Raw genomic sequence first — 72,089 nt, 5'->3', positions numbered from 1 at the left:
GTGAATTCTTGATAAAAAGGCTACAAGCCATTCACAGCCTAATCAAATATTTTCATCTGTTTCCTCTGTGATACATTCGGACTGCTAACAAGATTCAATAAATGGTACAAGGATGATACATCTCTATTCACATACAGTAGGTGTTTGCAAATAGGACTTGTTCTGTTGTCCATGTGGTACTTACTCTGCACTGATATAAGATGACTAAACATACTCTGTGGGTTTCATTAAATTCTACATACTATTTTAAAATATATATAGAAGCCTAGAGGCTACAAAGATAAACTGGTACTGAGCCATGAACTCCACAGAGTCCTCAGCAGCAATGATTGGTCTAATTATCCTAGTGGCTAATCCATAAACCACAAAAGGCAAAGGTCCTGTATTTTCCTGATGCATCTGCATTGTTAAGAAAGATAAGTGAATACATTTAAAGGACATGAATTAGTTGATAAAAAACCTCTGCAGTTGATGATTTTAACACTTAATATCACCTGTAGCCAAATAGGGAACATTTTTTTTCAGTAGCCATGTATGTTTATTGTAGTACAAAGTTCCTTATAAGTGACATGGACTAACAGACAAAGAGAGAGGCAGTGTAAGAAGCATAGGCATAAAGACACTATCACTTAACCAATAACCTTGCACATTCATAACAAATAAAACACAGAAACTGATGTTGAATTGGAAGGGCAAGGCCACAGCTTTACTTATCAATACTAACTCCAACTTTAACATAAGGTTCCAGCAAATCAGCAACTATCAGTTCAGGACAAGCACTGTCTGAACACCAACCATTGAGGTTATTAGTCAGATCATTTGTAGATGGCAAGGTGACACTCCGACAAGTAGAGTTGATAAAGCTGTGACAGAGAATACAAGAGAGGTTAAAGTGTTACTAAACTCAGGACCCTGCATTCATCCGGTCTCCCACAGTGCACAGAGCATGGAAATGCAATTATTTTAGTAAATGTAAACTGCTAAATACCTTTTCTCTTCAACAATTAGATCAGTCTTGTGAATTCTATCAGTGTCCAGCAGAGCACACGTTAAAGCTTGTAGCAATAAGAGGTGGATGTTTGAACAAGAGGAGGAGACTAGAAAAATGGATTAAATGACCTTTTTACACAATGCAGAGGATTAACCCCTTGGGTTCCACAGTGAGTATAACAAGCATGCTTTACTGCATATACAGACAGATTTACAGTAACTGTTGCGGGTTTATTAACACTTAAATTTTTTTTTTTTTTTACTATCAACTATGTAACTGAGAGGGAGGGTGGGAGTTTCTCATGCGGGAGCCAAAGTCCAAAGAAGACATGCTCCCACCCACAGGTGCTAATATACCATCCACACTTAGCCCACGCACCTAAGACCTTAAGGGGGAAAAAACCCCAACTAGAGCCGCCATGCTTCTACCCAGTCAAGAGCCCCTCACCTTAGTGCGCAGGGGCCCCTTCAGCTATCTGCTCTCACTGATACAGAGAGTAGAGATATGAGCTCTGTATTGTTCTCAGTGATATTGAGAGGAAAAGATATATCAGTGCTGTACTGCTCTCACTGAAATAGAGAGGAAGAGAGATATGAGCTATGTACTGCTCCCACTGATGTAGAGAGGAAGAGAGCTATCAGTGATGTACTGCTCTCATTGACCCAAAGAGGGAGAGAGATATCAGCAGTTCTAGCACAAGGTAATTTAGTGCCAGGGCAAATATGACAAACTGTGCTATCGCCACTCCACCCCCCCCCCCCCCCCGCCTTCGATGACATATGCAAAATCATGTCTAGACAAAAATTCCCTCCTTCCTATACACAAATGCAAAAAATTCACCCTCCTCCCAATACAACTCCCACTCTCAGCACAAATCTCCCTTCCCCCATCCTCCCTCAGCTGAAATCCTCTTCCTCCCAATCTCTCTCGAATAACATAGATCTCCCTCTTCCCCAAAAAATCACCCCTTCTAGCATAACTCCTCTCTCCCCCAAATTTCTCCTTCTAGCACAAATCCTCTACCACACCAAAACCCCCTTCCAACACAAAATATTCTCTCCCAAATCCCCTCTCCAAGCATAAATCCCCCCCAATCCCACCCCCTTTACATTACTCCTGTCTCCCTCATTTTTACTTCCTAGCACAAATCTCCACCCAGTCCTACCTCCTAGCACAAATCCTCTTCCTCCCAAATCACCTGCCAATTCTCCGTCTATCAAAATTCCCCCCTAGCATGAATCCCCCTCCTGGCACAAATCCCCTCCCCCCAAATGTCCCTTCTCCCATTTTAACACAAACCCTCTCATCCCCAACACAAATCTTTGTGACTGCCCACCACCATTGTATCCCCATAATAATTCCCCTTCTTCCTTGAAACTTATAGACATCAAATGCTAAATTGGTGGAACTCACAATGGGAGAAGTAACAGTACTGGAGAGGAGGAAAGATAAGAGGTTCGCTCTGTACTGCTGTCACGGGCATAGAGAAGGAGAAAGAGATCATTGGTGTGCTGCTTTCCCTGACAGAGAGAGAAGAAGGGATATCACTGCTGTTCTGTTTTCCCTGGCACAGAGAGAAGGAGGGGGAGATCACTGTTGTACTTCTCTCATTGGCATAGAGATAGGGGGGTAAGATCACTGCTGTACCATTCACACTTTCATAGAGAGCTAGAGGGAGATATCACTACTATACTGCTCTTAATGATATAGAGAGAGGAAGAAAGAGACCCTTCTGTACTGCTCCCATTGACATAGAGAAAGGGAGAAGGAGATCCTTGCTGTACTGCTCTCAATGACATAGAGAAATGGAGGGAGAGAGATCCCTTCTGTACTGCTCTCACTGGCATGTAGAAAAGGAGAGAGATCCATGCTGTACTGCTCTCAATGACATAGAGAGAGCGAGAAAGAGACCCTTATGTACTGCTCTCACTGACATAGTGTCAGGGTCCTGCCCACAGCAGAAGTTCTGGAAGATCTGGCATTTCTTCCAGTACTCTGCATGGCCGCAGAAGCACACATTAGCCTCAGTTTGGTGCCAGACGGCCTTTATAAGGAGGCTCATCTCTTCCTCAAGTTGCTGGATGATCTCTAGCTCCCCGTGCCCTGTTCCTGTTTCATGTGTCCTGTGATTTTGACCTGTGATTTCCTGTTACCGACTCGGCTTGCTCCTGGACCTGCTACTCTGCTTTACCCCTGATCTGACCTCGGCTTGGCTTACGGATACTCTATCTCTCGCTCCTCTGTGTATGACCTCGGCTATTCCATCTGACTACGTCTGCTCTGATTCCGACCTGGTACCTGACCTTGGCTTGAACCAACTACCCAGTAAACATCTAAATCCCAGAAGGGCTTGCATACCACGCACAGGCGCCTCCTGTCTGCAGACCTATCTCCGTGCACCAGCTGTGCTTCTGAGTGGACCACCAACCAGCACTCCTACAGGCGACCTGTGCAACTTTGGGCTTGACTCCCGCTGTCCCACTCTCTGGGGAGTCTGGAACTTAGCCACAAGGGAAGCCCTCTCTCCATTGGCCTCCATCACCAGGTACGTGATAGTATCACCCAGCCAGTATGTCCGAGGCCGAGAGAGAGTTGGCACAGCCGCACTAGAGGCCCTGTACCAACAGATGACGGCACTTACCCAAGCAGTGAAGGATCTACAGCAAGGATGCTTCCAGCTAGAAGGGCGTCTTCACTCCCTCTCTACTTCCACGGACCAGGATCCCTCCGCCAGTTCCAACCCAGTAGCCGCACCTGCCAGTCAGTCTCTTGCCACCACTCCCGTTTTCTCAGGGATCGACGTAAGTTCAGAGCTTTCAAGAATGCCTGTGAATTATATTTTGCTCTACAACTCAGGACCTTTTATCTGGAAGCGGTCAAGGTCGAGTTCATCATCTCCCTCTTGTCTGAAGAACCTCAGTCTTGGGCACATGGTCTTCTGGAACCAAAAGAGCCCAGCAGTTAATTCAGTGAGTGAATTCTTTGAAGCCATGGCTGTCCTCTACAACGATCCCAAGAGCTCCTCCACGGCTGAGTCCGCCCTCCATGCTCTACTACAAGGTCGGCGGCCTGTGGAGGACTACATAGTGGAGTTCCGTAAATGGTCTGCAGACACCGGTTGGAACGATGCAGTATCGAAGTACCAGTTCCACCTAGGCCTGTCTGAGTCCCTCGAGGACAAGTTAGCTAGGGTGGAAGTTCCCCGCTACTTGGAGAACTTTATCCTGCTCGCTACTCAGTTGGATCGGCATCTATGGGAAAGACGTGCGGAGCGTACTCAGACCTTCCAGGCCACTTGGGTTCTGCCAAAAGTTCCAGGACCAACGGCTCCTGCACTTGCTCCACAACCCATCAACACTTTGGAGGTAGAACCTATGCAAATCAGCCTTCTCTGACCTGCCCTAGCTCCAGAAGAAAGGCTACGTGGACAGCAAGGCAACCTCTGTCTTTACTGTGGGGCCACTGGCCACTTCCTGCTTAACTGCCCAGTACGACCAAGTAAGTCCAGCCAGCCCCATCCTTCGTACCTTCAGCTATCCGGGACTTTAACCACCCATGTCATTCTCCCCATGTCATTGCAGGTGACTGGAAGGGACGTCAAGTTGAGGGCAGTCGTTGACTCGGGAGCTTGTAGCTGTTTCTTAGACATCCAATTGGGCAAGGACTTACACATCCCTCTTCTGCCTAAGAAACAGAGGCTTGACGTCTTACTTTCGGATAGCACTGCTCCGAGTTCTGGACCTGTTACCCAGGAAACCATTCCTATTGTTGCAACCACCAACTCCGGCCATCAGGAGTTTATTCGTTTTGATGTGATCAGCTCCCCCATGTTTCCAGCCATCCTAGGAATACCCTGGTTGCAAGCCTACAACCCACGGATCAATTGGCCCAAGAAGGAAATCAACTTTTCTTAAGAATATTGTCTACAACACTTTGGTGCTTCTACTCTCACCAATTCTTCTGTATGTCTCTCAGTCCAACCTCCACCAAAGGCCAGTCAATCAGTTCCCTCTACCTACCACGACTTCCTTGATGTATTTGATAAGAAGAAGGCCGACACATTGCCTTCTCATCAGTCTTACGATTGCCCAATTGAGTTACTCCTAGGGGCAGAAATAACATTTGGGTGAATTTTCCCATTGTCTGAACTTGAACTGGAAGCCCTCCGGCACTATCTAGACGAGAATCTCGCTAAAGGATTCATCCGCCCCTCTTCCTCTCCTGACAGGGTTGGTATTTTCTTTGTAGAAAAAAAGGATCGGTCTCTCAGACCTTGCATTGAATATAGGGAACTTAATAAAATTACCATTAAAAACCAGTATCCTCTTCCTCTGGTGCCCGAGTTGTTTCAGAGATTTCAAATGGCCCGAGTGTTCACTAAATTGGACTTACGGGGGGCCTACAATTTAGTCCTTATAAGTATCTGCAAGCCTGGATTGGCCTGCACCTTCAGACAGGAAAGGGGTCCAAAGATTTGTGGGTTTCGCCAACTTCTTTTGGAAATTTATTAAGGGCTTTTCCACAATCATTGCCCCTATTACTCAACTCACCTGCCAGCATACACGTTTTTGCTGCAGCCAGGAAGCTCAAAAAGCGTTTGAGCAATTAAAAGATCAGTTCACCTCCGCTCCTGTGTTACAGCACCCAGAGCCAACACTACCCTTCATCGTTGAGGTGGACGCATCTGAAGTTGCTACAGGAGCCATACTCTCCCAGCGCCAGGGCCCAAAGGCTCTGCTTCACCCAATAGCCTTTTGTTCTAGAAAACTGAGGTGGATCTTAGCTAAATGATTGTCCGTGTCCATATCTGTGTGCACAATTGCTACACCTCCCCCCTCAGGTGGTTGAATGGGAGGGAACTGCAATTTTCCTCCTGAAGCAACCGACACCTGCTGCTGGTTTGGCTGATCAGAACACAGATCCGTTAGGCCCACACGTTCACCTTGGGGTGATCTGGTACAACTGCACTGCTGGAGAACCTGGTTGTAGAAAAAAAGGATCGGTCTCTCAGACCTTGCATTGACTACAAGGAACTTAATAAAATTAGCTTTAAAAACCGGTATCCTCTTCCTCTGGTGCCTGAGTTGTTTCAGAGGTTTTGAAATTGGACTTACGGGGGGCCTACAATTTAGTCCGTATAAGAGAGGGCGATGAATGGAAGACCGCCTTCAGAACGTGCTCCAGACATTTTGAGTACCTAGTGATGCCATTTGGGCTATGTATTGCCCCTGCTACATTTCAACACTTTGTGAATGACATCTTTAGAGAGTACCTTGACCTTTTTGTGATTGTCTACCTAGACGATATCCTAATTTTCTCTACCTCACTAGAACTCCATCGTGATCACGTTAGGAAAGTGCTAAACACTCTAAGGATGAATGGCTTGTACGCCAAGGTGGAGAAGTGTGAGTTTGAGAAGCAGTCCATCTAGTTCCTGGGGCTCATAATTTCCACCAAGGGGATCTCCATGGACCCTCAGAAAGTATCTGCTATCCAGGATTGGCCTGCACCTTCAGACAGGAAAGGGGTCCAAAGATTAGTGGGTTTCGCCAACTTCTATCGGAAATTTATTAAGGGCTTTTCCACAATCATTGCCCCTATTACTCAACTCACCCGCCAGCATACACGTTTTTGTTGGAGCCAGGAAGCTCAAAAAGCGTTTGAGCAATTAAAAGATCAGTTCACTTCCGCTCCTGTGTTACAGCACCCAGAGCCAACACTACCCTTCATCCTTGAGGTGGGCGCATCTGAAGTTGCTACAGGAGCCATACTCTCCCAGCGCCAGAGCCCAAAGGCTCTGCTTCACCCAATAGTCTTTTGTTCTAGAAAACTGAGCCAAGCTGAAAAGAACTACGATGTGGGTGATAGGGAACTTTTAGCGATTAAGATAGCCTTCGGAGAACAGAGGTATCTCTTAGAAGGAGCCAGCCACCCAATTATGATTTTCATAGATCATAAAAATCTGGAGTATCTAAGGTCCGCCAAGCGCCTAAGACCTCGACAGGCTAGATGGGCTTTATATTTCTCCAGGTTTAAATTCCACATAACCTACTGCCCAGGATCCAAGAACTAGAAGGTGGATGCCCTTTCCCGCATGTTCCTGGACCCAGAGGAGCCTTGTCCCCCCAACACCATTTTGTTGGCCCAAAATTTTTTGCTGATCCAACCCAGCCTAAAGTCTTCAATCAAGTATGCCTCTGCACTATGTCCTGAACCCGAACAAGATTCGCTTAGAAGGCAGGATGGTCTTCTTTGGCAAAAGGATAAAATCTTTGTACCCCAAGAAGTGAGGTTTCAAGTTTTCAGGGCTTTCCATGACCATCAACTGGCTGGACACTTTGGAGCCCATAAGACAATGGAACTAATCCAGCGATCCTTCTGGTGGCCCAAATTGAATCATGACTGTAGAGCCTATGTGACGTCGTGCACAGTGTGTCTGCGGAACAAAGGAGACAAAGCCAAGGCCTGGGGGTTGCTGAGGCCCCTGCCCATTCCTGATCGTCCCTGGGAGATGGTCGCAATGGACTTCATTGTGGATTTGCCACCCTCGGAGGGGTTTACTACCATTCTGGTAGTAGTGGATCGGCTACCCAAGATGGCCCACTTTTTACCAATGGTGGGTACTCCATCCGCACCAGAGACTGCACTAACCTTCATCAAAGAGATTGTCAGGTTACATGGTCTGCCCAGTAATATCGTTTCAGACCGAGGGGTGCAGTTTACGTCCACGTTCTGGAGAGCCCTCTGCAAGGCCCTGAAGGTGGAACCCTGCTTATCATCCCCCTACCATCCTCAGAATAACGGAGCGAACAAACCAGAATTTGGAGCAATATTTACGGTGCTTCTCTGCTTTTTCTCAGGATCATTGGGCATCCCTACTCCCATTGGCAGAATTTGCCTACAACAATTCAGTCCATTCTGCTACAAACCAGTCACCATTTTGGGCCAATTATGGATTCCACCCTTCCTTCATACCTGACACCATTCCTGAAGCTTCAGTACCCGCAGTACAGGACAGACTCTCCATGCTACAGAACAGCTGTAAAGTCCTCTGAGAGTCTATACTGAAATCCCAGGCTGATTATAAGAAACACTACGACAGGAAACGGAGAGGAAACTGTGATGGGCGTGGCGTCAGACCCCAGTCCTTCTCACCAACTTGTGACCGAAGGACTAGCCAATCTAAAACCGTGCTGCCACTTACGTAACAATGCCACTCTCAGCTGCACTCTGCACAAAGATTTTCCAGCTCACTGGACCCCAATCTAGGTGCCAACAGCCTGAGAGCGATTGTTACTGGGTCAGGATAATTACGCAATTAACCCTTCACACTGCCACCACCACCTTTTTACAGAGAAGGAGAAAACTCACAAATCTTAGCAGTAAAACTATGATGTTTGAATAAGCGTCTGTATACACAGTGTCACAGATGTATACAGAGGTTTTAAAACACACAGTAGCACTCTTCAGAGACATGGATTCTTAGTTTGCATTAAAGAGCTTTAGAAACAGTTCAACACTTTTCATAAAATAGGGTTTATTACTAAAAAGGTCAAAATGGTGCAATAAAAATATATACAGAAAAGATGTAACCAATAAATATATATATATATATATATATATATATATATATATATAGAGAGAGAGAGAGAGAGAGCAATACCACAACAGAGATATAACAGTAAGAAGTTTAAGGAGGTAGAATAATTGCCGAAGTCCTAGGTTTAAGCAGATTCAAGTGTCCTGAACAAAAGGGTACCTTTTCTCCCAAAGTTGGTTAATGATGTTAAAAGAGAGAATCTCTTCCTCTTAATCTCTACTGACTTGTTGGTGACTACCTCACCAACCTGATCACCAAGTACCACCCTACCCGTACCCTTTGCTCCTCACAGGACCTCCTTCTATCCTGCTCCCTGGTCTCCTCCTCCCATGCACGACTGCAGGACTTCTCCAGGTCCTCCCCCATCCTCTGGAACTCACTGCCCCAATCCATCAGACTGTCGCCTTCCCTATTCACATTCAGGCGCTCCCTCAAAACCCATCTCTTCAGGGAAGCCTACCCCACCCTCACCTAACGGCCATCCTCCCTCATTCCTCCCACCACTTCATCCCCCTCAGCCACTTCCTACTGTACCTTTACCCCCTCCCTCCTAGATTGTAAGCTCGTAAGAGTAGGGCCCTCTTACCCCTCGTACGTTGTTTGTTGTTGTTGTACTGTGCCATGTATTGTCCCCCCTATTGTACAGCGCTGAGCAAACCCTTTGGCGCTATATAAACTCGTAGTAATAATAATAATAATAATAATAATAATCTCCAGGCCTGACAGCCTGTTTTCTAGTCCCCCAGCAGGGGGTGTCTACTGAAGCCAAGGGCCAATCGTCTCATTTGGGGAGGGGGTTTAAGCGGAGACCCAGGCTGTGACCCAAATCCCTCACAAGTTTATACCATGGTTAATAACCTTCCATAGATACATGTAGCATCCTATCCACTGGTAGGATAATATGCAAAATCATCTGCTGAACGTCCAGACACCAGATATGACATATCTGCCTGTGACGGTTAAAGAGATATCGCTTTCTGCTCTCGGGTAGACGTTATCTAGGGGTGTAAGGTATCAGGTGACTTGTATTAAAATGTCCTACCTGAATATATGCTTTGTTTTATTGTACTTTGTTCCTGTCGGGAGTTGTGGATTTGTATGAAAAAGTGATTTCAGTGGAATGTACATTTTACTGCTACTCCGGAATGCTTTTCAAGTCCAGTGACTGACAGATTTATAGCTTTATGATCAGGCCAGAGCAAGAGTCTGACAGACCTCATGGAACCAGCTAATTGGGTTTAGAACCATGAAGTGTATCCAGCTGTGCCCTGTGCACTCCTGAACTCAGCACACACACAGACCACATGCCATTCAAAAAGAAGGGAGGGGGACTGATTTGGAGTGAGAATGACACAAGATGGTGGATCTTAGCAAAATGGTTGTCTGCATCCATATCTGTGCGCACAATTGCTACAGAAACCCTCCTCTGAAGATTGGAGACAAAGCTTGGCTATCGACTGCCAATCTAAAACTCCCATGCCCATTACGTAAGTTGGGTCCAAGGTACATTGGCTCTTTCCGGATCAAGAGGGAAATCAATCCAGTGGCATTTGAGCTGTTCCTTCCAGAATCATACAAGATCCACCCAGTTTTCCACGTCTCCCTACTTAAGCCAGTTCCTGATCATTTTCCAGGGAGAATAGAACCACCTCCACCGATAACAGCTGGGGAGGAGACAGAATACGAGGTTGAAGCAATTCTGGACTGCAGAAGGCGGGGAAGACAAATCCAGTACCTGGTCAGATGGAAGGGGTACCTGTTTCATGTACAGAAATGCAGACAACACAAGATGCTGGTGTGAGGAATCATGTTGTACAACAGAACTACATCCAGGTCAGCATAGAACAGGAAACAGGAAGCATAAGGCAATGCAATATTACCATATGCAAGTAGGGTCACAGTATTTGCATAATAACTCTATAACATCTCCCTTTTTTACATTCAATTCAAACCTTATAAACAATTAAACTAAAACAGATCCTGAACAGTCTTGAACATGGCATACTGCGTTACTGGTAGATACACTACAGGTTGAGTCTATCTGGTGGTCTTGAAACTCGACCACTACGCAAGACCACAGGGATTTTGCCTGGGGAAATCCGTTCAACTCCAGAAGGTGTTGATAAGGAGCTACCCTCTTTCCTGGCTGGTGTGTTTGGCAAAGAAGAACTTGACGGGATATGTGGCTGCATTTTGTCATCCTCATTGTATCCCGATATGACAGCAGAGTTCTCTCTGCTTTGAGTATATGGTCCAGTAGGACTCGGGGCATTGAGCACCTCAGGAGGATCACGTGCAGGATGCTCATAGGCTTGTGTGGTGAATCATTCTGCCTTTCGCAGGTCCACTCGATTGCGGCGGTAAAGACTGCCTTCTACATCCACAAGATATGATCGAGGAGCAACTCTCTGCACACAGGAACCTAGTCTCCAGCGACCGGTCCTGTCACCTGGAAGCGGCTTCATACGGATTGACTCTCCAATGCTTAGTTCAGGTAAGTCTTTAGCAGACACATCGTATGACAGCTTGGCAATCTGTTTCCTCCGCTGCAGTTTCGCCGGGACACCTGTAACCACACAAGGATCAAGTAATATGTTTGCCACAGGCAATGAAGTCTTCAGTCTCAGGCTGTAGTTCACAAACCTGTGTTTCCCAAAGCTGCTGTGCTCCAAACAAGAGGCTCAGTCCTGATTCAAGTCACTTCTGACACCATGTTTCATGTACAGGAACGCAGACAACACAAGATGCTGGTGTGAGGAATCATGTTGTACAACAGAACTACATCCAGGTCAGCATAGAACAGGAAACAGGAAGTATAAGGCAATGCAATATTACCATATGCAAGTAGGGTCACAGTATTTGCATAATAACTCTATAACAGTACCCACCTGAAGAAAGTTCCTGGGAACCAAAAGGCAATGTACATGCCCTCAGGCTTCTCCAAGAATTTTGTTCCAAGTATCCTGAAAATATGGCTCAGGTGGGCATCCAGAGGCTGCCCTTTAGGGGGGGCACTGTCAGGATCCTGCCCACAGCAGAAGTTCTAGAAGATCTGGCATTTCTGCCAGTACTCTGCATGGCCGCAGAAGCACACATCAGCCTCAGTTTGGTGCCAGATGGCCTTTATAAGGAGGCTCATCTCTTCCTCAAGTTGCTGGATGATCTCTAGCTCCCCGTGCCCTGTTCCTGTTTCCTGTGATTTTGACCTGTGATTTCCTGTTACCGACTCGAATTGTTCCTGGACCTGCTACTCTGCTTTACTCCTGATCTGACCTCGGCTTGGCTTACAGATATTCTCTCTCTCTCTCTCTCGCTCCTTTGCGTATGACCTTGGCTATCCCGTCTGAATACGTCTGCCCTGATTCCCAACTGGTACCTGACCTTGGCTTGAACCAACTACCCAGTAAACATCTAAATCCCGGAAGGTCTTGCATACCACGCACAGGTGCCTCCTGTCTGCAGATCTATCTCCGTGCACCAGCTGTGCTTCTGAGTGGACCACCAACCAACACTCCTACAGGCGACCCGTGCAACTTTGGGCCTGACTCCCGCTGTCCCACTGTCAGGGGAGTCTGGAACTTAGCCACAAGGGAAGCCCTCTCTCCATTGGCCTCCATCACCAGGTACGTGATACATAGAGAAAGGGAGAGAGAGATCCATGCTGTACTGCTCTCAAAGACATATAGAAAGGGAGAGAGAGCCCTGCTGGAGAGAGAGAGAGATCCCTGCTGTACTGCTCTCATTGACATAGGGAGAGAGAGATCCCTGCTGTACTGCTCGCAAAGACATAGAGAACTGCTCTCACTGGCATATAGAGAGGGGGAGAGATCCCTGCTGTAGTGCTCTCACTGACATAGAGAGAGGGAGAGAGAGATCCCTGCTGTACTGCTCTCACTGACATAGAGAGAGGGAGAGAGAGATCCCTGCTGTACTGCTCTCACTGGCATAGAGAGAGGGAGAGAGATCCCTGCTGTACTGCTCTCATTGACATAGAGAAAGGGAGAGAGAGATCCCTGCTGTACTGCTTTCACTGACATACAGAATCGGAGAGAGAGATCTCTTCTGTATTGCTCCCGTTGAAATAGAGCGGGAGAGAGAGATCCCTGCTGTACTGCTCTCAAAGACATAGAGAAAGGGAAAGAAAGAGATCCCTGCTGTAGAGATCCCTGCTGTACTGCTCTCTAAGACATAGAGAAAGGGGGAGAGAGATCCCTGCTGTACTGCTCTGACTGGCATAGAGAGAGGGAGAGAGAGATCCCTGCTGTACTGCTCTCACTGGCATAGAGAGAGGGAGAGAGAGTTCCCTGCTGTACTGCTCTGACTGGCATAGAGAGAGGTAGAGAGAGATCTGTGCTGTACTGCTCCCACTGACATAGAGAGAGGGAGAGAGAGAGATCCCTGCTGTACTGCTTCAAAGACATAGAGGGAGAGAGATCCCTGCTGTACTGCTCTCACTTGCATAGAGAGAGAGATCCCTGCTGTACTGCTCTCACTGGCATAGAGAAAGGGAGAGAGAGATCCCTGCTGTACTGCTCTCATTGACATAGAGAGAGGGAGAGAGAGATCCCTGCTGTACTGCTCTCATTGACAGATAGAGAAAGGGAAAGAGAGATCCTTGCTGTTCTGCTCTCAAAGACATAGAGAAAAGGAGAGAGAGAGAGATCCCTGCTGTAGAGATCCCAGCTGTACTGCTCTTTAAGACATAGAGAAAGGGGGAGAGAGATCCCTGCTGTACTGCTCTCACTGGCATAGAGAGAGGGAGAGAGAGATCCCTGCTGTACTGCTCTGACTGGCATTGAGAAAGGTAGAGAGAGATCTCTGCTGTACTGCTCTCACTGACATAAAGAGAGGGAGAGAGAGATCTCTGCTGTACTGCTCCCACTGACATAGAGAGAGGGAGAGAGAGATTCCTGCTGTACTGCTTCAAAGACATAGAGGGAGAGAGATCCCTGCTGTACTGCTTTCACTGGCATAGAGAGAGAGAGAGATCTCTGCTGTACTGCTCTCACTGGCATAGAGAAAGGGAGAGAGAGATCCCTGCTGTACTGCTCTCGTTGACATAGAGAGAGGGAGAGAGAGATCCCTGCTGTACTGTTCTCATTGACATAGAGAGAGGAAGAGAGAGATCCTTGTTGTACTGCTCTCACTGACATAGAGAGAGGGAGAGAGAGATCCCTGCTGTACTGCTCTCACTGACATAGAGAGAGGGAGAGAGCGATTCATGCGTTGTTCTCCATACTATAGAGAGAGAAAGGGATGGAGAGGGAAAGCACTGCTGTATTATTCTGGTGGAAATAGAGAGAGGGAGAGACAGATCTCTGCTACAATTCTTTAAATGACAAAGATAGAGGATGACAGCACTGATGTTTTATTCTCACTGACACAGAAAAATGGGGAAGCAGATTATTGCTATAACGCTCTCACTGACGTAAAGTGGCGAGGCACCACATCACTTGTCCCTGAGTCTGTGGGGGACAACACTAGAGATCAGGTAAACATAGCAGCTGGACCTGCTTTTCTATTTTAAGGAGCTGTAATGGATCATCTTTTGTATTTATTGCCCAGAGTAGATTTGGCCTATACAGTACATCTTAACAGTACCCATTGTGTTTTGTTGCTTGTATTGTGCACTGAAATAAAAAAAAAAAAGGTTGAGAAATATTGTCAGGAATTCTGTTGCTTTTACAAAATAATGCACTTTTCTGTATGAGCCAGAACCCCGTCCTACCATAACATATTCTGAATTGTTTTCTTTTCTAGATATTATTGATTCACATTGTTATTTTGGCCACTAGAGCCAAAATAACTGGTTGGCTCACAGAAAGTCATGCTGTACTGCAAACCTATCAACTTTTGTGAAAATAATTGTTCAGTATAAATTACATTTGCTTTTTATTGTATGCTATGAGTAAAAAATATCATGTCTGAAATAATCCCCTGAGTGTAGTACAGCAATACTGTTCAAAAGGCCTACATGTGTAATATAGCACTTTACTGCTTTTGCTGTGACCTTGCATTTCGAGGAAAAAAAGAAATCTGACATGCTGCCTCTGACCTGTTCTGTTTCACAGACTATTAGGCTTGATATCTACCACTGGGTTTTCAGACACTCAGCTTAAATGGTTTTATCCACCAACATTTAGAAGTGTAATTGCTGGGAGTCTGAAGGACAATTTATTTAAAAATACACATACTAATATGCACACAAAAAGACAAAGTGGGTCTATTTATATTTTATGCTTTTGCTGTAAAACAAATCAATTGCCTTACAGTTGTGACCAAAATTATTCAACCCCCAATGCTGTAAAGGGGTTTAGGGACTATAGTGTACATTTGGAATTGTATTCAGAATCAAATCCTACAAGGACGTTGTAACTACCCAAATGCAACTAAAATGACATCAATTGTTTATGTAATACAGTAGTAAATGGTTCTTATGTGGTTTCTTCATTGCCACAATTATTCAACCCCTTAAAGACTACCACTCTGAAGAACAGAGGTTCATACAGGTGCTTTCCATCAGGTATTGAAAACACCTGTGGATGTCACCGAGCAGCAATCAAGCATAATAAGCACCAATTAGGCAGCTTTAAAATGACTGTGATACTCAGCTCCTTCTAGACATTTACTGGTGTGGTTACAAACATGGTGAAGGCAAGAGAATGGTCCAGGAAGACAAGAGAAGAGGTGATTTCTCTTCACAGGAAGGGCAATGGCTATAAGAAGATTGCAAAGATGTTAAACATACCAAGAGACACCTTAGGAAGCATCATTCGCAAATTCAAGGCAAAGGGCACTGTTGAAACGCTACCTGGTCGTGGCAGAAAGAAGATGCTGACTTCGACTGCTGTGCGCTACCTGAAGCGTAGAGTGGAGAGAAGTCCCCGTGTGACTGCTGAGGAACTGAGAAAAGATTTGTCAGATGTGGGTACAGAAGTTTCAGCCCAGACAATAAGACGCACACTGCGTAATGAAGGCCTCCGTGCCAGAACTCCCAGGCGTACCCCCTTGCTGTCTCCAAAGAATAAGAAGAGTCGACTGCAGTATGCCAAAAGCCATGTGGACAAACCACAAAAGTTGTGGGATAGTGTTCTGTGGACTGATGAAACAAAATTAGAACTGTTTGGGCCCATGGATCAACGCTATGTTTGGAGGAGGAAGAACAAGGCCTATGATGAAAAGAACACCTTGCCTACTGTGAAGCATGGTGGAGGGTCAATCATGCTTTGGGGCTGTTTTGCTTCTGCAGGTACAGGGAAGCTTCAGCGTGTGCAAGGTACCATGAATTCTCTTCAGTACCAGGAGATATTGGATGGAAACGTGATGCAGTCCGTCACACACCTGAGGCTTGGGAGACGTTGGACCTTTCAACAGGACAATGATCCCAAGCATACCTCCAAGTCCACTAGAGCATGGTTGCAGAGGAAAGGCTGGAACATTTTGGAGTGGCCATCGCAGTCACCAGACTTAAATCCGATTGAGAACCTCTGGTGGGACTTAAAGAAAGCAGTTGCAGTGCGCAAGCCTAAGAATGTGACTGAACTGGAGGCCTTTGCCCATGAAGAATGGGCGAAGATACCCGTAGATCGCTGCAAGACACTTGTGTCAAGCTATGCTTCACGTTTAAAAGCTGTTATAACTGTAAAAGGATGCTGTACTAAGTACTAAGATTGAATGTCACTTGGGGGTTGAATAAAACTGATAATGCTGTGAGCACAGAAAAGACATTTGTGGTTATTTCATTATAACTGTTATGTTATATTTGTCTGACCTACAAGTGCCTCTTTAATGTAAATGTAAGCAAGATGACTGAATGATCAAAAGCAATGTCAAACTGGCCAAAACACTCAATTTCAGTGGGGGTTGAATAATTTTGGTCACAACTGTATATACAGTAGTTAAAGAGTGCTGATTGCGAAGTGCAAATCATTAAGTGCAAATCAGAATTGACTCTGATGGGGTCATATCAGTGCATGATGGATTCATATCTGTAGCTATTATTACATTACTTAAGAATTAGCCCTCTTTACTGAATGAGGTCACAAGGGTATGTTTATAGTGAGTAGAGTACTTACACTTGCATGATTATAAGTACCCTTCTTAAGGTCTGATTTGACAGGCCTTAGCTCTGAGTATTGCATACTAAGAGGAGTGTGGGCTTTTTTTAACTCTTCATTTTCTAAAATGGTAAAACTATAACCAAACGTTTCTGTAATGTATCAAATGCAAGCACTAAACCTCCACTGCATGAAAGAAGAACAGCAGCTGTTGTCAGGTGTCTGTGATAGCAAGCCCTTGTAGACCACCAACTTGGGGTTTCCCAGGGCCCAGCGTCTAAGCCCTGGCCTTCTTCTTCACCAGGACCCCAATGGTCAGGACAGACATGGAGCAAGCTGGTACCAGGTCACAGACCCCCAAGTACGCTCAGTTGAGAGTATAGTGCAGAGTAGAAAGTCAGAAGACAGAAGGAAATCCAGGAAACAAGCCAAGGTCAGGGCTGGTGGCAGACAAGCATAGATGGTAGATCAAGTTGGGGTCAATACACAGGAAGTAAGACACTGAATACACACAACAGCAGGCAAACAGGAGCTCAGAAAACTGGGAAGTTGCTCAAGCAAACTTGGAGGCAAGCCAGGAAGTGATGGAAGGGAAAGGAAGTATAAACTCACAGAATATCAGGTGATACCCATAAGTGAGCACAGAAGCCAAACAACACATGTGAAATGAATACAGGTCTAGGAGAAGCACTGCAGCAAGGAGTTACAAAGCTGCAGGTTACATTATGACAGCTGTAGGCATGGCACAGATTATTTCAATGCTCCAATAAAAAAAAGGTCAGGGCAAGAGGGAAGCTAGTGCCAACAGTTAAGTCAGGGCAGATGGCCAGCAGCAAAGGGCAGTGTTCCTACTAGTTCTTTAAATTCCCATGAGGCCCATTTCAGACAAAAGTTGTATCCAACGCAATTTGGTCTCAAGCAAGTGCAGTACAGAATATGTTTTTATGGTGTCTTGAAGTATAAGAAGACAATGACTTTCCTAAACCCTTTCTTTGTTAAGAAATAACATTGAGTGAAATAACATAGAAGAAGCCAGGTGTGTCTAGCTCAATCTGAACTAACTAGCACTAAACAGCAGGGTAGGACAGAGAGAAATACCAAATCACATATGTAAACAAGCTGTAGTGTCCCTAAACCACCACTTGATGTCAGCATACATCAGAACAATAGTAACCCAATACAGTGCATTAAAACAACAGAAAAAATAGGTATAGGTGGGACAGGACACTCTCCTTCTGAAACTAAATAAAATCTGTAGAATTTATTATAGCACAAAGTAAGTACATGAATGTAAATGTTTGGGAGAATAAAAGCTCCTACAAGATTAACCAGACCTCTGACCTTCTGTCCGGACAGTGCTGATTGGCCCTGTGCCAGTCACATGCACCCTTCCAAAAAAAAAAACAACAACTCTCTAGCAATACACATCAAGCAGAGCATGTGCAGACTTGCCACTGCTGCTCTGTACTATGGCGGATAGATTGGGGACAGTAAAAGAAGAGGAGGATCAGAGAAGACAAGATCAAACAGCCTTTTTACGCAATGCGGAGGATTAACCCCTTACTTTCCATAGTGATTATAACAAGCATGCGTTACTGCATATACAGACCGATTGTACTGTTGTGGGTTAAGTAATACTTTAAGACTTTTGTTTTGTTTGGGGATAAGAACACTTTTAAGAGCTGATTCATTCATATGCAATGCGGATTGAAGCTCAGGTTTCACAGCTAATAGACACAGTAGCTGTTCACTGTTTCAGGTCAGGTTTACATCAGGTTCAGGAGAGGATCAGCTCAGTATCTTATCCTGTTCACACATATCAGGTTTAAGAACGGTTCCCATAGAAGTCAAAAGCCTGTAATCCGCACCTGAACCAGACCGCACTGCTCAGAAATCGGTCAAGACTCTTTTTTTAAACAGTACTGAATCCTCACCAGCAGTACACTGTACATATGTGAACAGGCACCATAGAAAGCAATATTATTTCACATGTCATGTGGATTGGATGTAGTTCAAACTGTATCCAATCTGCATATATGTAAACGGGCACTCCCAAATGTGCGGTGCGGACTAAAGCTCAGGTTCCACAGCTAATTGATACAGTTGTTGTTCACAGGTTCATGTCAGGTTTAGGACAGGATTAGCTCTCAGGATTTTATCCTTTTCACACATATGCGGTTTAGAAATGGTTTCCATAGAAGTCAATAGCCTGTAATCCGCACCTGAACCGGACCGCACTGCTCAGAAATCGTACAGGACTCTTTTTTAAACCGCACTGAATCCGCACGGCCAGTGCATCGGACATTTGTGAACAGGCACCATAGGAAGCAATGTTATTTCACATGTCATGTGGAATGGATGCAGTTCAAACCACATCCAATCCACATATGTGAACCAACACGTAGTCTTTTAACAAAGACCAATGACTGCAGACCGAACTGTCTGATTAACAAATCAAGTTCTTTCATAGGTGGGATGCTAAGGTCAAGGACTACAGATGAGAACATGGATATCCAGCCACTGTAACTCTCTGGGTGATTGTCAAATTTGATGAGGCCTGTAAGAATGTGTCTTCTGCGGGTCTTGTTGCAGCAGGTACTTATTCATCTGATGGAGGTGGTGGTATCTAATACCTGGTGTCTAGGTTTTCTAGGAGTGAATGGAGTAGTAGATGGGTTCAGTCCAGATGAAGGCTTGTAATCTGGAGGTCTCTCGGTGTGGGTCTCAAGTACCATGTGCCCAGTCTTAGGAGGTTTTGAGGTGATTTGAAGAGACTCAGGATTGTTTGTGTTGGCACATAACTTGCAGCAAGAGATGTTAGTGTCTTAGAAGACAGAGAAATATAACCTGCTGCATTTTCTCCTGCTGATGAACGTACTGTGGATTGGTGTGCAGGATTTAAAATATGCAATTGTGTTGTCAGCATTCTGGCTTAGGACAAACAGCCAGATCCATCTTACAGGGCCATCAGAGCCTGTCAGAATAGGGTGCTGTACTTCTGCTTTCTCATTGGCTTGTTCCAAGACTCTGAGCTGCCACTTTTTTACTTTTTGTTTGAAATGGCTTCCAATGCTGTGTTTCAGCCAATGAGGAGAGAGAGAACCAGGAGAGACATTGCTCCCATGCACATCGCTGGATTTACATGGAGCTCATTTAAAATTTGGGGGGCTGTGGGGGGAAGCAGTACCGAAGGTTTCTACCCTCATGCATAGATTGCATGAGAGTAAAAACCTTCAGCTTTTTACTCTCATGCAATCTATGCATGAGGGTAGAAACCACTTTAACCAATTCTTGACCACGCTATAGCTGAATGACGGCTACAGCATGGTCATCCAGTTCTGGGAGGGCATCATATGATGTCCTTCCAGAATGCTCCGGACCCCCCCACCCCCACCCCCACGCCCACAGCGCTGTGCACGCAGCATTCTCTGTGATCGTTGTGTCCTTTGGACACAGCTGATCACATGACACATTAAAGGGCCAATAGCAGCGGCCTTTTACTACGTGATCAGCTGTGTACAATCAATTGTCAATCAAAGTGCAACAGTGCTGAAAGCTGAAAATTGGCCTGGGCAGGAAGGGGGTGAAAGTGCCTGGCAAGTGGTTAAAGTGGAGTTCCAGCCGTTTTTGTGTTTATTAAAAGTCAGCAGCTACAAAAACTGTAACTGCTGACTTTTAATAAACACAGACTTACCTGTCCCAGAGTCTAGCGATGTTCTCACCCATGCTGTTCCTTCCCTCCTTCTCTCCCCAGCGCCAGCATCTCAACTGTGAGCAACAGGCAGTGACAGCTTGCAACTTTACATCCTATTGCTCACTGTGCATGCGCAAGTTGCGCTGCGCATCATAATTGGTCCATAAGTCTTCAGGGACCTGTGAAGGCTCCCAGGAAACTGCGGGAGGAAGGAAGGGGCTGAACTGTCAAAACCAGGTATCCCCTACACCCTCCCCCAAAAGGTGCCAAATATGGCAGTGGAGGGAGGGAGGAGGCAAATAAGTGGAGCTTCCACTTCTGGGTGGGACTCCGCTTTAAGTAGGAGTCAGGGGCGGACTGACCATTTGGAAACTCGGGCACTGCCCCAGGGCCCGGGGTCAGTAGGGGGCCCCATGAGATGCCCCTGGTACCTTTTTCATAGGCTTTTTTGACTTTGGGCAAGGACACAGGGGCCCCATGATCCCCTACTGCCCGGGGGCCCCATGAGTTGTCAGTCCGCCCCTGGTAGGAGTACATCATTTTACATCAGTTTGTACATTGTCTTTAGTTCAGTTAAGTATACATCAGTATATATTCATTTTTCCCATGCCTGTTTTATATATATACAGTATATAGTAGAAGAAAATACAAATTAACAGAAAATATGTTTCTTACCAAAAATATATATGTAAACAGAACAGACATAAATAGATGACACCTATACATCCATATATGTCCACAGGAGGGGGGAGGGGGGGTCTTATGCCTGCTCATAGACATACATTGTGGTTCAGCCTGGATCCATCTAAAACACTGACAGATTGATCCAGACGGAATGCTCTTGTAAAAGGGCCTTTAGACTGTGCAGACTGGGACCATGTGTTTACTAAATCACAGGTACAACTTCACAGCAGAAGATAGAGCAGTGTGGCTAGAGGGTTTAGACATCTGTCTTCTTATTGCTCTGTTTCAAAAGCCATTTTATGCATTGACATTACCTTCAAAAGCCTAGAGTGTATGTACAGTACCTGTTGATTGACACCATCCACAGGCAGCTTAACTCTTTAATAAGGCACAGAAGTTGATTCCAAGGCAATGATACTTGAAACAAGTGCAGTACCGAGGATCCTTTTCCAGTCTTTTGAGGTGTAAGTAGATAATGACTTTCCTAAGCCCTGCCTCTGCAAAGGACTAACACTGATTAACACTGACTAAGAGAACATAGAATAAATAGAATAAATTGGTGCAGTCTAGCTGGACTGAACTAATATTAAATAGGAAGGGAGGACAGAGGGACATAGCAAATCACATAACTTGTATTGGCTCTAAACCACTACCAGCTGTCTGCATACATAAGAATCATAATAACATGATATACTTCAATATAGCAACAGAAAAATTACATATAAAGAAGTACAATAACACAAAATGCTGTCATCACCAAAGCCCATTCCAGTTATTGAGGTTTCAAGCTAAGGGGGCATCTGCCAGTGGAGATTGTTTTTTTATTTAATCACTTTTTTTTATTTAACCGGACTTTAAGATGAAATTATGGATGTCTAAACAGTAGCTTTTTAGTGTTGCAAACAATGGATTAGTTAAGATCCATAAATCTATATAAAGCATTAGAACCTTGGGATATATATATACTGTATATGTATGTATTTTTAGGTGTTCGGGGAGGAAGATGGGGCCTCAAGGTTCGTCTCTCCTGTGTCTAAGCTGCCTGCTGCACTTACTGTACAGTATGTGATTCAGCAATGATCTAACAGGACCATTGAAGTAAGACCTAGTTTTAACATTTAGTTTTAGTGTAATGACTAAAATGAATTTATCTTCAGTTACTTTACTACTGTCTTGTTTTATATTCTTCATTTTCACAGCTATATAAATATCACACACTGTAATTGCAGGGAAATAATTAACGGGATTAATTTACTGTGTGCTCCAAGCGTTAAATACTTTCAGATTACTTCTACATTCTCAGCACTTTAGTATGTTCCAATCTCACTGTATTTTATCCAATTAATTACTATGTAACTATTTTAATATAAGTGTGTTTAACCAAGATCCTGTTTAACATATTTTCTGTCTACTATAAAGGATACACACAAATCTTCTATATCTTCTATATCTGCTCTACTGACCAGAACAGGGGCTGTCCTGCAATATTGTGAAACCTGTTTCACTCACTAAATACGGAAAAAAAATGTTCAAGTGAAGCAAATATCTATTTTCTGTTTATAAAGTACATTAAAGTGTAAGGAAACTCTAATATTCGATAACTGTAAACAAACATATCTGTTGATCCTGTCAGAAATCTAGTGAGCTGGTAACTTCATATGTTCTCTGCCTCTGTTGCACTCATACCAGTTAACATTGTTTACTGTTCGCTATGTGATCTATAGAACACATCCACTTTATATTATGGAAATGTTGATAAGGGGATGTGTTCTTTAGTCCTGTCCTGAGGTGACAATGCTTCAGTTCCATAGATATAGCACTATGAGTAAGTGTTTTCAATCTTAGATAACAATGTGTTACTGGCAAGAAAATTAAGTAAAAAAAAAAAACAATGAAGCCACTACATTTAAAAATGATAACCTGCTATAAATGATTTTTTTTTCAGGAGGGTTAGATCCACCTTAAGTAAGGAGCAGTCAAAAAGAGTTTAGATACACTTAAAAAGTTTATATCTCCCTCTCTGTATATATATATATATATATATATATCAACCAAGCCTTTTTCTGACACTTTATTTTTACAAGTACAGATCAGTATTTTTTGCTAGAACAATATATAATTTTAGCAGAGGCCCTAGATAATAAAATGGTGGATTATGCAATTTTTTATGTCACACAGTATTTGTGCAGCGTTTTTCAGGCAAAATTTTTGTAAAAATACACTTTAATTAATTTTAATGCACACAAACACAATAGAATACCCAATTTTTAGTAAAATAGAAAAGACGGTGTTATGTAGAGTAAATAGTTACCTAACATGTCATATTTTACAATTGCCACACTTATGAAATGGTGACAAACCACATCGCCATAGGAAATGCTTTAAAAGCCTTTACAGCACTGGTTCTCAACCTTTCTAATGCCGCGACCCCTTAATACAGTTCCTCATGTTGTGGTGACCCCCAACCATAAAATTATTTTCATTGCTACTTCATAACTGTAATTTTGCAGTGGGAGGAGTAGTGCCATGTCATTGGTGTCAGTGGAAGGAGTAGTGCCCCATCACTGATGTCAGTGGGATGAATAGTGCCCCATTGTTGGTATCAGTGGGAGGAATAGTGCCCCGTCACTGATGTCAGTGGGATGAATAGTGCCCCATTGTTGGTATCAGTGGGGGGAATAGTGCCCCATCGTTGGTGTCAGTGGGAGGAGTAGTGCCCCATCGTTGGTGTCAGTGGGAGGAGTAGTGCCCCATCATTGGTGTCAGTGGGAGGAGTAGTGCCCCATCATTGGTGTCAGTGGGGGGAGTAGTGCCCCATCATTGGTGTCAGTGGGGGGAGTAGTGCTCCATCACTGGTGTCAGTGGGGGGAGTAGTGCCCCATCACTGGTGTCAGTGGGAGGAATAGTGCCACATCATTGGTGTCAGTGGGAGGAATAGTGCCCCATCATTGGTGTCAGTGGGGGGAGTAGTGCCCCATCATTGGTGTCAGTGGGGGGAGTAGTGCCCCATCATTGGTGTCAGTGGGGGGAGTAGTGCCCCATCATTGGTGTCAGTGGGGGGAGTAGTGCCCCATCATTGGTGTCAGTGGGGGGAGTAGTGCCCCATCATTGGTGTCAGTGGGAGGAATAGTGCCCCATCACTGGTGTCAGTGGGGGGAGTAGTGCCCCATCACTGGTGTCAGTGGGGGGAGTAGTGCCCCATCATTGGTGTCAGTGGGAGGAATAGTGCCCCATCATTGGTGTCAGTGGGAGGAATAGTGCCCCATCATTGGTGTCAGTGTGGTGGAGGGGAGAATAGTGCCCCATCATTGGGGTCGGGGGGGGGGAAATAGTGTCCCATCGTTGGTGTCAGTGGGGGGAGGAATAGTGCCCCATCATTGGTGTCAGTGGGAGGAATAGTGCCCCATTATTGATGTCAGTGTGGTGGAGGGGAGAATAGTGCCCCATCATTGGGGTCGGGGGGGGGGGGAAATAGTGCCCCATCGTTGGTGTCAGTGGGGGGAGGAATAGTGCCCCATCATTGGTGTCAGTGGGAGGAATAGTGCCCCATCATTGATGTCAGTGTGGTGGAGGGGAGAATAGTGCCCCATCATTGGGGTCGGGGGGGGGGGGAAATAGTGCCCCATCGTTGGTGTCAGTGGGGGGAGGAATACTGCCCCATCGTTGGTGTCAGTGGGGGGAGGAATACTGCCCCATCGTTGGTGTCAGTGGGGGGAGGAATACTGCCCCATCGTTGGTGTCAGTGGGGGGAGGAATACTGCCCCATCGTTGGTGTCAGTGGGGGGAGGAATACTGCCCCATCGTTGGTGTCAGTGGGGGGAGGAATACTGCCCCATCGTTGGTGTCAGTGGGGGGAGGAATACTGCCCCATCGTTGGTGTCAGAGGGGGGAGGAATACTGCCCCATCGTTGGTGTCAGTGGGGGGAGGAATACTGCCCCATCGTTGGTGTCAGTGGGGGGAGGAATACTGCCCCATCGTTGGTGTCAGTGGGGGGAGGAATACTGCCCCATCGTTGGTGTCAGTGGGGGGAGGAATACTGCCCCATCGTTGGTGTCAGTGGGGGGGAGGAATAGTGCCACATCGTTGGTGTCAGTGGGGGGAGGAATAGTGCCACATCGTTGGTGTCAGTGGGGAGAGGAATAGTGCCCCATCGTTGGTGTCAGTGGGGGGAGGAATAGTGCCCCATCGTTGGTGTCAGTGGGGGGAGGAATAGTGCCCCATCGTTGGTGTCAGTGGGGGGAGGAGTAGTGCCCCATCGTCGGTGTCAGTGGGGGGAGGAATAGTGCCCCATCGTTGGTATTAGTGACACAAATGATGGGGCACTATTCCTCCCACTGACACCAATGATACTTACCTTGCTGACCCCTGCTCCAGCCTGGGCTCGCTCTCTCACTTACCTGTCAGCTGTCTTCCTTCTCTGGCCGCTCTCCTCTTCACTCGCTCCCTCGGTCTTCTTTGATGTCCGCGCGCTGCCGCTTGGCTCCTCCTCTCCAAGCTCCACCTCCTCGCCGGTGATTGGCCACCTGTGTGCCTCTCCTGAGCTACAGTTCCGGTGGCCAATCAGCGGCGAGGAGGCGGAGCTGCTGAGCGATCTTGGAGGTGTGGCCGGGTGACAGCAGCGTTTCATCCCGCCCACACATCGCCGGAGACTGCAGCGGTGTCTCGGTTCCTAAGACCATCGGAAATATGTGTTTTCCGATGGTCTTAGGCGACCCCTGGGAAATGGTCGTTCGACCCCCAAAGGGGTCGCGACCCCCAGGTTGAGAACCGCTGCTTTACAGGTTACCATTTTAGAGTTACAGAGGAGGTCTGGTGCTAGAATTATTACTCTCGCTCTGACATTCATGGCCATACCCCACATGTGTGGTGAAATCATTGATTACATATGCATGCGGGACCAACGCATGTGTTCGTCTGTGCATGCAAGCACAGGGAGGGGGAGGAGGGTTGCTTTAAAAAATATATATTTTTCAATTATTTAATTTTTTTTTGCACTGTTTCTTTCTTTCCTTTTTTTTTTTTGCTTACTTTTGTTGCTGTCACAAGGAATGTAAACATCCCGGGTGACAGCAATAGGCAGTGGTAGGTACTATTAGACCCCAGATCTCTCCTGCCCTTAAAAGCATCTGATCACACCAAAGTCGGAGTGTTCAGATACTTTCCCTATTTGAAAATGGCACTGTTTACATCCAGGAAACCAGAAGGGACAAAAAATGCTTATTGCATTTCCTATACCACAGAGATCATCAGGGACCTTCTGCTCCTCAATGACCTCTTTGGTAAGCGGGCGGAAACTCCAGCTCTCCTTTCAGGCTGGCCAGAGGAACTTTAGTGCCCAGAAGAGGCACCGTCGGGTGGCAGGAGGGCAACCCCTCCAGCTACCTGTAAAATCCATCCAGGGGCTTTTACATAAAAACCAGCCACTGGGTTTAAAAAGCCTCAGGCATCAACCTGGTACAACCACTTAAAGTCAAATGACATACATATACATGATTTGGCATTACGTGGATATACAATAGAGTATAAAATGTCATCATATTTCATTAGTGATTGCAGGTCGTTTTTATCATGTATTGATCTCATCCAAATAATTACTATGTAAAGGCACACTATTTTATTATAAGTGTGCTTGACCATGATCCCAATTAACTTATTCTCTGCTTCATACAAAGAATGCACAAGAATCTTCCACTGGCTGTATTGACCAGAACAGGAGCTGTCTTGCAATAATGTGAAACCTGTCTCACCCACTAAATGTGAAACACAAAAAGTCCAAGGAAAGCATATATCTATTTTCTATAAGTCTTTAAACCTTCATTAAGTAAACAGCAGTAACAGGCACTTGATAAAAGGTTTAGATCTATTTCCAATCTTTTCTCATAACCCAGCGCCCCGATCAATGTAAACCTACTAAATGTCGCCTAGTGAATACCTAAGCAGTAATATCTCAGAATGCTAATTCCTTTTGTGTTGCTATCATAGAACAGTCTCCCATAGCTATTACAAGTACATGGTTCTGTGCAGGATTTACAGCCCAACATTGTTTCTGTGAAAATATCCCCAGAAGAGATCATACGATTGAACACAATTCTTCTCCATGTCTCTGTGAAACCTACAATGAAAGTGACTGCTTTTCGATGTATTTAAATTACTGTTTATAGAAAAAGTGTTGATCATGCACTTTCATTGTTTAAAGGGTCTAGGCACAGGATTGCCATACAGATAGATACAAATTAATTAATATTTGAATACACAGCGTGATTTCGATTCATAGGTATAAATTACATTATTCTGAAGCCAAGAATACAAACACTATTCAGGGTGATTTTTGGCCTTTCTATTCTTGTAGGCAGAATATTTGTGAGAACTTTGCCAAAGCCAACAGAAAGAGTCTCAAGTATGTTAAGGAATGATGTAAGCATTTTTATTAACCATGGCAGCAGAGATCACTGCAACATCATGGCTGCATTAGGCATTATGCTTTGTCCACCCCCTACTCATAGAAAGGGTGAGAATGACATGATGGACAGAATGTTGAGATCTTGTCTGGTTCCACCACACAAATAGCTTATCTGATCTGAACTTCTATCATTTGGTGATGTACAATCAGGGGCGGACTGACAACTCATGGGGCCCCCAGGCAATAAGGGATCGTGGGGCCCCTGTGTCCTTGCCCACACTCAAAGCACACCCAAAAAAGCCTATAAAAAGGTACCAGGGGCATTTCATGGGGCCCCCTACTGACCCCGGGCCCTCGGCAGTGCCCGAGTGCTCGAATGGTCAGTCCGCCCGTGTACAACATTAAAGCTGAACTTCGCCTAAAAGTTATGTTTTTACTCCCCCCACCCCATGTTTGGAATGTCTTTTGTTGAGGTTGGAGTGGGTCACATCCAGCTGTCCACAGTTGCCAGTGCCTGGACCTGAAGACTGGCAAAGAGCTGGGTCGGGTAAGGACACCACTGGATCCTGGGTCAGGTACATGTCTGTTTATTGAAAGTCAACAGCTACAGTATTTGTATAGTATAGTATACAGTATTTTACAGTACTTTCATTTTTTTTTTAAAGGGTGAACATTCTCCATAAAATGTAAAGGTCCATGCTACAGTTTTGCTACCATGATCATTCTTCAGAACACCTGTTAGAGCAGCCAATTTGTCTTTGAAGTGACAAAGTGACAAAATATGCATACCTGGAATTCATAATTAACTTGCAAAGTACCTTATATTGCTCTCAGCCACATCCAAATTTTTTTTTTTTTGCTGCTGCTGCATTTATCGAACTTCCTCTTAGACGGTGGTTATATTTGTTCTCCATGGTCCCACTGTATGTAGGAATGTATCCACCCTCTCTTGCTCACTCCTAAGATGGAATATGGACTTTGAACTATGGGATTTGTAGTGTGCTTAGAGAAGTGCACATGACTGCAACTATCGTCCGTTGTTCCTTCAAAAAAACAAAAGTGAGGAGGAATAAGTAAGCTTCAGAAGCTCACAGAGAATGTTACAAAGAGGCAGAAAAGCACAGTAAGAAACAATTTAAAGTGATTGTAAAGGATCAAACTTTATTTTATAAATATAACAAACATGTTTTACTTACCTGTTGTGTGTAGTGGTTTTGCACAGAGCAGCTCCAGTCCTCCTCTTCTACGTTCTGCAGCCCGTGCTCTAGGCACCATCCCCTGCCAAGTGTCCACCATAGCAAACAAGCGCTTGCTATGGGGGCACTTGTGCAGGCTCGTTCCCAAGCTGGCTCTTTATGTCCATAGACACACAAAGCACAACTCAGCCCTGCTCCCCCACCCCCGAGTCAATGGCTTCCACTGCTGTCTCTGAGCCAATGAGGAGGGAGAAAGCCAAGAGAGCCTTTGTTCTCATGCATAGTGCAAAATCAAGATCAGGATCAGGTACTTATAAGGGGGAAGAGGGGCTAGGAAGAGCTGCATGCAGAAGGTTTAGAACCACGAAAAACTGGATTACAGGGTCATTAAGTAGAGGAGGTGTATAGATTACAGTATTTTTGTAGAATAAAGATTTTGTTTAGTGTCATTTTAAGGCTTTCTGAATCTGCTTTTGGTTGGATTTTTATGCATTGGAAGTAGCTGGACAATGTGACAGTGACCAGGTGTGGACTGACCATTTGGAAACTCGGGCACTGCCCGAGGGCCCAGGGTCAGTAGGGGGCCCCATGAGCTGCCCCTGGTACCTTTTTCATAGGCTTTTTTGAGTTTGGGCAAGGACACAGGGGCCCCATGATCCCCTATTGCCCGGGGGCCCCATGAGTTGTCAGTCCGCCCCTGACAGTGACCATCCCAACTTTCTGAGATGAAAAAGAGGGACACATTATAGCACAAAGTATGCAATTACACACACCCCACTGCCACACCCATATACACAAATGTTAAGAATTAATGCACAAACAATGAATGGCTAAACTGGCAAATGAAACGTGAAGAATCAGAATCCAAAGGCCCAGACTTTGGGGTGTGTAGCAAGGATTAAAAAGTATGCAGAGGAGGAACAATCTAATGAACTGACAGCACAACAGGAACTTAGACATTAAAGTGACTAACCAGCGAGGAAATTGCTCCAGATGTATTTTCTTGCACCGGCATATAGGCTGGTGCAAGGGTAAGCTTGATCATGTAGACAGATGTGCATGGCATGACTGGGACCTTAAACTGAGCACATGTGTGCACCTAGAGGAAAAGAGCATGGAAAAGTAGAGACTACATCTGAGTTTCTTACATAAAAACTGCACACTTTGCATGTTTTCTCCTTGAATAGAGAGTTAATATATTGATTGAAAGGACATTTATTCTAATATCCAACCCAGGCTGGTTTATTTTGCCAGATTAAAAAAATTTAGACCCATCATTGCAGTTAAACACTTATGTTATATTGATATCTGATCAGAGGCAAATATGTTGATAATAATAAACTACTAAGATGGACAATTCAATTGCTATATGGCCCTTTAAGTATATAAAATTGCTCTTCAACCTGTCCTATTTTATATTGCTTTTGCCTTTTATTCTGGTTGGCTGGGTCACACATATTTGGCTGTGGGCATAACTGACAAAGATCCAGATGCTCAGAAGTGAGCAAACATGTGTTGGTACATTGTGAGCTATAGATGTATGTACTGTTTCCTTAAATTGGCATAAAATGGTCCCAGATCTTCATCTGAATCATAATAACCTTAGCTGTATCTGATTACATAGATAACGTGCAATACATGATACAAGATGTTTGAAATGAGTCATGCTTTCATCAAAACACATTTCTGAGTGTATAAAGTGATTTTAACACTCATGGCTAGAAAAAAATATACAGAACAATATGTTACTTTCATCTCCATCAAGTCATGATTACTCAGCTTATAAAAAATGGAAAGGGTTTTACACCAGGCTTTGTTAAATATTAGAATAATCCAGGGAAATTGTACATTTACAGCTGGAAACACCACTTGTATAACTGATTGTCTCTATTCAGCTTGCTATATGTAATAAGCACAAAACATGAATTGTGTACATAACAGGATACCATGTAGGGATCCAGAACTTTCTAAATGAAATCTGGGTCAGGTTTGACAAATACCTGTTATGGTTACCCTGCCACTACAGGGTCCAAACTAAACTGAGGCCAAAATGAGGCTGTAATGCCTCTTGTTCATGCATTTAGTCCCAATGCATGAGGTTCTGGCATTGGGTGAGGGTGGAAGGCATAGGCGCACTGTCCAGTCAAACTGCCAGCAGCCTGTAAACGTTTGAGGATGCCATGAGTATGAGAGGATGACAACTGCTAAGATATTCTTGTCTATATGCCCATCGCACACATTCCTGGAAACAGGGCTCATCAGTAGCAAGTGCTGCAGTGACTACCAGCTGGATACTGGAAACACCATGGAAAATTCACATATTCGCCAGCACACCAAGGATCTCCAAATGTAGTCCAAAGGCATTTATTGCAGAAAGATCACATCACAAAAGAACAAGTGCAACGTTTCAGATCCATGCAGGACCCTTTCATCAGACATGTGACTAGGCAAGATAGCCCCTTCTTAAAGCGCAAGGCAAATTTGACCAAACTTTGAGTAGGTCAAAATCTGAGGTAAGCAGCTTGGCTGGAAGGTGAAGGAAGCACTGTTTGAGGGCAATCTGCAAAATCATCACTGTGCACACTGGTTTGTATTTCATTCTGATGATGGAAGAAAAAGTATACTTTATCAATTATTTCACAAGAGTGGATGCATATGTTGGACTTTACACTGTCATTTCTTAAGAAAGACACTGTGATATACTATATTTACTATATTATACTATATTTTACTTAATTGAGAACATGTTTGATTCAGAGGTTATAGACATAGATTTTGTTTGATTACACAGAGTTTTATTTTCATCTGAGATTTTTTTTGGAGTGGGAACAAATGACAATTGCTGCAGCAATCACAATATTTGTCTTTGTAGTTATAATATTTTACATTTATTGTGGTAGTGTGGAGTATTATTTGATGCAGTGCCCTCCAGTTTAGGTAAGATTTTGGTTGTCAGGGTTTGCTAGAAGCCTGGGATGAGTCAGCTTGGAAGTGAGGCAGTGAGGTTACCTCAGGGCAAGCTGGGAAGGTTAGGGCTTCTAGAGCACTCCCACCGTTCTCTGGCACTTTCTAGAAGAGGGGTAGAGGAAGAGAGTAGGCCTGTATTTGCATGTTTGAGGGAACCTGGCCAATCCCCAGGTAGGAGGCTTGGCATGGTGGCTAGGACAACCCTTAAATATGCACAGCAGGGGAGTCCAGTGGAAGATGAAGTGAAGGAAGGTGCTGGTGTGTGGAGCCTGGGAGGGGATCCCAGCAGAGGAGGGACTACCTGGAGGCTGAAGTTGGACAGAAGGCTCTCCACTGTCACACAGTCTACTAGGAAGGACAGCCTGTCAGCAGGGAAGAATCCAGCTAAGCATAAGGCCTGAAAGCAGCTGCAACTCAATAAGCTACAGGAATAGGACAGTGTGAGTACTTCTACACCCCGTGGGCTAAAGAAGGGAGAGGGTAGTCAAGTGCAGTACCCAACTAGTTCTCCCTGTGACTAATTCATAGTAGATCTTGGAATCTCTTGTCCAGGGACACCCTCAGGAAAGCCAGTGGATGAGGAGATTTTCATCTGGGGTTACAGAGATTGTTTGCTGATTTTTGTCTATTTATGCTGAGAAATTTGTCCTAAAAGTTGTACAGTTATTTGGGCATCCCATATACTCCTAGACCCCATCCAAGTTGTTAATCCCTAATAAAAACAACAAAACCAAGCTCAAGGACTGTTTTACTGACTTTGGATGAGAGTGCTGGAAAATATATGTTGCCTGGCTGTGCAGAGCTTAGGGGGAACCCAAAAACTCAGCAGCTCTGGAGAGGGTAGTGTTACATATATGTGTTTGTTCATATTGCAGTATTCAAAATACATTAACGCAGGGCTTGAAATTCACACTCGCCTGCTCACATTGGCGAGTGGAAATTATGGTGGGGGCGAGTGTGTCCCCAGGGCCGTCTTGCTGAACAGGCTCAGAACTCAGGGCCGGATCTGTCATTCGCACTGGGAGCCGTCAGACTGCTCAATAGTTGAGCAAAATGAAAGCAAAGGAAGGAGTGTGTGCTGTGCTCTCTGCCTCCCCCTAGAGGGCAGTATCCGGCTCTGTGAGTGAAGGTAACGATATACTGCAAATTTTTATAGGGCTGTGTGTGAGTGTATGTGTGTGTATTTGTATGTGTGTCTGTATTTGTGTGTGTGTGTGTATTGGTGTGTGTGTGTATGTACATGTATCTGTGTGTGTGTTTGTGTGTGTCTGCGTGTATGTACATGTATGTTTGTATGTACATGTCTGTACATATGTCTGTGCATGTGTATTTCTGTGTATGTACATGTGTCTGTGTGTATGCACATGTATATGTGTCTGTACATGTTTCTGTGTGTGTGTGTATACATGTTTCTATGTGAGGGTGTGTGTGTGTACATGTCTGTGTGTGTATGTACATGTGTCTGTATGTAAACCTACATGTATGGGTGATTTGGTCAGGTAAAGGATTATGTGGTTGTTTTGGGTGGTAGAATATTGGGCATTTGAAGTAATGCTGGGTTAGATAGTAGGTAGGATATGCTTGGTAGAGTTACGGTTTTGTGAGTGAAAGATTATGGGAGGTTATGGTTGTATGCGGTGCATGGTTTAAATATGATGGAGTGTTTAAAGGGACATTGGAGGCCCGATGTAATGTGGGGGGACTCTGGGGACCCTGATGTAATGTGGTTAACATTTAACAGTGTAATTTCATGAAATAATTTATGAGGGCGTGTTTAGGGGCGGAATTAGGGGTGTAGCAGGGTAGGGGTTGGGTGGGGCAACTGGTGGTGAGTAACTCTTAAGGCCTGGCTAGTAGCTCAGGACTGAAATTTTAAGCCCTGCATTAACGTATATGTAAACCCAATCACTAAAACCTCACATAAGCATTAACATGTTAATGTATTTGTAAAATTGATTTTTAAACCTGCAGCTTTCTTTATAATAATGCTTGGTGATCCTGTCATAAAGGTTCTTGATCAGGCACTTTCAGTTAAAGGGTGACAATACTCTGTCTCCCAGTTATACACCTATGTTGTGAAAACACCATAATAATATCTTTTCAGGACTGTCAGGATGGGGGGTGCCAGATCTTACCACGCCAATGGGCAAAGAAAGGGAAAAACACACAGCCAGACAGTCCAGAGCTACTTAGAGAACCAAGCACAAAAGTAAAAAAGCAAAACAATACAGTTGCAAAAAGATACAGTATATTGAGATAATATAACAAATAGAAATGACTGGAGATGTAAAGAGAAATACAAATTAGCCATAATCATAAAAAAATAGGACCCGCTCTTTAGTAACAGCCAGGGTTTATGGCCGTAATAAGTAGACATACAGTTGTGTTCAAAATAATAGCAATGTGAAAAAGTGAATAAAGCTCAAAATCCTTCTAATAGCTTTTATTTCCATACACACAAATGCATTGGGAACACTACACATTCTATTCCAAATCAAAACATGAAGAAAAATAGATCAAATTTGTGTTGTTCCTCTAAAAAAATTTAAGAAAAGTGAATATTAGGCTGTTCAAAAAAATAGCAGTGTTTGTATTCTTCTTTACAAACTCAAACATTCAATATATAAACTGAAAAATATTTGAAGATTTTGCTTTCCTTTGAATCACTTAATTAATATTTAGTTGTATAAGCACTATTTCTGAGAACTGCTGTACATCTGTGTTGCATGGAGTCAACCAACTTCTGGCACCTGTGAACAGGTATTCCGGCCCAGGATGATTGGACTACATTCCACAGTTCTTCTCTATTTCTTGGTTTTGCCTCAGAAACTGAATTTTTGATGTCACCCCACAAGTTTTCTATTGGATTAAGATCAGGGAATTGGGCTGGCCACTCCATAACGTCAATCTTGTTGGTCTGGAACCAAGATGTTGCACATTTACTGGTGTGTTTGGGATCGTTGTCTTGTTGGAACACCCATTTCAAGGGTATTTCCTCTTCACAGGGGCGGACTGACAACTCATGGGGCCCTCGGGCAATAGGAGAACATGGGGCCCCTGTGTCCTTGCCCAAACTCAAAAAAGCCTATGAAAAAGGTACCAGGGGCATCTCCTGGGGCTCCCTACTGACCCCGGGCCCTCGGGCAGTGCCCGAGTTTCCAAATGGTCAGTCCGCCCCTGCCTCTTCAGCATAAGGAAACATGACCTCTTCAAGTATTATGATGTATTCAAACTGATCCATGATCCCTGGTATGCGATAAATAGGCCCAACACCGTAGTATGAGAAACATCCCCATATCATGATGCTTAAATATGCACAGCAGGGGAGTCCAGTGGAAGATGAAGTGAAGGAAGGTGCTGGTGTGTGGAGCCTGGGAGGGGATCCCAGCAGAGGAGGGACTACCTGGAGGCTGAAGTTGGACAGAAGGCTCTCCACTGTCACACAGTCTACTAGGAAGGACAGCCTGTCAGCAGGGAAGAATCCAGCTAAGCATAAGGCCTGAAAGCAGCTGCAACTCAATAAGCTACAGGAATAGGACAGTGTGAGTACTTCTACACCCCGTGGGCTAAAGAAGGGAGAGGGTAGTCAAGTGCAGTACCCAACTAGTTCTCCCTGTGACTAATTCATAGTAGATCTTGGAATCTCTTGTCCAGGGACACCCTCAGGAAAGCCAGTGGATGAGGAGATTTTCATCTGGGGTTACAGAGATTGTTTGCTGATTTTTGTCTATTTATGCTGAGAAATTTGTCCTAAAAGTTGTACAGTTATTTGGGCATCCCATATACTCCTAGACCCCATCCAAGTTGTTAATCCCTAATAAAAACAACAAAACCAAGCTCAACATCCCCATATCATGATGCTTGCGCAACCATGCTTCACTGTCTTCACAGTGTACTGTGGCTTGAATTCAGTGTTTGGGGGTCGTCTGACAAACTGTCTCCGGCCACTAGACCCAAAAAGAACAATCTTACTTTCATCAGTCCACAAAATGTTGTGCCATTTCTCTTTAGGCCAGTCAATGTGCTCTTTGGCAAATTGTAACCTCTTCAGCACATTACTTTTTTTCAACAGTGGGACTTTGCGGGGGCTTCTTGCAGACAGCTTGGCTTCACATAGGCGTCTTCTAATTGTAACAGTACTCACAGGGAACTTTAGACCTTCTTTGATCTTCCTGGAGCTGATTGTTGGCTGAGTCCTTGCCATTTTGACTATTCTTCTATCCATTCGAATGGTAGTTTTTCGCTTTCTTCCACGTCTTTCAGGTTTTGGTTGCCATTTTAAAGCATTTGCGATCATTTTAGCTGAGCAGCCTATCATTTTCTGCACTTCTTTATATGTTTTCCCCTCTCCAATCAACTTTTTAATCAAGGTACGCTGTTCTTCTGAACAATGTCTGGAATGACCCATTTTCCTCAGAATTTCAGAGAGAAATGCACTGTAACCAGCATGTACAACATTTGCTGCCTTCCTTCCTTAAATAAAGGCAATAATTGCCACCTGTTTTTCAAAGAATGAATTACCTCACTAACAGAACTCCACACTGCTATTATTTTGAACATGTCCTTTTCAATTAGTGATTCAATTACACAGAATCAGCAGCATGCATGTCACGACTGTTGGGTCTGTTGGATTTCTATTACTCTACTACACCTGCTAGTAAATTATTTGCCATGTAGAAATATCATTTTTACCAAAAACAGTGATTGATCAGGTTAGTGATGTCTGACTGCTATTATTTTGAACACAACTGTATAACAAAGTATTGAAATGAACTTTTGATATTGACCAAATACTTATTTTCCACCATAATTTGTAAATAAATTCTTTCCAAATCAGCCAATGTGATTGTCTGGATTTTTTTTCTCAATTTATCTCTCATAGTTGAGGTCTACCTATGATGCCAATTACAGGCCTCTCTCATCTTTTTAAGTGGGAGAACTTGCACAATTGGTGGCTGACTAAATACTTTTTTGCCCCACTGTACTAGGGCCAATTTAGACTGGATCAAATTAACCTACCAGCATGTCTCTGGAGTGTGGGAGGAAACCGGAGTACTTGGAGGAAGCCTATGCAGGCACAGGGAGAATGTGCAAACTCTAGGCAGGTGGTGCTGTGGTTGGGATTTGAACCAATGAACCCTAGTACTGTCAGGCAGAAGTGCTAACCCTTTAGCCACTGTGCTGCCCATACCAATCACTTATTTTACTGTAGCTCTATATCTAAATGAAATACATACAATTTGGGCTTTATGATCATATATAGATATATACCTTTAGAAAGCCATAAAAAAAAATCAATAAAAAGCAATAATTTAGTTAGTTGGCCATAAAGCACTTCCTTATCTTACCACCAAACACCTTACCTTCTACAAACATTTTACATTGGCCATATAACACATTAAACTTAGATGGTTCAGACAGCATGCACAGTTCCACTAATCATTATTAAGCCAAATGATAATGTCACATTTTCTTAAAGGATACCATTAACTTAAACTGACAAAGGCATTGTAAAGCAAACACTTCTAAGTGACCCTGTCACTTTTACAAATAATATAATCTGGGAAAGAAGCATTTACACACTTCAGATCGCCAGATGCATGGCTGTATTGAACCAGATGTGATGCATCATGCAGCAGCAGAAGTGACAATTCGGAGATGATGGAAGGCTGGCTGGAAGAGACTCCGAGGCTTTCGGCATACACTAGCTACTATCCGACCACTAAGCGGTTTTGTACTAAAGATGTTTATGGAATGTGGAATATTTACTATCTTTATGCTTGTGAGTAGTTTTTAAAACTGAGATTAGATTGTAAGCTCCAAGGAGCAGGGCCCTCCTAACCCTCTTATATTGAACTGTATTGTTGTTGTATTGTCTCCCTTTATATTGTAAAGCGCTGAGCAAACTGTTGGCGCTATATAAATCTTGTATAATAATAATAAGCTGAAGGATCAATAAATAGTGCTTTTTAGCAATACTGCACTATTGTGGATTTCCTTTTTTGTTGCTGGAGAATATATTATTATTATACAGGATTTATATAGTGCCAACAGTTTGCTCAGCGCTTTACAATATAATGGGAGACAATACAGCAACAATACAGTTCAATACAAGAGGGATAGGAGGGCCCTGCTCCTCGGAGCTTACAATCTAGGAGATATCTGTTGGATAGAAGGGACACAGTTGACCAGACTGAAGTCTTCGAAGTGGTGCACTGAGATTTAAATCGCATTATGCTGATCAATAGAATGAGAGGCAATGAGGCTTGGTGAGTGAGTGTCCTGTGGGAAGTGGGTCTCACTGGAGAACATGGTGCCCATAGAATTATACAGTGGATAAGAAGATTGTGTTTTGATGAATATGTAATGTGGACACTTATTAAATGTATTACAAGTGTACACTGGGTGTTTTATGTTTTTATTTTCATTTTGTTTCATCTTTTTATGTTATATTTGAGAATTTGTGAATTTTTGCTTTGTTGACTGTTGTAGCACCACCGTATCTAGGTTTCTTTATTGGAGATATTGGGTACACTAAATTTAAAATGCTTCAATTTGAATAAAGGTGACAACAATAACTTTTGTTAATTTTGTTGATTTAAATGTGATTCTGTGGCACAGGGTGAAAATTATTGAGTGTTTTACACAGTCATTTTTTTTTTTGGTTTGTGTATAAAATTTTCCTCCAATTTGATCACTGTGTTTCCTCCTGCTGGTTCATATTTTACTACAATATGCATAGGAACCAGTGGGAGGAACCACAGCAGCAGTAGGGGGAACTTCTCAGTACATAGGCCATCAGAAAGGTAAGTATATAAACACTTACCTTATCTGTTTTGTAAAATGACCCTATAATGTCATGGCCACTTTAAGATGCCTGCCATTATCATGGTAGCACTGACTGAACTTGTATCTGCTACTACAACCAAAATCCAGTGCTTCAAGTTTGGGGTATACCAGTATATAAAATCTTTCCTCTCAACATGCAATGCTTAGTTCATGAAAGACCATTGATGGGAGGGGGATTACCTATGAATATTAAGGCCCCATGCACACTGGACGTTTGGCAATCTCTTTCCTCCTGGCAACAGAGTTTTGTTAGAAAAAAAGCTTGATGCTTGTAAATGTGTGCAACTCATTTAGGCATGTTTAGACACTCAAGTGCTTGGGCGTTAATTCATTTCATTGGTCAGAATAATAATTTATTTTGGCCATTGAAATGAATTAACACTCAAGTGCTGTACACGTGCCGAGCCTTAACACATATTTAGCCCATTTACACACGTCAAGCATTTTTTCTGCAAAACCTTTGCTGCTCCTAGACGCGCTGACAGTGTTTTTTTTTCTTCCTCTAAACTCCTCTAAATGACTTTGTGTGCATGGACACATAGGCTTTCATGCAGAGGTGGGCAGAAAAAAAAGCCAGATGCCCCTCAGAGCAGCGTTGAAACTGTCTAGTGTGCATGAGGCCTTCCTATCAGAAAGTTGCAGTATGCAGAGTATGGTATGCAGGGTATGGTACTTTCTCTACATTTGTTTTCTCTACATTTTCTATGTTAGTTTTCTTGCTTCAAACTAATTATAGGTGTCAAGTGTGTATGCAAAGGGATATTGTTTTTTGCTTTTGATAGAGTGGGAAAAGGGTGGGCCCTTCCTCAATTTTTTTATTTTAATATGTGTCACTATTTGGAAGATTCACACCTTGTTTGTCTTGGAGGCCATTGTCACTGACAAAGAAAGTGAAAGGAAATGCAAAATTTTAAATCTGTCACCTCACCAAGAGGTCAGAATAAATTCTCCAATGGGGACAAATGTTCAGGTGAAAATTGCCTCACTTCTCATTCCCTGTTGTTCCTCCAGGACAGGAAATGAAAGGACATCTAACCAAATGTAACCATTCCCTACTATAAATAGACCTACTGAAACATGTTGAGGAGATCATGGCGGTAGATATCAAGGGTCTTTACCCAAGTATTCCCCATGAGCAGGACCCTTTCTCATGGAAGAAAGGTTAACTTGGGCTTTAAACGAGTTTGTTCTTGAACTACTTTGATTCATACTGACCAGAAATTACTTTATTTTCTTGGACAGCTGTTTTCTGCAAATACATGGTGTTGTAATGTGCACATGTTGCACACCCTCGTATGTGAATTTGTATTTAGGAGGTTGGGAAGGAATGTTTTTTTTCCTGATGACATCTATGCTCCATTTTTGTCACCTCCTGATCATTTAGACAGGATCTCGGGATATGTTACAACTGTTCTTGGAAGCTTTGAACTTCAACTTAAGGTTTACTTACACTTTAATCCTACCAGTGTTTCATGTCTGGATTTGTATATTTAAATCCAGGGCAATGAATTTGATCCAACTAATCTGTACTGTAAACTCAGTGCAGGTAATACTCTCCTACATGCAACAAGTTCACACCTAGAACCCTTGATTCATAGTATCCCATATGCGCAGTACCTTACTCAGGAACTGCACTTGTGAGCTAGATTTCAAAGATCAGGCTGATCATTTACAGAAATGACTACTAGCTTGAGAAATTCATGCACTCTGTTATAAAGTAAGCTTACAACAAAGCTATCAATCAATCTAGAGCTTCTTTGCTATATGATACCACACCTAGAACAGATCCTGGAACAGTAAGGATTGTTACTAGATTTTCAGCTCATCAATCTCTGTTATGATCTATTACAATACTGTTATTCGCTTTTTCGTCCTTGAGGTCATCTCCTCTGATCCACGGGGTTCTGATTGGGACAGAAGTATCCTTCAGTGGGAGACACTTTGAATTGAATGCTTGGATGTTACAACTCCTCCAGGCATCAGCTAGGAGCTATCTTAAAAATCTTTTTTATAAAATGAGATTGACGTTATGGAGTGGCCAGCCCAATCCCCGAATCTTAATCCAATAGAAAACTTGTGGGGTGACATCAAAAATGCAGTTTCTGAGGCAAAACCAAGAAATAGAGAAGAACTGTGAAATGTAGTCCAATCATCCTGGGCTGGAATACCTGTTCACAGGTGCCAGAAGTTGGTTGACTCCATGCAACACAGATGTACAGCAGTTCTCAGAAACAGTGCTTATACAACTAAATATTAATTAAGTGATTCAAAGGAAAGCAAAATCTTCAAACATTTTTCAGTTTATATAGTGAATGTTTGAGTTTGTAAAGAAGAATACAAACACTGCTATTTTTTTGAACAGTCTAATATTCACTTCATGTTTTGATGTGGAATAGAATGTGTAGTGTTCCCAGTGCATTTGTATGTATGGAAATAAAAGCTATTAGAAATCGCTTCTCGGCCTTGTGGCTAAGATCAAGTGTAGTATCTGTTCTTATCAGTGTCCAGTGGGGGTGCTCCCGGCCATTCTAGCTTTGGGATGGCTGTTGTATAGTACCCTCACTGGTATGATGGGGGTCTGGAAGGCTAGTACCGGGGGGACAGAAACCGGGATGCCCACACGTAGCTGGGACCTGTGAGTAATTCCCCCCGAGGAGACCGGAAGGACCCAGTACCTCCTGATTTGGATGGATCTACCTTGTCTGGCCAGGGGTCGGGAAGGCAGAAAGTCTGCAAACTCAGTGCCCCCTGAGTAGACGCCCTCAGGGGTGCCACTAGTAACACCTGGGTGTGGGACCCCACAGTGTGAAGATGGCACAAGGTCAATGTTTTTTCACTCTTTTTGCACAAGTGCCCTTAGGACCAGGCCTTTTGGCTAGGACCAGGGCAATTTTTGCTACAGGCCTCAGGGCCTGGTCTGTGCACAATTTGACACGGCCACTTTATTATTTTTTATTTATTTCATTTATTTCACTCCCACGTTTTGTCACTTTTTCTTACTTTTGTGTGTGTTTTCCACAGGATGGAGGGTGTGGGTCCTCGGGCCTGCCCTGAAGTCTAGGGGGAGGATGTGTGGCCTTTTGGTTCTTTCCTCCCCTGATCCCTAGGGGGTTTTCTCTTCGGGAGAGCCCCCTGACCAAGTACTGGGTGTCCGGCTTCGGCTGGACACAAGGAACGGTGGTCCACCAGGCCTTTTGGCCAGGAGGACCAAATGGGAACCTTGTCCCTGTCAGGAGCTTCGTGCCCCGGGGGATCAGGGTAGCGATCCAGCCCCTTTAGGGGTAGGACAAAAGCACACCCCTAAGTGCACTTTTTCGTGTGGTGTTTTGCACTTGCACTTTTTTTGTGAACACGTACGGGTTTTTCGTTATAGTTGCACGTTTGCGGACTTAAAAAAAAAAAAATAGTGGAGTTTGGAGTGTGACTGTTTGAGGTTGTGGACAGGTGTCTTTTATATTGATAACAAGTTCAAACAGGTGCCATTGATACAGGTAATGAGTGCAGGACAGAGGAGCCTCTTAAAGAAGAAGGCACAGGTCTGTGAGAGCCAGAAATCTTGCTTGTTTGTAGGTTACCAAATACTTATTTTCCACCATAATTTGCAAATAAATTCTTTCCAAATCAGCCAATGTGAATGTCTGGATTTTTTTTCTCATTTTGTCTCTCATAGTTGAGGTCTACCTATGATGCCAATTACAGTCCTCTCTCATCTTTTTAAGTGGGAGAACTTTCACAATTGGTGGCTGACTAAATACTTTTTTGCCCCACTGTATGTGTATGTATGAATGTAAGTTAGGGGCCTTAGATTGTTTGCCCTTCAGGGTTAGGCACTGATGTGAATGTACAATATATATGTAGAGCGCTGCATAAATTGATGGTGCTATATAAGTACTTGTAATAAATAATAAAGAGATCTGTGCTCTAACACAGTAATTCAATGTGAAATACAGCAAAGTAAAGAAGTGCTATATTTCAATTTTGTTATATTCACATTTAATGTGTTTTATTGTTTGTTTTCTGGGGGATTACAGCACCATGTTCTAAAACAAGTCATTCCTATTCTATCAGAGCAGATTTTTTTCAGTTTTATTATAAGTAACATTTTGAGGATAACATTTCTGAGCCAACTAATGACAACACAGAAAAAAAAGAAATAGCAATATCATTTCAAAATAATCTAGCCAAATTCTAATAGACAAGCCTGAACTCCATCTGCAAGGTAATTTTACTGTCTTTTGCCAGTGCTTCATAACTGATCTAAATTGATTTCTTATATTTACGATTCAGAAATCTGCCATGAAGAACCATGCAATAAGTCTGTCTTGTGCATCCACACATTAGCAAATTCGAAACTAACTCCTCTAGGACAAGGGAGTGAATTACAAAGATGCAGCAGAGTGTCAAAATAGCATCGTGCATGCACAGCCATCTAAGTGCATAAAAAGCACATATTTTTGGTATTACTATAAGAACATCTCAGAATACACTACTTAGTTCAGAGATTTCTCAGGAGTACACGAAAATCCTTTCAAAGAAGAAAAACTAAATAATTCTCTTCAGCAATAAAAGTTAAATAATTCTCTACAACAAAAGCAATCCTGTACAATTTATAACCTTGACGTTTGTTGTGACATGAATATCTGAGTCATGGGGATGCAGGTTTCATAACACAGAACTTTTCTTTTTTTCCTTTTCAATTACTTCACAAGAAAACAAGATGCAAAGATGTGCTTTGCTGTGATTAATAAATCTAGACTTGTATAGTAACATGAGATCAAGCCCATGTTTAAAATTCATCTAAAATAGGGCTAAACAAAAATGTATTTTGTTAACATAGTTCTGTTTTTTCACTTAAGTGAAAATACAAATTTAATTATTTTGTTATTTCAGGGATCATGTGTAAAAAAAGTCTTTAGTTCTGCTGTAACGTAAATCTATGACCAGGCTATGGGCATTCATATACAGTCATGGCCGAAATTGTTGGCACCCTTGATATTTCTCCAGGAAATCATGTATTTCTCACGAAACGTATTGCATTAACACATGTTTTGCTATACACATGTTTATTCCCTTTGTGTGTATTGGGACAAAACAAAAAAAGGGAGGAAAGAAAGCAAATTCGACATAATGTCACACAAACCTCCAAAAATGGGCTGGACAAAAGTATTGGCACCCTTTCACAACTGCGGATAAATAAGAATGTTACAAGCATGTGATGCTCCTGTAAACTCACCTGGGGCAAGTAACAGGTGTGGGCAATATAGAAATCACACCTGAAAGCAGATAAAAAGGAGAGACGTTCACTTAACCTTTGCATTGTGTGTCTGTCTGTGCCACACTAAGCATGGACAACAGAAAGAGGAGACGAGAACTGTCTGAGGACCTGAGAACCAAAATTGTGGCAAAATATCAACAATCTCAAGGTTACAAGTCCATCTCCAGAGAACTAGATTTGCCTTTGTCCACAGTGCGCAACATTATCAAGAAGTTTGCAACCCATGGCACTGTAGCTAATCTCCCTGGTCGTGGACGGATGAGGAAAATTGATGAAAGATTGCAACGCAGAATAGTCCGGATGGTGGATAAGCAGCCCCAAACATGTTCCAAAGACATTCAAGCTGTCCTGCAGGCTCAGGGAGCATCAGTGTCAGCGCGAACTATCCGTCGACATTTAAATGAAATGAAACGCTATGGCAGGAGACCCAGGAGGACCCCACTGCTGACACAGAGACATAAAAAAGCAAGACTACAGTTTGCCAAAATGTACTTGAGTAAGCCAAAAGCCTTCTGGGAAAACGTCTTGTGGACAGATGAGACCAAGATAGAGCTTTTCGGTAAAGCACATCATTCTACTGTTTACCGAAAACGGAATGAGGCCTACAAAGAACAAAACACAGTACCTACGGTAAAATATGGTGGAGGTTCAATGATGTTTTGGGGTTGTTTTGCTGCCTCTGGCACTGGGTGCCTTGACTGTGTGCAAGGCATCATGAAATCTGAGGATTACCAAAGGATTTTGGGTCGCACTGTAGGGCCCAGTGTCAGAAAGCTGGGTTTGCGTCCAAGATCCTGGGTCTTCCAGCAGGACAATGACCCCAAACATACGTCAAAAAGCACTCAGAAATGGATGGCAAAGAAGCGCTGGAGAGTTCTGAAGTGGCCAGCAATGAGCCCAGATCTAAATCCCATTGAACACCTGTGGAGAGATCTTAAAATTGCTGTTGGGAAAAGGTGTCCTTCCAATAAGAGAGACCTGGAGCTGTTTGCAAAGGAAGAGTGGTCCAAAATTCCGGGTGAGAGGTGTCAGAAGCTTATTGATGGTTATAGGAAGCGACTGATTTCAGTTATGTTTTCCAAAGGGTGTGCAACCAAATATTAAGTTAAGGGTGCCAATACTTTTGTCCAGCCCATTTTTGGGGTTTTGTGTGACATTATGTCATATTTGCTTTTCTGCCTCTGTTTTATATTTGTTCCAATACATACAAAGGGAATAAACATGTGTATAGCAAAACATGTGTTAATGCAATACCTTTTTTGTGTGAAATACTTGATTTTCAGGAAAAATATCAAGGGTGCCAACAATTTCGGCCATGACTGTATATATACATTTAGGCTCTGAAAGATTTTATCCCCTTCATGACCAGGCCATTTTTTGCTATTCGGCAATTGCGCAGTCATGCAACACTCTACCCAAACAAAATTTATATCATTTTTATGTTGATATTTGATCACCACTGGGTGGTATTTTTTACTCTCTGCTATAAAACATATCCAATAAAAATGTTAAAAATCTAATTTCATAAATTTAGGCCAAAATGTATTCTGCTACATTTCTTTGTCAAAAATCCCAGTAAGTGTATATAGATTGGTTTGTGTGAAAGTTATAGCATCTACAAACTATGGTATATATACTGGAATTTTATTTTATTTTTTTATACTAGTAATGATGGTGTCAGCAACTTGTAGTGGAATTGTGCAGCAGGCAATCTGACCCTAGCTGACGCTGACTTCACCAGTAACACTAATACAGTGATCAGTGCCAATGCTATGCACTGTCACTGTAGTAATGACACTGGCTGGAAAGGGGTTAACATCTAGGGGCAATAAAAGGGTAAACTGTGTGTGCCTAACAATGTGTAATGTGTGTAATATGTGCTGCTTTTACTAAGCAATGTGACTGTTTTATCTCCCTGATTTGCAGGGAAAAATATACAGCCACATCCCTGTTCTCCTTAGAGAGCCCTGTGTTGTTAGTAAACCCAAGGCTCTCTATTGTCATTCAGTAAGCTGATCAGCAGGTCCCAGCCATAAATAATTGGCTGGGACCAGCTGATGGGCTTGTACTGTAGTGAATGACAACACAGATGGGGCTGCCCCCTACCTGGATATGCCAGATCACGTACATGTATGTGATCTGCCGGCCCACAGTATATCTACATGGGCTGGTTGGCAAGTGATTACGAAAAAAAAAAGCCTTAACTGACCACTTTAGCTGCAAACACTGTGGGGCAATTAATCTACAAGAGCAGCAGTGAAGCTGTTTGGGCTGCGTCTCAGGACTCTGCTCTCCTCTCTTTCTGCTCTATGTCTACATTTAAGTTAGAAGGCTAGCAGGAGGGAGTAACAGATGCCACTGAGTAAATGAAAAAATTGAGTAAATAAAAATTGAGGGTGTTTTGCTGTGAACTTTAAATCGTAACTAAACTCACCTAAACATCATTGTTTTATTTTGTCCTCCCCCCATCCTCTTCAACAATTATTGTTTTACATTTTTTCTTTTTTTGGTGAATATTGCTTTACTTCCAGATTTTCAGCCTAGGCTGAGCCCCCTGCCCCCTAGGATTTTCATGCCACAGCTACCCCAGGAGGCAGTGTGTTAGTAAGCCGCAATTTATGAATATGTACAGATGCACCTCCAGTTTCTGACAGCTCCCAAATGTTTGGAAGAGACTGGTGGCACATCTGCACAATGAAACATTTAATATAAAAAAATTGTGGTGTGGAACAGGGACAAGGGGTCATTTGGCAGCAGTTGAGTTACTTTATTTTCACCTGGTGATGCTGAGCAAATGATATGCAAAGTCTTACAGTTTTTTTTTAGAAAGCAGACATATCCAGAGTAGAAGAGTGTGTCCCCTGCCAGCATACTGCAGATAAGAACCCTTGTTCTTTGTGTGGAAGCAATGCACTCTGCAGAGATCCAATACACCGCTAGCAATTAGCCAGCATCGTGCTCTCTGCTGATTGGAGAGTTCTAGCTGTGCCTCACCAGAGCATGTGTTAGACCTCTACAGAGAGACCAGTTGCTTCCACACAGAACATGCTAGCAGGGGACAGACATTTCCACTAAAGCCTAGTACACACGATCAGAAAATCGGGTGAAAAATGCCGCTTTTGGAGAGATCATATACGAAAATCTGATTGTCCGTACACAGCTTTCGAGATCACAACAATTCATGCGACATTATCTCAAGGGACAAACACAAAAATCTTTCTTGTATGATACCAGAATATACGGTTTTTGTTTAATCAGTACAGTATTCATCTGAAAGAAATCAGAAAAACAAGACCACGCATGCTTGGAAACCAAAGAATACATTACAATATATACAACAACAATACAATACATTACATCACTTCTGAAATTGTATTCTGTCATACGAGAACTTTGGTAACTTTAGTAACCTCTTAAAGTGTTACTAAACCCAGGACCCTCCATTCACTCTATCTGGTCTCCCACAATACACAGAACGTGGAAGTGCAATTAGTAAATATAAACTGCTAAATACCTTTTGTCATCAGCAGTTAGAGAAGCCTTGTGACTTCTATCAGTGTCCAGCAGAGTACTGGTTAAAGCTTGTAGAAGGAGTTTTCTTTCTGCTCTAGGAGGATGCAAAACCCCTGACTTCTGTCTGGACAGTGCTGATTGGATCACATGCACTCTCCCAAGATAAAAAAAACCTCTCTAGCAATACACAATAAACTGAGCATGTGCAGAATGGCTATGGTTCAGTCTGTCTTATCAGGAGATAAAACGTGAACATTTGAACAAGGGGAGGAGCAGAGAAGTCAGGATCAAACTGCCTTTTTACACACTGCAGAGGATTAACCCCTTAGGTTCCGCAGTGAGTATAACAAGCATGCTTTATTGCATACACAGACTGATTTTACTGTTGTGGGTTTAGTAACACTTCACTTTTCGATATAAGACTAGAATTTAAAAGAAAAAAAGATTATTCATCCAATATTCTCATCATGTGTATGAAGACAAAAGGTGACTTTGTAAACTTTGTTTGCTTCACCTGGAATATATTTAGTTGATCTAATATTTGGTTAGGCTTTAAATAATCTCTACATTATCCAGAGTAAAAATGTGTTGGATTTAACTATTTAACATCTGTTTACTGATGTGCATGGAACATTTACTTATCTTCAATTCATACTGTTTATCAGTATGTCTGCCAGAGTGACATTTTTATAGCTTCACTGATCATCCTGGAAAAAGCCTCCCTGGCTGGCGAATGCTGTCAGAATGTTCATTGAAGCTGTAACAAAAAGTCCGTCTGGCAGACAAAATTGATGAGCAGTATAAAGTATAAAACTAACTTCACCCTGTACAGCAGTAAACAGTTGCTAAAGAGTGGAACAGCACACCTATGTCATCGAGACTCCTAGAGGCCCACCCGTTTACAGATGGAGATAGAGTTCTAAGGTCCATGGTATTTTTTTTATTTGCACTAACATACAATTTTTCTAGACAAGCTTTTGGGATATGTCCTCTTCTTTAAGGTCCGAGCAGTACTAATACACAAGTTTTTAGTAGAAGGTAAAAATCTCTGACAGGGAACAACAAGGATGATTTTGCACAGACACAGCATCAAGGAACATAAAGAAAGCAGCACAGTGGCTAAATGGTTAGCACTTCTGCCTGGCATTACTAGGGTCGTTGGTTTGAATCCCAACCACAGCACCACCTGCCTGGAGTTTGCATGTTCCCCCTGTGCCTGTGTGGGCTTCCTCCGGGTACTCTGGTTTCCTTCCACACTTCAAAGACTGGTAGGTTAACTAGATCCTGTCTAAATTGGCCCTAGTGTGTATGTAAGTTAGGTACCTTAGATTGTATGCCCTTTGAGCCCTTGAGGGTTAGGGACTGATGTGAATGTACAATATATATGTAAAGTGCTGTGTAAAAATTGCTGGTGCTATATAAGTACCTGAAATAAATATTAAGATGAGTTCTGCACACCTGGGGACATCATTTTTAAAAACCTGACCACACTATGGAAGACCTCAATGTCTTAGTTCCTAAAGGGAATTTCAAAACTATTCAGGAAAGGAAAACATTTGAACCAAGAATGATAGTTCTATTTGACACAAAAGATAATGGCCTAAATTTAGACATGGGATTTTTTTTACTCATTATCCAACAGTTTTATGACCCCCTCTGTTATTGTCATCTTCCCCTCCAGTTTATAGCTCTCCCTCTGTCTTATCTCACTAACTATCCTTGTTTTATTACCATTGCTGTGTACATTTGTTTGTGTGTGTGTTTTCCCCCTCAGAGATTGTCTTTTTTAACATTATACTAAACCTTTGTGTATTAGTACTGCTTGGACCTTGACGAAGGGGACGTACCCCAAAAGCTTGTCCTGAAAAAATATACATTAGGGCAAATAAAAAATACTATGGCCAGTACTTAATTGTTTCCATTGCCAGAAAATGACATTCATTGCCAGCTCCTTTCTTTAAAAAAAAAAAAAAAACACAATCCACTCCAATGGTCCCTCAAAATACACAGCAGATCCTTGGTCCATGTATTTTTTTAACTAAGAAGCTGGCAATGACAACTGTCAAAGTCATTTGCCAGAAATTGTAAAACTTTTTTCCTTTGTAAATGTCAGTGCTACAAAATCACTGCTTCCAGCTTCATGGGTTTCATTATTTTTTTCCCCATTGGTACATGTTCTCCAGGGTAGGGCCCATACCCCCCCCCCCAATGCTATTTTTGCACCTCCTTGCTCATAAATTGGCCATTTATGATTTAACAGATTTGCCTTCCGTTAATTTGGATGGGTTTCGGGTTTGGCATTCAAACATCTTTGAAGTTTGCAGAAAATCTGTCAAACTGAACCCTATGCAGTTCAGCTCATCACTAATCATTATGTGCATGTTAAAAAAGTGATAATTTTTTTGTTATTCTGTTTATTATGGGATCTGCATATCCATGTTGTTCTATTTTTGTGTAATTCTGCTATTGCAGTAATGTCATTGTGGATTCTGTAAGTATTGTTCCATTTTCTCTGTTATCTTGACAATAAAAGTTGTTTGTATTAAAAAAAAAGGTGATGATTTAATTAAAATTTTCAGTATATTCTTTGCTTAATTCATGCTCTGTCTCTCTTAAATTAGTATTAAAGCGATTCTAAGCCTCCATGCACATGGGCGTTTTACTAACGCTGGTAGCGTTAACTGTGTAAAGTCACATTAAAAATGCTAGTTTTTCAGTGTTTTTTAGCATTTCTGCATTAGTGTTTAGCCACATTTTTCTGGATTTGCGGTTTTTAGGGTTTTTTTTTTGCACAAAAAAATTGTTGCTCAAAAAACAACCAAAAACTCCAGTTTGCCGCATTTTACAGTGTTTCAAGTGCTATTGTATCTACGCATACCATAATATGTAGAAAGTGGAGAAATACTTCAGTGGGGCAATGATGTCCAGTGAGGCCAGCTTAGCTTCATCCAATTGCGTTCCCTGCAGTAAAATGTCAAATGAATTTTTGTACTGTCAGCTAATAGAGTAGGTCCTGCAAACGTAATCAGTTGTTATACAACTGGGAGAAAGCTTACCATTGAGCACTACATCTCCATTCAAATGGATTTATACTTTATGTTATGTGAAATATTGTAATAAATCCAAGCCTTCAGGCAGAAAGCCTGTGTCTTAGCTGTTCTCCCAATCTATAGGCCCTAATATCAATAGACATGTATCTACACTTTCCTTTGTTGTGCATCACTTTACATGTAATGCATACGACTTAACAGTTCTTACTGTTGCATCTTTATGGCTAGTGGTTCTGAATGCAAATTTGTATATGATTGCTGGTTCCTCTACCATCCTCTCATTAGGAGAGAGATCAAAAAGCAACCCAAGGGCACAAGATTCATGAGACAATCTGGCTGCACTCCTTGGGCTGTCCCATATAAAAATCAGTGTGGTTAACTGTTTAGGTGCTTCAATGCACACTGTCAGCAGTTACTATTGATTTTTCAGCATTAGAGCATTTTACAGCTAAAAACTCCTCTAGAAACCAACTAGTTCTGGATTGTTTTTCCAGTAAAAAATGCCCCAGCCAAAAAAAGCTGATTAAAGCCTATGTGTGCATGGACACATAGGATAACATGCTGGGGAGTTTACTGGTTGTAGAAAAAAATGCCAAAAGCCAAAAACAGCAGTTGATAAAATGTCCAGTGTGTATGAGGACTAAAGGTTAATTTTTTTTTGTAAAATAACAAATATGTCTATACTTACCTGCTGTGTGCAGTGGTTTTGCACAGAGCAGCCTGGATCCTCCTCTTCTCGGATCCCCCGCAGGCTCTCCTGGCTCCTCCAATTTGTCGGGTGCCCCCACAGCAAGTAGCTTGCTATGGGGGCACCCGCTGCTCCGTGTGTCCATTCACACATGGAGCAGCAGCTTGGCTCTGCCCCTCTCTCTCCTCATTGGCTAACTTGCTGTGATTGACAATAGTGGGATCCAATTGCTCCCACTTGCTGTCTCAGCCAATGAGGAGACAGAGACCTGGGACAGCCAAGGCTGTCATTGACATCGCTGGATTGTGATGAGGCTCAGGTAAGTATTGGGGGTGCTGTTGGAGCTGCTGCATGCAGAAGGTTTTTTACCTTCATGCATAGAATGCGTGAAGGTAAAAAAACCTTCATCCACTTTAAATCCCCATCATTTTTAAGCTCAACACATAGGCACAACAAAATAAAAACTATAGTATTTGTTAACATTCTTACACTTACACCGACAGTTTAAAACCTTCAGTGCTGCTGGCCCTTGGTCACTCAGTGCTGCTCCCTGACCATCTGGTCATCATAGGAAATACTTAACAGGGGACAGTGTAGTCTTGAGCCAGTCCATTAGTTTGGAGAAGTTAGGGGGTAGAGCAGGGAATTTCAAGAGAATGATTTGTCACACAACGTAAGTTGACACAACTCTAGTTGATCCAATGAAGAAATTAGAGGGTTTTCTTGTTTTATAACTGCCTTTAAGATAATATCCCAAGGGAACAAAAAAAAGGTCAACCATCACTGTGTTCTTTTAATGCATATAATAAATATATCTGTACAAACAGATTAAAATCAGATGAGCAGATATTGTAAAACAACCTGTGATGTATAAATTACAATTTCTAATAAATGAATAATTGTGGCCCCTAAACAAATAATATGCATACTTCCTTATGTTTCTAAATATGGTGGCATTAATATAGCGATGAAATTAATATTGATGTTCTCTGATTTCTTTCAGAAAATCTCTGTGTAATTGAGTTTTGTGTGAGGCTCATCGCTGGATTCAATGTAAATCATTTCAGCTACAGTGAAATAAATGAAACATGGTTGGAATGTATTGCATATTCTATAAGCACTTTAGGCCTCCTTTTACAATAAAAGTCTCATACAGCTGTGTGGCCTAGTAAAGTTAAATAAGTGATATATATATATATATATATATATATATATATATACTGTATATATCTATATATATATATATATATATAGATATATATTTTTTTTTCCTAATGATTTCACTAAGTTTGGCCTCAGCATGGCTGAATTGCAATAATGTTCAATACTATATTAGAGTCCTGCTTTTAAACGTCACTTACAAACTGTTAATCCTGTCATTAAAGTACTGCTGTAGGTCACAGACCATATCATTCAAAACAAGTTTAATCCCATCTAAATCAATAATGTTACTGGAACAGTATGTCTAGTCCATTTGCACAAATACTGTCAAAGTAAAAATCCAACTTTACATGGTCTGACCATATTACTGGGCTAAATCAATAAGGATGTTAAGCACTATAATTTACTGTTACAAGCATGTGATGACGACAAGCAGTTTAATAGCTGCATGTTACTCTAGAACAGGTATGCCCAGAGGGATGTAAGCCACTACTTATATTGGCTGCGGACGTGCCATACAAAATGTTGTCTTTACCAATGCAAGAGGCTGAATGTACAAAGTCACTAGATAATATTTAACTGATTTTACAAATTTGCACAAAAAACAATTGTGTCTATTGGATGATACTTGGCCCTCAATTGTTTCCATCTTTCAAATAGGGAAAGCTCCACTGGCTGATTTGCATTATCCTAGCCAATGGCTGCCATTTTTAATGCGTTACTGATAAAGTTTGCCTAGTGTTTTGTAAATGACAACATCATGAGAACAGACACAAGTTAATGTAATATGTATATGTGCATAAAACTTATTTTGAACGTCATATGGGGGGAGATTTACTAAAACTGGTGCACTCAGATTCTGGAGTAGCTTTGCATGGTAGCCAATCAGCTTCTAACTGCAGTTCAATTAACCACTTGCCAACCAAGCTATAGCCGAATGACAGCTACAGCGCGGTTGTCCAGTTCTGGGAGGGCATCATATGACATCCTCACAGAACGCGCTCTCCCGCACGCCCCCAGGGGAGTGCACCGGCGATCTCCCTGATTGCTGCATCCTATGGACACAGCTGTTCACGTGATGTGGTAAAAGGCCAATAACAGCGGCCTTTTACAACGTGTTCAGCTGTGTCCAATGACACAGTAGATCACCGGAAAATGCACTGAATGCAGTGTGAGGAAAGTACTGCCGATACATGGCAATTGTCCGAGGATGGATCGGCACTGATCATCAGTGCCCAGCAGTGCCATCCACAAGTGCCCAGCAGTGCCACCCACCTGTGCCCAGCAGTGCCACCCACCTGTGCCCAGCAGTGCCACTCACCTATGCCCATCAGTGCCTAGTAGTGCCACCCACCTGTGCCCAGCATTGACACCCACCAATGCCCAGCAGTGCCACCCATCAGTGCTGCCCAGCAGTGCCACCCATCACTGCCCAGTAGTGGCGCAAGTCAGTGCCACCCATCAGTGCCCATCAGTGCTGCCCATTAGTGCTGCCTATCAGTGCCCATCATTGTTGCATATCAGTGCAGCATCATCAGTGCCGCTTCATCAGTGCTGCCTATCAGTGCCACCTATCAGTGCTGCCTATCCGTGCCACCTCATCAGTGCCACCTATCAGTGCCCATCAGTGCCTCCTATCAGTGCCCATCAGTGGTGCCCATCAGTGCTGCCTATCAGTGCAGCCTCATCAACGCACATCAGTGAAGGAGAAAAATTACCTGTTTGCCAAATTTTATAATAGAAACAAAGAAAAACTTTTTTTTTCAAATTCTTTTCTCTTTTTTTGTTTATAGCCCAAAAAATAAAACACCCAGCGGCGAGTAAATCCCACCAAAGGAAATTATTATTATTATTATTATACAGGATTTAAATAGCGCCAACAGTTTGCCCAGCGCTTTACAATATAACGGGAGACAATACAGCAACAATACAGTTCAATACAAGAGGGTTTTGAGGGCCCTGCTCCTTGGAGTTTACAATCTAGAAATCTCTATTTGTGTGAAAAAAATGATAAAAATTTCATATGTGTTGCACGACCGCGCAATTGTCATTCAAAGTGCAACAGCGCTGAAAATTGCCCAGGGCAGGAAGGGGGTATAAGTGCCTGGTAGGCAAGTGGTTAAGCTTTGACAATAAAACCTGGAAGCTGATTGGTTTCTAGGCAGAGGTGCACTAGATTTTACACCGTATTTTAGTAAAAAACCACATAGAATTTTTGACCAATGTTAGAGAAGCAATCCAGTGAGACAGGTAGGTTTTAGCCTGAAAGGTTTAAAAAAATATACATAAATATAACTGCTATGGAAGCCCTTTATTACCTACGGATATATATAAAATCCAATAAGTCAGCATGACTGCCCTCCTATACAGAGTACAGGCCCCCTAATTTGAACAAGGGGCCTGAGCAAATTTATGGTTCAATATGGTGCAGGCAGTTTGGGACAATGGCTTCTTGGCTTGGGGCAACTGGTAGTGAGTAACTCTTAAGGCCTGGCTAGTAGCTCAAGACTTGAAATTTTAAGCCCTGCCATAGACAGTGTACTACAAGTGTAACTGCAAACAGCCATGATGTAGCCATAATGCACAGTACTGCAAGTACAAACAGCCATGATGTAGCCATAACGCACAGTACTGCAAATGCAAGCGACCATGATGTAGCCATAACGCACAGTACTGCAAGTGCAAGCGGCCATGATGTAGCCATAACGCACAGTACTGCAAGTGCAAGCGGCCATGATGTAGCCATAACGCACAGTACTGCAAGTGCAAGCGGCCATGATGTAGCCATAACGCACAGTACTGCAAGTGCAAGTGGCCATGATGCACCCTGCAGTATCATTGCTGTATCAGGGTTGTTTGCATTTGCAGTACTATGCTGTACGGCTGTATCATGGCTGTTTGCACTTGCTATACTATGCACTATAGATGTATCATAGCTGTTTGTACTTACAGTACTATGCTGTATGACTTTATATTGGCTGCTTACACTTGCAGTACTATGCTGTATTAGTCCTGCAAGTGCAAACAGCCATGATACAGAGCATCTATACTCTGATCATAATGATAATGATTATAAGCACTGTGAAATGAGCCTCATTTACACTTGTGAGGGCAGCATAAAACATGCAGCTGAGCTGAATTTTTACTGCCCCCACCTGCTCCTCCTTACTCTGGAAAGGCAGCAGAGGAGGGAGTACATATGCTGCAGATGAGATTCTTTTTGCACAGCAAAAAGTATCCCTGCTGTTGTGTTCAACAGGCAGTACCACCCACTGAACTCAACCCAGTCAACTACTAGTGCAGGGTTTTAAAGTGGTTAAAACAGGCAGTAAGGTAGTAATACAATGCTTCTTCACTGCCTGTCAAATGCTCTCGGAAAAGCAATCTAGATGTGAAACACTCTTTAGAGAACAATGCTAGTGTAAACTAGCCTCTAGAGATTTTCTAATAATTACTGGAGTGAAGGCTGCAGCAGATTTATAATAATAATAATAATAATAATAATAATGTATAATCATAATAGATGTACATCAAGGCTTAAAGTGATTGTAAAGCTCAGACAATAAAACTGAACAAAGCATATTCCTCTATAGTGTGTACTAGTTTGAATCTTTTCATGTATGCGTATCAGTCACTTCACTGGGTATATGGAAGGGTTTACAACCACTTTAACCCCTTCACGCCTAAGGGTAAAACAAAATCTTAAATCTTAAATATTGAAATTTTACAACTTTGATGTGTGGTAGTAAAACCGTACGTATCATCAGAACTACTTTGTACATCCAGGTGAATTATACCTTGTTTTGTTTCAGGACAAATTGGGCTTTCATTTGGTGGTAAATGGTAATGGATATCTCCTGATTTTTTTTTATTACCAAAGGAAAACTGACTCATAATAGTAAAAAAAAAATCATTTTTTTTTACTTAGCTGTGTTTATTGTTACTACCATAACCTACCACCAAAGGACAGCCCAAAACAAATTTCCCAGCTCTTGACGATCGCAGCAATATCATATATGTGTATGTTATTTGTTCTTTGTACCCACAGTACAGTCCAGAAACAATAGTGAGCATGTTGTTTATTTGTTTTTTTACCTAAAACACACTGACACTGATGCTACCTAACACTGATACCAATTTTAAAAAAAAAAATAATCCTTACCTTTGAGCCTGGATGTGGCCAGGCTGTGGAAAAGTCTTACACATGTGGAATCGCCATACTCAGAAGGAGCAGCAGAATGTGTTTTGGGGTGAAGCTGCAAGTATGCATATGTCGAGAAGAATAACCTGTTAATATAACAGTTGTGTGAAAAAAAACTACGGTAATTGTATTTACTTTCTTCATTTTTCAAAGAATTGTGGGAAAAAAAATACAGGTTCAAAAAACTCACCATACATCTTACTAAATACCTTGGAATGTCTACTTTCCAAAAAGGGGTCATTTGGGGGGTATTTGTACTGTCCTGGCTTGTTAGTGTCTCAAGAAATGAGATAGGCCATCAGTACATCAGGTTTGATATGGTGTGTTAAATTTTCAATGATTTGTACCATAGCTTGTAGACTCTATAGCTTTCACACAGACCAAAAAATACACACTGATTGGGATTATTTTTACCAAAGCAACATAGCAGTATACATTTTGGACCACATTTATGAAGAAAAATTACTTATTTGCAAAAATTTTTAACACAATTTTTTAATTAATAGCGCAAAAACGAAAAAACCCAGTGCTAATTAAATACCATCAAAAGAAAGCTCTATTGGGTACAGTGTTGCATGACTGCGAAATTGTCATTCAAAGTGATGAAAGCTGAAAATTGGTCTGGGCAGGAAGGGGGTAAAAGTGCCCTGCATTGAGGTAGTTAAACAGGGGCCAGGGCTGCTGAAATCGTGTTTGAAGAGGATACACTGGAAGTTTGGGTCATGTCTGTCTATGTCAAAGGGGGGTCAAAGAACTAATTTGTCAAGTGGCTAACTCTGAGAGAGTGCTAAAGGAAAGTTAACCAGGATGCTGGAAAATTGTTTTGATGACCCGTGTTGCTGTAACATGCATTCATAAGGGATTGTGGAGAGGTTTTATGATTGCAGTTTAGTAATATACAGTAATAATGTAGCAGCTTGTTGAGTTTGACATACCTTAAATTAAGCTGCCACAAACTCAGGCAATTCAAACTGAAATTATGAAAAAAACAAAATGCACATGCAGGGTTCCAGAGAAAACTGAATGTCAAAACAGTTTGTAGATTTAGAGATACGGGCAGCTGAATTTAACTTCTTGCATATGTAGAGCTTGGTACTGCTCCTCCGATTAGTCCCTTGATGTGACTTGGGACTCAGGATACGGGGGAGGCAGCAGAGCAATGCCTAACTTCTCTAATAAACTCAAATGTGCACATAATCTTAGCCAGTCATACCTCTAGAAATTCTAAACTTTTTGACATGTAGTTTTCAGTACATTGTTTTTATCCTATACTCAGTTTACTAAATACATAAATATTTTCAGATGCTAGTCCAGCCCACCAAGAGAAATGGCATGAGCTAATTGGACAATATTGATTCCTGTGCATCCAAATTAATGAATGGAGCGAAATTCAGATCTATTCGTTATCTGAATCCAAATTATTGAACAAATTCGAACATTGAATTAATTTCCCCATGGGTCCGAATCGTGTGATGCAATCTGAATGAAACAAATGAAATAAATGCATTAATGAATTTCCTTATAACTTTTCAGATTTGGTGATAGTCTTAAAAGATTAAAATTTCATCTGAAAAACTAATAGAAACTAAACACATTCTAATTCAGACTAGGATCTGAACATCATGCCTGAACTCATTCCTGCTTATTACATTGCTGTAGCTGACTTTATTTTTATTTTATTTCAGGTACTTACAGTATATAGTGCCGTCAATTTAAGCAGCGCTTAAGGCTTCTAACACATAGCATATACATACCAAGAATTACACCCCCAAAATACATTCTGCTGAGCAAAGGATAAACAAACAAAATTACTTGTGTTTTTGTTTTTTTTTTGTTTTTTTTTGTTTTTTATTTAAATATTTATTAAATTTTTCATGTTAATACAAAAACCCAAAAAGGGAAATAATTCTCATACAAATAGACATTTATAACATTTCTACCTTTCCCTTACTAAAAACTCTTTTCTTTCCCGTCCCTCTTCCCCCCTCCTCCCCCTCTGCAGACTCTAGCCCATTCTAATCTCTTGAGGCTTATTAATTTTTTATTAACATCCTAGTTCATATTTTCCTATATTTCTCTTTCAATCCTGCTCTTTCCCACTTTTCCCATCTCCTGAAATAAATTCTCATCCTATCTTCCTGCATATGATATGATCTTTCCATTCTACCTATCTGGTTTACTCTATTAATCCAGTCTACCTCCTTCGGTACCTCAGCTTTCCGCCAAAACTTGGGTATCAACCCTTTCGCCGCATTCAAGAAGTACCAAATACCTGAATCTTTATATTTATTTACAGATGTCTCCACATTGTGTAGGAGGCACGTCGTTGGGTCTAACCCTATGTCTATTTCAGTTATTTCTTCAATCAACTTGACTATTATCTTCCAAAAAGCCTGGATTTTTGGACATTCCCACCATATGTGAAACACCGTGCCTATCTCTCCACATCCTCTCCAGCACATATTTGAATTTTCCCCATTCATCTTGTGCTCTACACTCGGTGTAATGTGCCATCGTGTCACACATTTATAATTAACCTCAACCTCTCTCATACTAACATTATTGTGTATCAATCTAAACATCTTTCTCTGTCTATCTTCATCAAACCCAACTCCCATATCTTTCCCATTTTGTCATAAAAATTAACTTTGTGTTTGTGTCTAATTCTGTGAGTATTCTATACACTTTTGAAATACCGTGCTTCCCATCCCTTCGTGTCTCTAACAACCTTTCAAACATATTCCACTCCTGTTTTATTCTCAAGGGTTTCGGTAGATTTCCAATAAAACTTTTCAATTGATGATATTTCCACTCATCGATTCTAATAAAAATGTCTCCCTTCTTCTCTATTAACTCTTTAAGTGATCTCAATTCCCCCTCCACCAAAACATCTCTCAGTTGGGTATCCTCCTTTCTAAACCATCTCCCTGATATCTTATTCTTTCCCGGGGGAAAGTACTCAGTATTTGTGAGAGGCATTAATATTGAATTAAATTCCCATTTCATATTTTTGTGTAAATTATCCCATACCCTAAAAACATTTAAAGTGTAGATACTTGTGCTTTCTTTAATTCCCCTGAACTGTGGTGGAACCCATATCATCTGACTCAATCTAATGCCACTAAGATCATTTTCAATTGTTACCCAACTTTTCCCCTTATGGTTAAATGTCCAGTCATATATTCTTGCTAAAACCACTGCTTTATAGTATCTCTTGACATCTGGTAGACCCAATCCCCCTTTCTCTTTAGACCTACTCAATGTTTCATATGCTATTCTAGGTTTTTTATTCTTCCATATGTATCTTGTTAACATTTTTTTCATTATCTTAAAGAAGGCTTCTGGAATTTTAATTGGTACCATTTGAAATCTATACAGTATTTTAGGCATAATTACCATTTTGACTAAGTTTATACGTCCTATCCAGGATGGATTTCCTCCTTCTAGTCTTTTTAAATCTTCCCTGATCTCATTTATCAAAGAGATGTAATTTAATCTATACAAATGCTTAGATGAGGCAGTGAGTTTTATTCCTAGGTATTTTATCTCTTTTTCTCTCCATATAAAGGGGAATTCTTTTTGTAGTTTTTCTTTTTCATTCTTTGATATATTAATAATTCAGGATCTCTGTTTTCGTTGGATTAATTTTTAAACTTGATAGTTCACCGTACTCCTTCAGAATCTTCATTATATTTGGGAGAGTTATTCGGGGATTCCCCACGTAGAACAATAAGTCGTCCGCAAAGGCCGCTACTCTATGTTCTATGGATTCTATCTGAATTCCCTTTACCGATCCACTATTTCTTATTATTGACAACAGAGGTTCGAGTGACAATACATATAGCAGAGGGGACAGAGGACAGCCCTGTCTTGTACCATTAGACATTCCAATGGGTTCTGATCTCTCCCCATTTACCGTAATGATTGCGGTAGGCTCCCTATATAATTTACTTATCCACTCTCGCATTCTATCACCTATCCCCAGCACTTTTAAGTTGTCCATCATAAAGCCCCAGTCCACACTATCAAATGCCTTCTCTGCATCAATTGACAAGAGCACCACCGGGGCTTTCCCTCTTCTACTTTTCTGAATAAGCATCAGGGTTCTCAAGCCGTTATCTCTACCTTCTCTCCCCGGTACAAAGCCCACCTGGTCTCCATGGATCCATTCAGGCATCAGATCTCTCAACCTGTTTGCTAACACCTTTGCATACAGTTTAGTGTCTGTGTTCAATAATGAGATAGGTCTATATCTGGAGCACTGAGATGGGTCTTTTCCCTCCTTGTGAATAAGTACTACATGGGCCTGTAGGGATTCTCTCCTCACTTCCATCCCACCTCCCAGAGCATTCATATATTTCTCCAGCTTGGGTAACAGTACTTCACTAAATTTCTTATAGTACTTAACTGTATAGCCATCCGGGCCTGGACTTTTCCCCCCTCCTGTGCTTTTTAATGCTATTTTAATTTCTTCCTGGGAAATTTCTGCGTCTAGGGAGTTCAACTGTGCTTCACTTAGTTTTGGTAATCCCGCATTTTTTAAGTATGTAATCTTTTTTTCATTAATTCCCTCTTGGGCTTCTTTTAGAGGGCCTTGGGGGCTAATATTATATAACTTTTTGTAATACTCCGTAAACACTTTAATAATCTCTTTATTTGAGTGGACCAACTCCCCCTTTGAACTTTTTATCTTTTCTATATAGTTCCTATTTTTCTTTTTATTCAAAGCTCTCATTAGATATCTTCCTGGTCTGTCTCCCCATCTATATCTCTCGTTCAAAACCCTGTTGTATACTCTTCTCTTCTCCTCATCCATCAACCTCTCTAGCTCATCTTTTTTATCCATTAACTTCTGTCTCGTATCTTTTGTTATTTTCTTCTTATGGATCTGCTCCAAGTCCAATATTTCTTTTAAGAGCCCACTGACCCTTTCTCTTCTTTCCTTTTTCTTCCTTGCTCCTGCCGCAATCAAGATTCCTCTTATGAATACCTTGTGACTTTCCCAGACTGTAGCTATCGATACTTCGTCTGTTTCGTTCTCCTTAAAGTATACCTTAATCTCTTTCTCGATTTTCTGAACTACATCCTCATCTAGAAGAAGAACCTCATTTAACCTCCACCCTAATCCTCCAGTCTACCTTCTTCCCCATCCCATCTTCATCACGACCGGAGCATGATCCGAGAACGTCCTTGTCTCTATGTCAATTTTTACCAGATGATCTATAAGTTGATGGTCTATTAAGATGTAATCTAATCTCGAGTATATCTCATGTGCATTAGAGAAGAAGGTATAGTCTCTGTCTTTCATATGCGTTATTCTCCAGGTATCCACTAGTTGGTATTCATGCATCACTTTTTTCAAAGCTCTCAGAGACCTACTCCCCTCTCTTTGCACGGAAGAGGTATTATCCTTTTGTGGGTCCATACAGAAATTTAGGTCTCCAGCTACTATCAAGCGCCCTTTTTTAAATTCCATTAATTTTTTCAACAGACCCTTCATATACATCTCCGAGTTTTTATTGGGGCAGTATATATTGGCTAAAGTACACTCAATCCCCTGAAGTCTACCTTTTAAGAATAAAAACCTCCCCTCCGGGTCGGTTCTTCTATCCTCCAGTTCAAATCTCATATTCTTTGCCAAACCTATTGCAACCCCTTTTGCTCTTTTAATTGGAGAATCTGCATAGTACCATGTTGGATAGTATTTGGATTTCAATTTCACGTTTGCCTCTATCTCAAAATGCGTCCCCTGTAAAAATACCACTGACGTAGCCCTATGATGTAACTCATTAAACAACCTAAATCTCTTCCCTGGACAACTCAGCCCATTCACATTATAGGTTATAAACTGTATTTCTTCCATCATTCCCAATTAACTCCATCTCTCTTCCAGATTGCCTCTTCCTCTTTATCCCTTCTGTCCTGCAGAGTATTGACCCAATACCTCCTCCCCTCCCTCCCTCCCACCCAACTCTCCCCCCCCCTCCCTCCCTCCCCCCACCACCCCTCCCACCCTCTCTTCTTTTTCCCCTACCCGTTTTTAGGCCTATAAACTGCCTACAAATCATTTGTGGATATATTTCCACCATTGATTTAAAATTTGGGGCATCAGCTCCGCCTATGTACGGCTCACCTCTCCTCCAACCCCCCCCGATTCCCTCTCTCTATCGTCTAGACTCAGCAAGAGTCTTTACTCTTTACCTCCCTCCCTTAACCGGAGCCTCCAAGCGGGTCTCAACATCCGGAGGGGGAAGACCAGAGGCGAGAGGGGGAAGTAAGAGAGAGAAAAAAAAAAAAATCATTTTCTACTTAATTCTCCCTCTCCTCCCTCCCCAACCCCGAGGCCTCCCTCACCCCGACCTGCTGCCAGTCCTCTTTTCTTATAACATTTGTGTTTCCTTTGTCTTCTTTTTCTTCTTCCCACCCAGCTATCTCCATTCTTTGCAAGTCCAGTCTATCACAGAACTCTCTTAATTCATCCGGAAATCTCAGATACACTGTGACCCCATTTTTCCAGCCAATTAGAAATGCTGAGGTACCCCATCTATACTGCACATTCTGTTTTCTCATTTGCTCCAACAGGGGTTTCAGGGATCTCCTTCTCCTTAGGGTCTCTACTGTTAAGTCCGCATAGATTTGGATAGTCAAGTCTCCAAACTTAATTAATGATCTTCCCTTGATCTTCTTCCAAATCTCGTCTTTGACCCCAAAATTTTGGAACTGGACAATTATGTCCCTCGGTCTTTCCTTCTCAGTAGCCCGTTTGAACTTTCCTACCCTAAACACTCCGTCCAAACCGATCCCGTCAGATTCCGGTTTATGTCTTATGGAGTTTAGGATTTTTTTAACTAGTTCATATAGTATTTCCCCTTTGGCAGTCTCTGGGATTCCTCGTATTCTAAGATTACACCTTCTTTCTTTATTTTCTTGAACTTCCATCCTAAAGATCATCTCTTTCTGGTTATTTTCTAATTGGCTTATTTTTTCCCTTAAATTATCTATATTCTGGGCCTGGATTTTAACTTTCTCCTCCGTTTCTTCCATTCTTGATAGAAGGTGTCCTAAATCATTTCGGATAGCTGTCATTTCATGTTTTATTGTTTTTTTCCAGATTTTGAAACATTTCTGCCATCTCCTTCTTATTTGGTATTTGTAGTTCACCTTCAGATTCTTTTTTTCCCGAGCCCTCCACTATTTGTTGGCTACCGCTGCTATTCATGCCCCATGATAATCTAGGGCTATTTCCTGAACTAATGTCCATTTCCCCCTTTGCACCTTGGGCCCTTTCTGGCGTAGTATTTCCATATGATGTAAATTTCTTTATTGTTCCTGTTTGGGCCCCTTTGGGCCCTGCTCCCTTGGGACCTTTGTTCAAGTCTCCTGCAACTATCAAGCGCCCTTTTTTAAATTCCATTAATTTTTTCAACAGACCCTTCATATACATCTCCGGGTTTTTATTAGGGCAGTATATATTGGCTAAAGTACACTCAATCCCCTGAAGTTTACCTTTTAAGAATAAAAATCTCCGGATCGGTTCTTCTGTCCTCTAGCTCAAATCTCATATTCTTTGCCAAACCTATTGCAACCCCTTTTGCTCTTTTAATTGGAGAGTCTGCGTAATACCATATTGGATAGTATTTAGATTTCAATTTCACATTTGCCTCTATCTCAAAGTGCGTCTCCTGTAAAAATACCACTGACGTTGCCCTATGATGTAACTCCTTAAACAACTTAAGTCTCTTCCCTGGACAACTCAACCCGTTCACATTATAGGTTATAAACTGTATTTCTTCCATCCTTCCCAGTTCACTCCATTGCTCTTCCAAATTGCCTCTTCCTCTTTACCCCTACTGTCATGCAGAGTGTTAACCCAATACCTCCTCCCCTGCCTCCCTCCAACCCAGCTCCCATCCCTCCCCTCCCCCCATCCCTCGATCTTTTTTTCCCCCCTACCCATATTTAGGCTTGAATACTGCCTATAAACCATTTGTGGATCGATTTCCACCACTGATTTGATGCTTTGGGCGTAAGCTCCACCCATGGCCAGCTAGCCTCTCCCTCGACCTCCCCAGATCCCCTCTCTCTATCCACAGGAAAATACACAAATCTTTACTTCCCCCCTCAGCCGAAGTTCCCGCGGGATTACCATTTCAACAAAGGTGGGGCCTGGGGGGTCGAGAGAGATAGAAGAGAGGGAAAAGAGAGAAAAAAATATATATATATTTTTCTCAGTTTTCCCTCCCCTCTCTCCCCACCCCCGGGCCTCCCCTCCCCCCGACCCGCTGCCAGTCCTCTTTTCTTGTATCTTCTGTTTCCCTTCTTTCTTTTTCTTCTTCTTCCCAGCCCACTATCGCCAATCTTTGCAGTTTCAGTCTGTCACAGAAATCCCTCAGGTCCTCCGGGTATCTCAAATATGCTGTTACGCCATTTTTCCAGCCAATTAAACAAGCTGGGGTACCCCATCTATACTGAACGTTCTGTTTTCTCATTTGTTCCAACAAGGGTCTCAGGGATCTCTTCCTCCATAGGGTCTCTGGTGTTAGGTCCGCATAAATTTGGATATTTAAGTCTCCATACTTAATTAATGATCTTCCTTTAATTTTCCTCCATATCTCCTCTTTGACCCCAAATTTTTGGAACTGGACCACTGTATCTCTTGATCTTTCCTTCTCCACAGCTTGATTAAACTTTCCTATTCTAAACACTCCATCCAGTTTAATCCCATCTGTTTCAGGTCTGTCTCTTATGGAGTTTAGAATTTTTACAACTAGGTCATATAGTGGTTCCCCTTTTACTTGCTCTGGAATTCCTCGAACTCTAAGGTTACATCTTCTTTCTTTATTTTCTTGAACTTCCATCCTATAGAGCAATTTTTTCTGGGTATTCTCCAAGTAAGTTATTTTTTTCTCTAGATTATCTATGGTTTGGGCCTGGTTTTTAACTTTATCCTCTGTTTCTTCCACTCTCGATAGCAGGTGTCCTAGATCATTCCGCACAACTGTCATTTCTTGCTTTATCATTTTTTCCAAATTTTTAAACATTTCTATCATCTCCTTTTTATTTGGTGCTTGTAGTTCACCATCCAATTCCCTTTTTTCCAAGCCCTCTGTTGTTAGGCGGCCACAGCTACCGTTCATACCCATTGATAATCTAGGACTGTTTCCCAGAGAAATGTCCATTTCCCCTTTTGCGCTTGCGCCTTGGGCCCTTTCTGGCGTAATATTTCCTTGCGATGTAAATTTCTTTATCGTACCTGTTTGAGACCCTTTGGGCACTGTTCCCTTAGGACCTTTGTTCTTCATTTCCTCTAAATCTCTGATTACTTCTGTTATTCTCAAAATGGAATTATATCAGTCCTTTAATTTATACACCAGACAAAACAAGCTGTTTTCCCTTGTATTTATACTCTCCTAGGACACCTGGAGCTCTTCTCATCTTCTCTTTCTTAGCCCAGGGAATCCTCCCCTCCTCTCCTTCACCCCTAGATTTCCCATATCACTCGGGGTTCCCCCATACGATAAGTCCCCAACAGCTCTCACTCACCCATCTTCTCCAAGCAGTGGCTCCGAGCTTTAGGGATAGGGCTTTCACAGCAGCTCAGTCCAAGGGGGGATTCCTCTGGGTTTCACTCCTCTCCTCGTGTCCTTTGTCCAAGATCTTCACCAGAAAGAAGGGTAACTCTCTTCACTCTATTGGGTCACCAGACCCAGGATCCTTCCCTCAAGAGTCCTCCGCAGTCGGGCCCCCACTCCAGCAACATCACTTCAATCATGTAGTGCAGGGGAGAGCCGGCGTGTCACTGCCGCTCTGACAGGGAGCCGGCCGGCATCTCTGCCTCCCAGTAGTGCTTTGCGGCGAGCAGCGTGCTTACACCGCCCTGCTTCGATTCCCGGCAACCCGACAGCTGCACTGGAATCGCCGCAGCAAGTTCTTCTCCCGGAGGTCCGTGCCCGCTCTCCTCTCCCTTCACCACGCCAGTCTCTCCCCGCTTAAAGCCCTCCTCAGTCAGGTAGGGCTTCTCTTCATGAGGGTCTCGGGAGGGTCAGTTTGGAGGTTATCGGAGAGCGCTCACATCGTGCTCTCCGTCGCCGCCATGTTTAGGCCCCGCCCCTTCAATGTATGTTTTTGAGAAATTACTTGTGGTTTTAGTAGTGCAGTTATCCACAGAGGAGAGCATTGGTCCAGGCAGCAAGCAGGCATGTGGTCAGCGACAGCAGGCAGAGGCGTGATGGCAGTAAGTCGGTAGCAGGCAGAAATATCAGGCTTAGGACCTTGGTCAGGTAAGACCTGGCCACAGGGGTAGAGGCTTCGTCCCACCCAATCTCTTCAAAGCCTCCAGACTAACAGGAATTACAAAACCCAGAGAAAACCAAAAAATTACCGTATTTTCCGGCGTATAAGACGACTTTTCAACCCCTGAAAATCTTCAGAAAAGTCGGGGGTCGTCTTATACGCCGGTGCGAGCCGGTGTCAGGGTGGCACTTTTTCGAGGGGCGGCGCGGCGCCGCCCCGACTCCTCCTCCAACGGACACTAAGTACAGGGGTGGGCAGATGGGCTGCTGTACCTTACCTGGCTCCGGTCCCACGACGATCCGGTCCAGGAAGCGCGGCTGCTCCTTCTTTCAGTTCGGCCGCTCGATGGTCACGCGGCTGCTCGGCTCCGCCTCCTCACCGGTGATTGGGCGCCAGCACTGGAAAGGCATACAGGCGACCAATCACCGGCGAGGAGGCGGAGCCGAGCGGCCCCGCGAAAATCGAGCGGCCGAACTGGAAGAAGGAGCAGCCGCTCCTCTCCCCCACTGACACTAACGATGGGGCACTATTCCTCCTCCACCCTGACACCAACGATGAGGCACTGTTCCTCCCCCACTGACACCAACGATGAGGCACTGTTCTCCCCACTGATATCAATGATGGGGCACTATTTTCCCCACTGATACCATTGATGGGGCACTATTCCTCCTCCCCACTGACACCAATGATGGGGCACTATTCTCCCCACTTATACCAATGATGGGGCACTATTCCTCCCACTGACACCAATGATGGGGCGCAATTCCTGCCACTGATACCAATGATGGGGCGCTATTCCTCCCACTGACACTAATGATGGGGCGCAATTCCTGCCACTGATACCAATGATGGGGCGCTTTTCCTCCCACTGACACCAATGATGGGGTGCTATTCCTCCCACTGACACCAATAATGGGGTGCTATTCCTCCCACTGACACCAATGATGGGGTGCTATTCCTCCCACTGATACCAATGATGGGGTGCTATTCCTCCCACTGACACCAATGATGGGGTGCTATTCCTCCCACTGATACCAATGATGGGGTGCTATTCCTCCCACTGATACCAATGATGGGCCGCTATTCCTCCCACTGACACCAATGATGGAGCACTATTCCTCCCACTGACACCAATGATGGGACACTATTCCTCCCACTGACACTAATGATGGGACACTATTCCTCCCACCGACACCAATGATGGGGCACGATTCTTCCCACTGACACCAATGATGGGGCACTATTCTTCCCACTGACTAATGATGGGGCACCATTCCTCCCACTGACTAATGATGGGGCACTATTCCTCACACACTGACACTAATGATGGGGCACCATCATTGGTGTCAGTGGGAGGAATAGTGTCCCATCATTGGTATCAGTGGGAGGAATAGTGCCCCATCATTGGTGTCAGTGGATGAAATAGTGCCCCATCATTGGTGTCAGTGGGAGGAGTAGTGCCTCATCATTGGTGTCAGTGGGAGGAATAGCACCCCATCATTGGAATACCATACTGAAATAGCATACCATATTGAAATCAAATCTGATGTTTTTTCATTTTTATTTGGTGTGCGTTGGAAGAGGGGTAGTCTTATACGGCGAGTATAGCTCAAACCCTATATTTTAACAGGAAAAGTAGGGGGTCGTCTTATACGCCCAGTCGTCTTATACGCCGGAAAATACGGTAGTTTTCTCCACTCAGAAAATCTATTCTGGAGCCCCTCACATACATGAGAGCCTTGTGCTGTCTTGAATCCAACTAATAAAGTCACAGGGCATAAGATCAGTTCAGGAGGCAGGCAAAAAGCATGGTCGATTAACAGGCCAGGGTCAATTCATGTGGAAGGCAGAAACGTGGTTGATAGTTCAAGCGGCAGGCAGAGGCATCGTCAATAAACAGTCCAAGGTCAGTTCAGGAGGCAAGCAGTGGCATTGTTGATAAACAGTCCGGGTACAGGGAAATAGCTGATAGTGGAGAGTGGAAAAATATCTTGACTAATAGTGTAGGGATGTGTGATAGATCCAGAAGCACTCTACAATACAGAGTCCTGGCTGGGAAGGACATTGAGTACAGTAGTATCAGGTGTCATGGCGAATTTGGTTACTGGAATATAAACAACATTTTTGGGGGGTTTGCAGCCTGTTTGGGTAAGAGGGAGGATATAGGGGAAATGCCTCTCATGGAGTCTGGTCAATGAATCAGAGCGAATTTGTTCAGGGGCATGGCCATGCGCATAGAGAAGGGCTGTAACAATATCCTCCAATATACTTCAGGTGGGTTAGGGATCTTTGTGTGCACTTAGAAAAGATGACATAAGAATTGTACAGGGCTAACTGAAACAAGTACAGTAGATGGCAACCTTTTTATACCAATAGATTGATTTCCTGGTGGCTGAGTATGGCTTTAACATCTGGTCATTCATATCCATCCCCCCCCCCCATGATCTGGTTGTGTATGCATCTTGGTTTCTGGACGGGACCTTGTCTTGTTTGAGGTCCCACAGAGGTGTCATCATGAATTGAGGAAAGTATATAGACATCTCTTTTATCTTTCCACTTCAGGTCTTGGATCTCTTCATTCCACAAACTGGCTGTTTCACCCCGTTTTACTTTTGTAGTGACCAATCATTGTGGGAAGCCCTTAAGGTGGACCCGTGCTGTCCCACAGAGATGGCGGAATAATGGGAGACTTGTGTAGAAATTGTCTACATACAAATGGTAACCCTTCTCTAACAGCGGTTCTATAAGCTGCCAAAAAATTTTGCCACTTGTCACAATATATGTAGAGAGTCCAGGGGGATCTAGCTGGCTGTCCTATCCCTCATTGTAGTTGTGGGTATATCCCATGGCCCTGTCACATTCCCTGTAGAATTTTACTCCATATTTGGCCCTTTTACTGGGGATGTACTGTTTAATGCCAAGCCTTCCAGTAAAGTGGACTAGGGATCCATCCACATAAATATTTTTGTCGGGGGTAAACATTTCCTTGAAGGTAAAGTAAAAAAAGTTGATTAGTGGCTGAATTTTGAATACCTTATCACAATCATGATGATTTCAAGGAGGGCACTGGGTATTATTATTTAAATTCAAAAACCACATTAGCATCTCATAGTGTGTTCTGGGCATACAAGATGACTAGACTGGCATATGATGTATAGGTTGGGTAGACCAGTAGGCATGGACTTCATATTTTTTTGTCAGTCCCGTGTTCAAAGTAAGCCCAAGAAAAATGTTAAATTCCTCCACGGTGAAGGGTTTCCACACAAATGGGTGGGCATATGATGAATTGGAATTGCTGGCTATATATTGGCTGGCATATAGGTTACACTGCTTCACAATGTAATTTAGCAGATCATTAGTAAGAAATAAATGATAAAAACAAATTGGGGTATCATTTTCTGCTTGTATCTGAGGGCCTGGCTGCACCGTAAAAGGGGGAATTATAGGTTCTGCCAAACTAGCAGGCAGCCACGTGGGATATAAAAGTACATCTGGGAGGATAGTATGGGCCCTACTTCACTGTGGACAGGAAACCCTTCTACTAGTGCCTGGCCTATCATCTGGGAATGTGGCCCTGCTTGTACTGGCCACGGCAGGATTCGTAGTGCTACTGGTGGATGCCTGCCTATCTTCTGGGAGTGCTGCGCTGCTTTTACTCACCACTGCACTACTGGTGGATGCCTGCTCCTCCTCAGATCTCCTGAACCTCTTTGTTTGGATTCTCTCCTCCTCAGAATCTGTTGCTGACCCACTGCTGTCGACTCGCTCATACTCAGAATCTGAGTCTGACAAAAGAGAGTTCCCCACTACTCTCGTCTGTCATACTCAGCATCTGGAAAGCCTCCTCACTGGTGTATAATTTTTTAGACATTTTGCTGTTCACTGGTAGAGATGTTTATCACTGGTACAGATGTTTATCACTGGTACAGATGTTTATTTGACACTGGTACACTGTGACACATATTGATCACTGGTACAGGTGTGGATTTTACTCTGGTACACTGTGACAGATGTTATTCACTAGTACTGTGTGACATATACTGAGCACTGGTAAACTGTGACAGATGTGGATTTGACCCTGGTAGGCCATAACAGATGTTGATCACTGGCACAGAAGTGGATGAGCACTGGTACACTATGACAGATGTGTATTTGACACTAGTAGGCCATGACAGATGTTGATCACTGGTACAGAAGTGGATGAGCACTGGTACACCATGACAGATGTGGATCACTGGCACAGTTGTGAAATTTTACACAGTATACCAGTGTAAGATCCACATCTGTCACAGCATACCAGTGTAAAATTCCACATCTGTACCAGTGATCCACATCTGTCATAGTGTACCAGTGTAAGATCCACATCTGTCACTGTGTACCAATTACAAATGTGGATCACTGGTACAGATGTGGATCACTTGTACACTGTGACAGATGTGGATCACTGGTACAGATGTGAATTTTACACTGGTACGCCGTGACAGATGTGGATCACTGGTACAGATGTGAATTTTACACTGGTATGCTGTGACATATGTGAATCACTGGTACAGATGTGGAATTTACACTGGCACGCCGTGACAGATGTGGATCACTGGTACAGATGTGGAATTTTACACTGGTATGCTGTGACAGATGTGGATTACTGGTACAGATGTGAATTTTACACTGGTACGCCGTGACAGATGTGAATCACTGGTACAGCTGTAGATTTTACACTGGTATGCAGTGACAGATGTGGATCACTGGTACAGATGTGGATTTTACACTGGTATGCTGTGACAGATGTGGATCACTGGTACAGATGTGGAATTTACACTGGCACGCCGTGACAGATGTGGATCACTGGTACAGATGTGGAATTTTACACTGGTATGCTGTGACAGATGTGGATTACTGGTACAGATGTGAATTTTACACTGGTACGCCGTGACAGATGTGAATCACTGGTACAGCTGTAGATTTTACACTGGTATGCAGTGACAGATGTGGATCACTGGTACATATGTGGAATTTACACTGGTATGCCATAACAGATGTGGATCACTGGTGACAGATGGGGATGACTGGCACCGTGTGACAGATGTGGATCACTGGCACTGTGACAGGGTGATGTGTGGGTGATTTGTGTTTGTCTAACTCACAGATCGGCTCTGCTCCACCTCACTAGCTCTGTGTGAGGAGAGGTAGAGTCGTTCAACTGAATGGCAGCTATATTGACATCACATGACAGCTGTGATTGGACACAGCTGTCTTGTGATCAGAAGGGACAATCAGAGAGCCCTTCTGCCGAGCGGCATTGCGCTGTGTCCAGGGGACACAGGCACACCGAGAGAGCGCAGATGCAGGGCCACAAGACCGCACGCTCCCCCATGTTCTGAAGGATGTTCAGGAATGTCCACTCAGAACGGCGAAGCTCTCATCTGGCCATATATGTGCAGTGGCCAGGTGGAAAGCGGTTAAAGATGG

At 42.9% G+C, this 72,089-nt stretch overlaps 1 pseudogene; it reads left to right on the top strand.

Annotated features, from left to right (window-relative positions):
* Positions 1 to 40,888: 40,888 nt before the first annotated feature.
* On the top strand, positions 40,889 to 41,001 carry LOC149444892 (U2 spliceosomal RNA; annotated as a pseudogene).
* Positions 41,002 to 72,089: the final 31,088 nt, after the last annotated feature.

The sequence above is a fragment of the Staurois parvus genome, unplaced genomic scaffold (genome assembly GCF_062004578.1).
Source record: "Staurois parvus isolate SC_StPar_1 unplaced genomic scaffold, SC_StPar_1.0 ptg000768l, whole genome shotgun sequence".
Classification (NCBI taxonomy): Eukaryota; Metazoa; Chordata; class Amphibia; order Anura; family Ranidae; genus Staurois; species Staurois parvus.
Note: the sequence above shows the minus strand (reverse complement) of the source record. Positions and strands in the feature narration are given on the sequence as shown.